Source organism: Neofelis nebulosa, chromosome 4, assembly GCF_028018385.1.
Source record: "Neofelis nebulosa isolate mNeoNeb1 chromosome 4, mNeoNeb1.pri, whole genome shotgun sequence".
Lineage (NCBI taxonomy): Eukaryota > Metazoa > Chordata > Mammalia > Carnivora > Felidae > Neofelis > Neofelis nebulosa.
The window spans coordinates 108,966,531-109,030,552 of NC_080785.1; the positions used below are offsets into that span (position 1 = coordinate 108,966,531).

Consider the following 64,022-nt stretch of genomic DNA (forward strand, 5'->3'; position numbering starts at 1 on the left):
GAAATTACAAAAGGTCCCATTGCCAGTCTATTCAGAGCTCCCAGGACTCAGCCAGAGCCCACAGTTTAAAGTGGAGGATATTGCTCTGAGACATGGACTCTGAGTGGACTCTAGCAAGATCCTGCTTCAAAAAAAAAAGTGCAAAAGGATGGAAATAAATACGCAGAGGGCCAAAGTGCATCCTTACAAGATGAAGAGAATGGGATGAAGCTGAGAAGGAAGTGCCTAGCACAGTCTCCCGAGAAGATAACTATAGTAGGAAACACTTGTGGGCTGGGGCAAAGGGAACCATCCATCGCCTACACCCAGGTGCCCAATTGGCATGAGGCCTGCACTTTACTTGCAGTAAGAGAAGGAATGCTTCTGACCTGGGATCCTTTGTATGAACTACCTCTCAGGGCATAGAAAGTGCCCTGATTCAGTGATTCAGTGGTTGCAGGCCCGGGCTCCTGTTGTGCTCTAGATTTTGTGACCAAATCACGGGACAGCATTCCCTGACAGGGCTTTTTAGGGCTGAATAGTCTTGCGGTCTACTGTGCATGCCTGATCCATCTGCCTTAGAGAAAGAGGATAATTCAGTCAGCCAGGGGAGGGAGGCAAGCTGGCTACCCATCACAGAGATTGCCAGGGCCAGTCAAGCAAGAAGCACTCATGCACAGAATCATTATTCTCTGGGAAAAAGTGATTGCTCTCACATAGCACAGACCCAGAGTGGTAGTTGATCAGAAATCATGGATGTTGGCTGGGTGGCTGACAGACCAATTCCTCCTGGTTGTGACCCATCATGTCGTCATAAAAACAGAATATGGATTGGAAGGGCTGTATGGAAGGCAAAGGCTCTACATGACAGAGGAGATAAGGATAAATCTGGGAATGAAATGTCTCACATCGTTTCTCCTCAACCAGCAGTGAAGCCAGTTCCCTCCCAAACCCTGGCATTGCCTACACATGGACACTCTGCTGGGCACCCTCAAGTGCCTGTACCTCCCATTGTCCACATAGTTCTGAAAGGTGAATAACGAGGGGTCCTGTGTCCCAACCTATGCCCGAGACACAAGGATCTGGCCAGATCCCCCAACTTAAAGGGAAGGCTAGCTCTCAGAGACACTGGCTCTGAATGACAGCCAGGGAGGAACTACGTTGACAAAGGGGGGCGGGGGGGAAGGTATTGAAGTGGAACGGCGAAAAGCCAAAGTGCATGATTATAGATGAGAATGGGACAAAGATTCCAATGAAGTGTCAGCACAATTTCCTTGCAAGGTACTGTCTAAGGAGTAAGAAACACCTGTGGCCAGACACAAACTAAACCTCTAATGGGTAACCTCCTGACAGCCCAGTCTGCAAGAGGTCTGCATATTTCCTTCTAAAGGACAGGGAAGACTTCTGGCCTTGGCTCTTTTTCCTGCCCTTCCCATCAGGGGATAGAGACAGCAGGGATTCAGGGGTAGCGGCTCCATGCTCCAGGCTGCTGCTCAAGTGTTTGGAAACTTGGTTCCTGTGGCCCAATAATTTTGAATGGCCACTTTCTGCACTATGTCCTGGAACATACCTCGTATGCATGGATTATGTTCTCTTCAGCGTCATAAGCCAAGCACTAAACGCTCTCTCACAGTAGGGCAGTCTTTCCTTTGGGTTGTTAGACAGGAATTACTCTTGGTTAGCACAGAAGCAGAGTGGAAACTCACCACCAGTCCCTGGGAGCTCACTGTGTGGTTGACAGCCTCACTGCCCCACCCAGGCTGCAAACCAAGTCCTAGTTTGCAAATAGCACCTCCAGGAGCCATATGTGTGCCATTCCTCAAGCACTCCGGGCTACCCAAGGATGAAGGAAAGGACAGAAAACAAGGGGTTAAACTGGCAGAGCCGCCATCCATTTACAAGTATTTTAGTAAATTACAAGAAAAAGGCAGGGGCTTTATCTCCAGAAACCTCTGGACTCCGTTGCCTGGAGCCCCAACATCAGCCTGCCCTCCATAGTCATATGAGGCACAAATAAACATTAAATAAAGAGTAAGAGAATGGAAATAGATACACTGAGGGACAATGTTCCTTCTGAGAGATGAAAAGGGGATAAATCTGAGGGTTAAATGACTAGTACAATCCCCTGGCAAGCTGATGGTCTCAGGAATAACAAACACATAGATAAGAAACACATATGGGCTAGGGCAAAGGGAAACCTCCATCGTCTACAGGGGGAGCCCAAAGGCAAGATATCTGTATTCCTACTTCACAAAGAGAGCTAAAGCTTCTGGTGTTCACTCTTCTCCTTTCCCACCGTGTCAGAGGGTAGAGGCAGCAGTGATTCAAAAGGTAGCAGGTATGTGCTTCAGGCTAATGCCCGTGTTTGGACCTGGGCTGTGGTGCAGTGGTTCCTGAATGTTCTCTTTCTGTTCTAAGCAGGTCCTCAAGAATACTGCACTGGGTGAAGCAACTGCTCTTCAGGCTGAAAGCATCTTTAATGGCCAGGAAGGGAAACAAGTTGGCTAACCATCATTGCTTGTATCAGCCAGCCAAACACCAAGTACTGACAGGAAGGCAATCTTTCCTTTGGGATATCAGAAACTGATTGCTCTTGGTTAGCACAGACCAGAGTCAGAGTTCATTAGGAAGGGCTGGGCACTCACTCTGTGGAGCACAGCCTCATTGCCCTTGCTTGGGACCCAAGACACCCTTATCAATACAGCCAGGGAATTGGAATGGCTACACGCAGGGCCAAAGTTTTTCAATTCAGCGGAGAATGCGATCAAGCTGAGAACGAAATGTCTAGCTCCATGGTCCTTTTGTCCCACAAGACGGAGGATAGCTCTATCCCAATATCAGTGACCCTGACTACACAAGGGCATTCAAGTGCTGGGTGGGCACTTTGAAATGCCCAGGGCTTACCTTTGTCAACATAGTACTGAAAGGCAATTTTTGAGGGACCTGTGGCCCAACGTAGCCTGGAGTGACAAGAATATGGCCTGACACCCATGTTAAAAGTAGAAAAAATGGCTCTGAGACACTGTCCCTGAATGGACAACAGGGAGAATGTTGTTGCGAAAGAGAAACAGGATGGAGAAGGATACAGAGAAGATACAAAGTTCTTTCTTAACAGAAGACAATGCGATAGAGGGAAAAAAAAAGTGACTAGCACAAACTCCTGGCAAGGTGGTTGCCTCAGGAGAATGAACAATGTGTGGGCTAGGACCAAGGGAAACCTCCTGCACTGTTCCTTCAGAAAGAGATGGAAAGTTTCTGGCATTGGCTTTTTTTCCCCTGTCCTTTGAGGCCAGTAATGACTCATAGCAGATACTGGCTTGTGGCTTACCCTCAGGTATTTGGAAAGTGGCTCTGGTACACTAGAACTTGAATGGGCTGATTCCTGCACATAGAAGGTCCTGAAGGATACTGCAAATGCGGTAACTGCTCTTCAGAATGAAGGCATCTGTAGCAGCCAGTGGGTGGAGTTCTGCTGTCGACCTGATGAAGTTTGGGGGTGATGGTGGGGGTGGTCCAGAGCCGATGACCAAGAAAGATTTCTCAAAGACATCTTTGGTGCACAAAGGGTGGTTTTATTAAATCATGGGGACAGGACCCATGTGCAGGAAGAGCTTCACTGAGGTCCTAACGGGGAACTCATCATTATATACCATCAGGTTGGCAGGGAGTCAGGGATGAAGTCGCTAAAGAATTTTGGAAGCAAGGTTTTCAGGACCATGAGGGGCTAGCTGTTGCTAGGGACACACCATTTATTACCATTTACTAAAACTTCAGTCAAGAGATCCATAAGATGTATATTGGGGGGGGAGGGCATCAGCTTGGAGTATGATTGCCAGCATATATCTTGGGTCAGTTGCAATAAAAGAAGTTGACTTACATGGTCCTCGAGGTTGGGATAATGTTAAGCTAAGGCTCTCTTTTGCCCCTAGCAAAGTGTCATCATTGAGGCAGCTGAGCAGTTAGAGGGAGGTCACTCTGCCCATTCCAGGGACTTGTCAATGGGCTATAAGCAGTAAGGGAATTTAATGTTTCATTTGCCTTAGTTTCCCACATTACCATGGCAAGGGCTTAAGCCCCTTTTCTTTGATCTGGGGTAGTCAAGAGTGTCCAAGGAATAACACTCAGATCCCACCTGGGGTGGGGGTGGGGGGCTAGCTTGGGCTTTACCCCTCAGCCTGCCTCATGCTCCCTCATCATATCCCCCCTGAACAAGGTCGACCCTTACGTCTTTAAGGTTGATGAAGATGGAAGGTTTCATCTTTTGTAGCTTCTTTCTGCTGACTAGGGGCATAGAGTTGTCCCTACCTATTTGGCCAATATTGGTCTGTTGGGGAATATATAGAGGAGATACAAAAGGTGGTGGCAGCTGAATCCAAGGTGTGCCTTCTTGAGTAGCAAGGCTCATCTCTTGGCTTGATGTGATTGTAGTGATGGAGTCTTGGCACCAGGCAGAGAGGCATGGGAGAAAGCAGCAAAACATAATTAGAATAACAAGAGAGAAGCCCCAAGAAAAGTCCTTGGGTAGTTGACAAAAATCCTCCAGTCCAGGAGTTTAGCCAATCACTAAAGGAAAGAGAGGGATTCTTTAAATCACCAATTTCAGTGTTCATATCAGTTAGAAATCCTGGCATATTTTGTGGTAATCTGGAATGTATATACAGCATTTTGTTAGAGCAAATTACAAACTCAGTGTCTACCAGTGCCGCCAGTGAGGTTGTTAGATGGCAGGCTTGAAGCTTCCTCAGATGAGAGTGGGAACCGACAACAGGAATCACAATGGTCTTTCCAGTTTGGAATTCAAATGTCTGTGGTGATCCTTTGAACGGCCCATCGACCCATCTTAAGAAGGAACTGTTGGCATAAACTGGGAAAGAAAAGTGAAAAAGAAAGGTACAACCATCATAAGAGAGGTTTGAGGTCTTGCACAGGTTCCCAGGAATAAGAAGGCACATGAGTTTGCTCACTGACTTCCTGTAAACAGGGAACATGTTTTATTTCCATACAGGAGCCCATGAAGAATGCCCCTCTAGCTTACTGTAGTGGGAGTACATAACATGACCCAGTAGGGGCCCTTTTATTTTGGAGTTAAGTCACCTGTTGCATGAGACTTCCCATGTTTGGAATAGACCAGGTCTTTGCAGTTTATATGGGGTGGGTTTCTGGTAGCTGTCATTTCAGGTTTTGGGAGGTCATGGCCTGCATAGAGACTTGTGAATTAACCCAGCTTCAAGTAAATAATAAAGCACTATTGTCTTTATCGATTGATAGGTCTACAATGAGAAAAGTCCTTGCCTACAGTTTTTGGGGGAAACACATCCCATTTTCCAGTTGTTTCAATAATATACCCACGGGGTCGAATTACTATCCCCACAGGATAACCTGTGCTATTGTGACAGGATCTCTCAAGTTTACAAGTGGTCTAGTTTAGGCAAACATTTGAAGACAACTTGGATTTAACATCCATAAATGTGCATTATTTTCTCTAAATCCCTCATTTCCAGAGATAGCCAAATCAAGACTAATTCATTTGTAAAACAAGTCCAGTCTTGTCAAATTTGGCCTACGTATTTACATAAGCTCAGCACGAATAGTCATTGATCATAAGGATCTTTTAAAGTTTGCTTTGCTGGGAACCCTTTATAAAGAGTCTCCAGACTGAACTTTTGGAACCTCTCGAGGCCAGAAGCCAGGCCGAGTACTTCCTGTCAGACAGGCCTGCAATACCTGTGGAATTGGGTGAATTCCTCTTCACGAGGTCGCCAAGATATCCTGAGTTTCCTGCACCTTCCAGGGAGTGCCATTCTTTACTCACCTGGTGAGGCTGCTGGAAACTCTAAGCAAGGTATCCAGCCAACATTTCCAAGGGGCTTTATTGGCTCCACATTTCATAAAGTCAACCTCAGTTCCTTAAAGCTGTAGGGTCATTTCCGAGTCTATGCATGTCTCTCAAATAAGACCTTCCAGTGAAGCCTTAGTAAACTAGCAGTATTTCCAATGGTGTCCTGTTACAAGGAGAAGATTCTTATTGCACTTATGCAAATCACTGTAATGGCCAAGAAAGAAAGAATACTCACTGCGAGTGTTTGAATTTCAGACGGTTTAGGTAGAGAGAGAAGTTCAACCCTCAGTTTACAAGTGAATATTTGATGACATCTCTGTATATCACAGATATCTGAAGAGAACGTTTCCTTAATCTGGAAGAGCAAACATCAGAGAACCAGCAATATTTCCAACAAGAAACACTAAACGATAATCTTCCTCAATTCATTTAGTCCCATGTTCCTAATTCTTGCTCCATTTGAATGCAGCTTTTTTAGTTCTCAAAATTCTTACCCATTTTAATATTAATCTGAAAGATTTCAAACGCCTGTGTTTGTCCTAGAAGTCCTTTTCTTGTGTGTGAGTCTCCTAGAAGATGAAATATGTCTTGTGAGAGAATAAGAACAATTATAAATCATAATATCTCAGAAATGGACATTGTTAACGACCTGATGAGAGTTCATTCATTATGATGCAATTGACAAGGGAATTCGGTTATTTCTGTGGCACATAACACTTTGATAGTCAGAATATCGAGGAAGGACCTTACAGAAGCACAAATTAAACTTTAGGAATTCCATGTATCTGTGAGCAGTGACAGCATTTACCCAAGCAATAGAACCTAAGGTTTACCATTAGTTGGCAATGCTTCTCCAACTAACTTAGCATACCACATAAAAAGGCCTAATTGCTCAGACTTCATTTACAATGGAAATCTTGGGGAAGTTTGTTCAAACCTTAGAAACTGAGAGACCGCATTCCAAATAGGATTACAGAGCATTACAAATCTTAAACTTTAAATTACTTATTTAACCAAGACGGCAATTAGGGATTCCAGAGGCAAATATGTAGCATCATATACTTGTTAGCAAAACCTAGCTCCTTTACCATTGAGAAGTTTTAACTTGAAGTAATCAAAGACTTGATAATCACGAAACCTAAAGCTCTGGTTTTCCTGGGAGACCAAAGAGGAAAGAAGAAAAAAAACCAAAACACTCTGTTTCCATTTTCTTATCAAGAGCAGATTCAACAATCCAAGAAAACTTTGTCTTTCCAAAAGAGAAAAGCAGAATTTTAATCTTCTCCCAGTGTAGTTTTAAAATCCATCTATGGCGACCTTAGTCCTTCCTTACCACACATAAAATTCCTTTCCAAATATTTGCCTTCATGACCCTTCTTCAACTTTCCTTTGCCTTCAGATTTTGTCCCAAGCCATTTCTTTCCAAACAACCTGTCTGATGTAGCACAAAATTACTTTCTTGTACCCTCAATGAAAAACATATTCCCATTCCTTATATCTTTCTTACATACCTCCTACTTTCCTATGCACAGAGTAGCTTGGCTTAATTCACTCAGTCGTAAGTACACTTAACAGAAGGTAAACTGCTAGAAACCTTAGTCTCCAATGAAAACCTAGTAGCCAGTTGAGAACCGTTTACAGCAGAATTCTTTAGATGGCAAATTCATGAATCAGTTAAGCACAGAGCATGTTTTCCAATTGACCCAAATGGCCTTAATTCCTCTGCAATAAGAAGTTAAAAGCACAAACCAATCAATGTTCAGTAATCAAAGCTTTGCACTGCATTCCCTTTGGAAAAGACCTAGATGTCCCATGAATTTCATCTCATTTGCCATGCAAACTTTAAAGTGAAACGTTAAAGTTTCAGGTTGCCACAGACTTTGAGAGCTAGCTTAGCAAGTACCCATGAAGATTTTGAGAGAGTTGAAATTAACCATTATTTCAAGTCATCGTCTTGCTAGCAAATTGCAACCGAGATACAATGAGCTTATTTGACCTTTAGTAAACATTGGTAGAATAAAAGTTTCTATATGAATTGCTGGTAACTTGAAAGACAGCTTAATTCAACGAGCAAACTGAAATTAGTTTAAACGCCGAAATGTTTCACCTACCTCCACTTAAAAGACAATCCATGTGTTCCCCATTCTCAGATTTTACCTGGGAGGACAGTGGGGGAAACGGAAGTGGGTGGTCCAAGGAGGGGGGTGCTCTTTGTTCCTTGACATTTAGGGCGGGAAGAGGAGCCCATGGTGCCTGAGGCACTGAGGATGGGCTAGGAACCAGTTATGTGTGCCACACCCAAGGTGGTGCATAAACCGGAGGAGGGTGAGGGAAAGGCAGAAGAGGTGAGATGCCAGCAGAAGGCAGAGAAGGAAAATTTCCCCGTTCTAACCTTGCCAGCTGGGACAGAAGAGCAGACGCCATGTCTTTTGTTCCACCAGAGTGGAATTAGGCAGTCCATATCAGGCTGGAGAAGACAGAGAATTTCCCCCAAACGAGTGGACTTTCGGCAGCTGCTTGGGAATATTCCTTAAGAGTCCCGACCTGAGGTAGACTAAGCACAGTTGGCTCCAATGACATCCCTTAACCCAGGAAAGGAATGAGGGAGAGGCCCTTACATCTAGTAGGCAGAGGAACAGAGAGAAAGAGGGTCCCCTTTTCAGGGATGGCCTGTGTTCCTTCAGCGACTGACTTCTATCAGGAGGAGGCCTGTTTACAGATTTATCACCCAATATATTGGGGTTGGGGGGGGGGAGCTTACTGGCCTGGTTACTGACCAAACACATCCTACTAGAGGTCCCGGAGTCCAGGTAGCCGTGAAGGCCTGGACCTAGGGTAACCTCCATCCATTTCCCCTGTTTAGTAAGGTCATACAGGGTTAGAGAATCAGTGTTTTCTATGCTTTGCAATCCAAATTGTTTCCAGCGGCTTAAAAAGGCATCCCAAGGGCTCAGGTCCTGATCTCAGGGTCGTGAGTTGAAGCCCCCTCCACCCCCCAGCTTTGCCCTCACAGCGTGAAGCCTCCTTTGGATCTTCTGTCTCCCTCTGTCTGCCCCTACCCCACTCAATATCTTATAAATTACAAGAAAAGGGCAATCTTATCAACAGCCTAACCTCTAGAAACCTATTTGTTATGCCCAGAATTCGTGATCCCCAAAGACCACCAGGGAGCTGAGTCTGATGCAAAAGTAAAGAGCCTTTATTCAAGCTAGCTTGAGCTCAGTCCCCTACCTGCACCGACGCAGCGATGAGATGCTGGGGAGAGAGAGTTTCAAAAGCACAAAGGTTTTATTGGGGTCTAGGGGCAGTTGGTGAGGTAATGGCTGTGGCTTCAGTCAATTGGCTAAGGAAGGGTCGGAGTCCTGTTATGCAGGTCACTGGGCTTGTTTTGATCTGGAAGTTTGAACAGGTGAGTGGGAGGTTACTCAAGGGGAGGAGGTGTGGTCAAGGTTGCGGACACAGAGCAAGATGGAGTCAGCAGCGTAGCCCTTTCATTCCCCCCTTGTCATGTAGCTTACGGACCCAATCATGGGACCGGCTGCATTTATGGTGACAAGGGGAACAGAGTTTGGAGGTTTACACAAAGTTCTGGAACCCAAGTGTCCCTGGGGTGGCTCTAGGAGGTCTGATTAAGTATTTTCCCTGAGCTGGTGTCTATGATCTGCCAGGTGATGTTTTGGGGGGCGTGGGGACTCCGGGCAGCATGAACAATGACAAGCAGAGTTAACAGAGTTACCAATATTAGGTGGGTTGAACGCACTGTAGCTTGAGCTTGAGCGGGTTGTTTTGGTCCTGATTGACGGCCCATCGTGTGACGAAGTCCTTCCGGATCGAGAAGGGGTCCGCTGGCCGAACATGAGCATGATGGACCCAGGTCGCGATGCCATCTACTTTGAGAGCAGAGGGAGTTGTCAGCACCACCATGTAAGGTCCCTTCCAGTGCGGCTTGAGGGTCTCTCAGTGGTGCCTCTTGACGTAGACCCAGTCTCCTGGTCTGTACTGATGAGGTGTCGGGGTCGGGCCAGCCTCCTAGATGGCAGGGAGGCACGGCCAAATGTCCTCGTGCACCCACTGGAGCCCTCTCAAGGAAAGAAAAAGTTCTTGATCTTTAAACTCAGCAAGAAGATCAGCTTGAAGGTTGGGAATAACCAGGGGTGGCCTGCCAAACATGATCTCGTAGGGAGTAAAACCCAAGGTGTAAAGAGTGTTCCTAACCCGGTAAAGGGCATATGGTAGGAGAGTCACCCAGTCCCCACCAGCCTCCATGGTTAATTTGGTAAGGGTCTCTTTTAGGGTTCTATGCATTCTTTCTACCTGTCCTGAGCTCTGGGGCCTATAAGTAATTTCCAGTTTGCCCCCACCGCCTTGGCTACTGCCTGTGTTACCTGCGAGATAAAAGCTGATCCATTGTCTGATCCTACCATGGCAGGAAAACCATACCTGGGTAAGATGTCTTCTAGTAGCTTCTTAGCCACCGTCTGAGCCGTTTCATGCTTGGCTGGGTATGCCTCCACCCAGCCAGAGAAGGTGTCCATAAATACTAAAAGATATTTATAACCATACTTTCCTGGTTTGACTTCAGTTAAGTCGACTTCCCATTGGGCTCCCAGTCTGGTACCTCTGAGCGTGGTTCCTTTTTTATTTGATGTGGCTCTCACATTGGTGAGTTGGCAGGTCTTGCAGGCAGATACAACTTGCTCTATTTTGGTGTCCGGTTGGTGAATCTTGATTCTGGCATGTCGGATTAAGTCTTTTAATTTTCAGGCCCCCATGTGAGTAGACTGATGCATGTGCTCTAATATTGAGACTCTGAGCCGGTCTGGCAGCACGAGCTCCTTGTTAGGTATATACCACCATCCCTTTATCTCCTGGGCCATGGGGAGTTTCTTGATCCACTGTAACTCCTCCTGGGAGTATTTGGGCTGGTCTGGTAAAACTGGGTCTCCTGGGTCCGGTAGTTGTACGGTCATGATGGGGAATGAAGGGCGGGCTACTGCCTTGGCTGCCTGGCCAGCCTTTTGATTACCTTTAGCTACTGGGTTATCAGCTTTCTGGTGCCCTTGGCAGTGGATAATGGTTAGCTTGGCAGGAAGCCATAAGGCCATAAGCAGGTTAAGTATCTCCTGCTTATTTTTTATAGTCCGTCCTTCTGCCATCAGTAACACCCCTCCTGATAAATTGCCCCATGAATATGAGCTGTGGCAAATGCATAACGGCTGTCTGTGTAGATGTTAAGCCATTTTCCAGCTCCCAGCATCAGCGCCTTGGTGAGGGCTATGAGCTCTGCTCACTGGGCTGACATTCCGGAGGGTAGAGCCTCCGCCCATACAGTGTCCATTTCGGTGACCACCGCTGCACCCACATACCTGTGTCTGTCTCGCATAAATCTGCTGCCATCAGTGAACCAAGTAGCCTTGGCATTGGGGAGGGGCCGGTTGGTCAGGTCCGTCCAGAATCCATGTACTTGTTCCAGGATTCCCGCACAGTTATGTAGTGGAACACCTAGGTCAGGGTCAGGCAGCAGGGTTGCAGGATTGAGGGCTGCACTAGGGTGGAACCGCACCAGTGGAGGGTAGAGTAGGAGGCTCTGGCAATGAGTCATACGTGTGTTGTGCATCCATCTATCAGGAGGCTGTTTCAGGACCCCTTCAGTGGTGTGTGGGGTCGTGATCCAGATCTCCTTTCCTAGGGTCAGTTTGTCTGCGTCCTTGACTAGGAGTGCTGTCGCCGCAATAATTCCAGGCATGGCGGCCAGCCGGCAGCCACTGGGTCTAGTTTCTTGGACAGGTAAGCCACTGGGCGGTTCCAGGGGCCTAAGGCTTGGAGTTAGAACCCCTTTTGCTATTCCCTTATGTTCATCTACAAAGAGGTGGAAGGGCTTCGTAATGTCTGGTAGACCCAGGGCTGGGGCACTTAGGAGGGCCTTTTTTAACTGATTAAAGGCAGTTTCTTCTTTTTCAGCCCATTTAAATGTTTTCCCCTCTTTGGCAGCTTCATATAGGGGGGTCTGATGATCTCAGCAAAACCTGGAACCCAGAGGCAGCAGTAGCCAGCTGATCCTAAGAATTCCCTTACTTCTCTTCAGGAGGTGGGAGTAGGGATCTTTAGGACAGTTCCTTTTCTGGCATCTGATAACCGCTGCTGTCTGCCCTCCAGGATATATCCCAGGTAACTTACCCTCTCCCTGCAAATCTGAGCCTTCTTCGCAGATGCCCGGTACCCTAAGGCCCCAGGGTAGCCAGCAGGTCCTGGGTCCCTTGCTCACAGTCTTTGGCCATGTCAGCAGCAATCAGGATGTCATCTACATACTGTAGAAGGGTGAGGCCAGGGTGCTCCCTTCTGTACTCACCCAGGTCCTCATGTAGTGCCTCGTCAAAGATGGTGGGCGAATTTTTGAATCCCTGAGGCAACCATGTCCAGGTAAGTTGTCCACTGTAGCCCTCCTCCGGATCATGCCACTCGAAGGCAAACAAGGGTTGGCTCTGGGGTGCCAGCGGCAGACTGAAGAAGGCGTCCTTTAAATCTAGTACAGTATACCAGACCCTGGAGGGCGCCAAGGAGCTCAAGAGAGTATATGGGTTGGGAACAGTTGGGTGTATATCCCTGACCCTCTTATTTACTTCCCGGAGGTCTTGTACTGGTCGGTAGTCATTTGTGTGAGGCTTTTTGACCAGCAGTAAGGGGGTGTTCCAGGGATACTGGCAAGGAACTAGTACCCCTAGGCTTCGTAGTCTCCGAATGTGTGGCTGGATCCCCTTCCAGGCCTCCTGGGACATGGGATATTGTTTGATCCTTACCGGACTTTCTCCTGGCTTGAGCTCTATCAGGACCGGGGTCCTGTGAACGGCTAGTCCTATCCCTCCCGTCTCTGCCCAAACCAAGGGGAATTCTTGTAGCCATCTGTCTATATTATCCTCTCTCGGGAGCACCTCCTGGTGGAGGCTGTATTCATCCTCCAGTTTCATGGTCAGGACCTGGACAGGGTGGCCCTTGCCATTGGTGATCTGAGGCCCCCCCTCGTCTGAAAGTTATCTGAGCTCCAATCTTGGTCAGTAAGTCCCGTCCTAACAGCGGGTAGGGGCATTCTGGTATTACCATAAAGGAGTGGGATACCTGGCCCGTCCCCAAATCTACCGTTCTTCAGGTAGTCCATGAATACTGGCTCATACCAGTTGCCCCTTGTACCCAGGATTTCTTGCTGGCTAGTTTTCCTTGTGGGGTGCAGAGGACCGAATGTTGTGCTCCAGTGTCGACAAGGAAGTCAACAGGGGTCCTCTCCACTTTAAGAGTTACCCTGGGTTCGGGGAGAGGGTCCGAACCCCGACTCCCCTAATCACTCAGTTTATCTAGCTCTAGGACTTTTACTCAATCAGTCTTTCTTCCCTTCCCGCCGGCCCTTTTTGGACAATCTCGGGCCCAATGCCCTATCTCCTTGCAGTATGCACACTGACTGATCTTTCTGCAGCCTCTGCTTCCCCACCTTGGTGGTTCCTTTACCTTTTCGTGCATCATCTGCCAGCTGCCGGAGACGGCGGTCTCGTTCCTCGGGGGAGTCAGCAGTGGTAGCTAATAGTATTCTGACCAGGTCTCGAGTCTGCTTACTGCTGGCAGCCACCATGGCGTGAGCCTGCTTGTCCTCAGGAGGCTCTCGGTTATTATATACCTTTTTGGCTACCACCAGTAAGTCCTGCAGACATTTTTCTCCTAGTCTATCTATTTTCTGTAATTTTCTCCTAATGTCTATGGCCGATTGGTTTACAAAAGCCATGATAACAGCTGCCTTGCTTTCTGGAGCCTCTGGATCCCTGGGGGTATAGGTATGGAATGCCTCCATGATCTGTTCTAAAAAAGCAGCAGGAGATTCATCTTTTCCCTGCTGTACATTTCCTACCTTGGCCAAATTGGTTGGCTTTCTAGCAGCCATTCGGAGACTCCCCATTAGAGTCAGGCAGTAGACCCGGAGCCTCTCCTTACTTTCTGCCATGTTGAAATCCCACTGGAGCCGAGTTAAGGGGAAGGAGACATCTATCTGAGCCTGGTTGGTGGTGGGATTCCCATCTGCACCCAGAACTAGTTTTCGGGCCTCATTGAGGATTCTCTTTCCTCAGTCGTGAACAGGACCTGCAAAATCTGCTGGCAATCATCCCACATGGGCTGATGAGTAAAAAGAACAGAGTCTAATAAATCAATAAACCTTGCCAGTTTCTCGGAAAACTTAGGATTCTGAGCTTTCCAATTGTAGAGGTCACTAGTGGCAAAAGGCCAATAGTGATGGGGTTGATTCCCCTCCGCGTCTGGGGGTCCAGTGGCTCACAGGGGCAGAATAGTGGAGTCGGCGGTGGAGGCGGATTGCTCCCTCTGAGCCCTTTGTCTGGTAAAGGGTGGGCTTCCCACTGGAGCATTTCTGCCTCCTGCTCTCGGAATAGCGTCTGCCTCCCCCGGAGGGGGAGGATGGTGTTCTTCCGGCATCCTAGGGGGGTTATACGGGGGAGGAAAAATTAATTCTTCTTTAGTCCCCCCGTGTAGGACAGGGTAGAGGGGTGTTGAAGGCTGGGTAAGACTTTTCTTGTTTTCCTTCTTCTTTGTCCCCTGCAAAGCAAGAATGGGTTTTGGTTCCGGAGGGAGTGGGGCTAGCAAGGGCTTAAGCCAAGAGGGTGGGTCTTCTACAAGGTCCTGCCAAGTGATAATGTAAGGGAGCTGATCAAGATGGCCCATCCTAGGCTGAGAGATGATACTCCTGACTTGGTGGATGGTAGGGAGGTCGAAGGTCCCCTCTGGTGGCCATCCGACATTGAAAGTTGGCCACTCGCTAGAACAAAAAACCTGCCACCGACCCTTTTGGACTTCCACACTGAGGTTGTTAGCTCTTCCCCTCACATCCTTAAAGTGATCAATCATAATACTTAGAAGAGTAGTCTGAGTCTGTCCCATAATGTCCATCCAGTAAGTCCACAGAACAAAACAGAGAAACACAGAAACAGACAAACACAGGGCCCCTAGAAAGTCTTCCAACTCCATGGAAGCAAAACTGAAAGTTCGACAATGGCCTCGCGCCAACCGGCGGGAGTGACCCGCCTCGTCTCAGACCTTTGAGGGGATTCCACGTCCCTCCAAAACCAATGAGGGGATTCCACGTCCCTCCAAAAGGGAGGATCGGAATGTCTTCCGAAACTCCTGGCCTGTGGTCCTCCAGTGCATCCACTTAGACCACGTCGGGCACTACCAGAATTTCAGAAATGAGCTCACACAGAAAAGACGGAAAGAACAGACACTAACGGTGGCCAGTCAGGCTCTCCGGCTCGGGAGTCCCTCGGGGGTCTTGGGGATCCCGGACAAGCTCCCAAATGTTATGCCCAGAATTCATGATCCCCAAAGACCACCAGGGAGCCAAGTCTGATGCAAAAGCAAAGAGCCCTTATTCGAGCTAGCTCGAGTTCAATCCCCTACCTGCACTGATGCAGCAGTGAGATGCCGGGGAGAGAGAGCGAATTTCAAAAGCACAAAGGTTTTATTGGGGTCTAGGGGCAGTTGGTGAGGTAATGGCTGTGGCCTCAGCCAATTGGCTGGGGAAGGGTCATGGCCTCGGCCGATTGGCTGGGGAAGGGTTGGAGTCCTGTTACGCAGGTTGCCGGATGTGTTTTGATGGGGAAGTTTGAACGGGTGAGCAGGAGGTTACTCAAGGGGAGGAGGCATGGTCAAGGTGGAGGACACAGAACAAGATGGAGTCGGCTGGCATAGGTCCGCCCTTTCACTATTGACTCAGTTTGCTGAAGCCCCAACCTCACCCTCCTCTCCATAGTGATGTGGGGAACAAAGGCAAGAGGAAATGGCAGATAAAATAGAGGTTCCTTCAGCGCCTACATGGCTCAGTCGGTTAAGCTTCCAACTTTGGCTCAGGTCATGATCTCCCAGTTCCTGAATTCCAGCCCCATTTTTGGGCCCTGTGCTGACAGCTCAGGTTCTGGAACCTGCTTCAGATTCTGTGTCTCCCTCTCTCTGTCTGCCCGTCCCCACTCCTTCTCTCCTTTCCTCTCTCTCTCTCTCAAATAAACATCTAAAGAAATTAAATTTGAATTTCCTTGTAACCTGCAGCTCACGGACAAATATTTGAGGCTGGTGGAGTCCAATGTTTCTCCTGGAACTCCCTACTGTCTTAATGTTAATGCTTTGCTAGAGGGAAAAACCACCTTAACTTGACAATAGCTAGGCCTCTGGTGTTCTGTGAGTCTGTAGCATGTGAAAGTCTCCTTGGAATCTTGCCAGTGGACTTTACCTTCCCCAAGCCTATAGTATATAACTGTCACTCTTCACAACCCCAGTGGGGGCAGCTCTTCCTGACCACAGGAAGATTCACCTTTTGGCACCAAAGAAGTCTTCAAGAATTCTGTCCTGGCCATCAGCTCTGAACCCCACAAACCCCACCATCACGCCCCAACACTTTATCACACAAAACATGAGAGTCCTGTCTACAAGCTCTCTACATTCTTACCTCAGATAGGTCAAGGAGTCTTTGGGCCCTCACCTTTTGTCCAGCCCTTTCCTTCAATGGATAGAGGCAGTGGTAATTAGGTGATGGTGGTGTTGGCTCTCAGCTAACACTTAAGTGTGTGGAATGGGGCTCTGGTCTTACACACTTTGATCTTTTTCTTGGCTGACCAGCTCAGGCATTGCAATATGCATAGGCAAAACTTCAGCTGCTAGGAATGCAGGCATTTCAGGAATCAGGGGGAAAGTGTCAGCAGGGTGACCCTTGTCATGCCAACCATAGCCTGCCAACCACCATCTTTTCAGTAAGAAGATGACAATGTTTTCTCAGTGCTATCAGAAACAGATTTGCCCAGGTTGGCACAGGAAGGGAGTGGGAGCTTGCTGTCAATTGCTGGGACAGCTGCATTGCCCCTGACTCCTTACTGCTGATGTATTTACTTTGCCCAAGAAGTAAGGCAGACTGCTTTCAACACAGGCTAACCTCTTGTGCTGGGCTCTTTCCAGCGCCCTAGGGCACCTGCTTCCTGTTGGCAATGTACATTTGGCAGGGAAGCCCATGAGGCACCTATTGTCCAAGCGATCTGACATTCAGGAAACTTGCTATAAAAGACTTGACAATTAAAATCTAGGGGAGGCTTCCGGACTCCTGCTCCCAAAGACCCACAGTGATAACTGATTAATAAAAATAAAAATTGATAATAATAATAATAAATTTAAAAAAAAACAGAAGAAACATACTGAAGGCCAAAAGTATTCACCTCAGGTGAAAATTGAATGAAGCTGGGACTGCTGACGTGAGCTCCATTTCCTAGGCAAGCTTTGTGTCCTGACAGAAGGAAACTCCTGTGGGGTTGCGATGAAAGGAAGCACCAGCCACCAGAACACTGCATTCTGACCTTGATAGCGCAGGAAAGCTTGTGGCTCTTGCCTTACTCTTCTCTTCAGTGGGTGGAGGCACTCGTGATCTCTCTGAATGTTGGCTTCACTGTGCTGGCTGGCAGCCATGTCTGTGGAATTGGGTTGTGGTCCCAGAGTCCTTGAATGGATTCTCTGCCCTGACCATCTGGGGAAGAACAATACTCATGCTCCAACTTTGATCTTCTCAGAATGCAGGGACGTCACAGGGGCCAGTGGAAACAAGGTAACCATCCCCCCTCAGGCCAACAGAAGCCTGCCAAGCACTCAGGTCTCCATGAAGGAGAGCAATGTGCCCTTAAGAATGGCCACGTGTTAGCTGGTTGTGAATGCTGGGCACTGTCCGAGTAACAGTTACATGGTTCCTGGCTCTGATCTCTGATCTCCATCTCCCCTTGCACAGAAGTGAGGTATCTGGTTAGCGTTACTGTTAGGTTTAGGATTAGGTCCCAGGAGGCTCCAGGCAATTACCCCACAGCAGAACAGTTGTCTCCCCAAAAGACTGAGTGGAGTACACAAGGGTGTGTGCCGGTCAGGATTATTCTGTGGCTTCCAAGTCTAGACAAATGTATGTTCCACCCTTCGTGTAGGCCTCAGGAATCCTCTCGTGCAGCTGCAGTTGCTCTTTGGAAATGACATGGTGATATCCCACATTCCATGTCGATCCCACATTCACCGATTCTTGAACCCATGTGCATGCTGTTGTTAGAAAATATACAAATGTATATTTTCTGTGGAACGATATCTCCATTGATGTCATTGGGGTGTTAAAGTGCCCTACTATGTTTGCATGAGTATCGATTCTTTACTTTAGGTTTTTACTGTTTTGTGTTCGATGCTCTCAGGTTAAGCGCATATTTGTTTACAATTGTTCTTTTTGTTGTATTATACCTTTTATTATTATAGTGTCCTTCTTTGTCTCTTGTTACAGTTTTATTTTGAAATCTATTTGTCTAATATAGGTATGGTGACTGCAGTTTTCTTTTGATACTTTAGTTATAGTGTCTTTTAGGGAGAGATACATGGGTCATATATTTCATTCATTCTATCACCCAGTGCCTTTTATTATGAGGAGAGAGAGCACAGACACGGGATGGTGGGGTGGGGGTATGGGAGAAGATAGAAAGAAAGAGAATGAGAATGAGGATATATCTTTGGCAAGTTCCATGCTCAGTGCAGAGCCCAATTGGGGCTCAATCCCATGATCCTGGCATCATAGCCTGAGCTGAAATCAAGACTGGAAATCTCAAGCGATTGAGCCATCCAGTTGCCCCTATCTGTCACCCAGTGCCTTTGATTTGAGCATTTATTCTGTTTCCTTTCAAAGTAATTGATAGACATATACTTGTCCTTTTATTACTTGATGATGGTTGTTTCTGAATCTTTCTGATCCTTTCTTTTTCTCTTTTTTATGGTTTGCTAGGTTTCTTTAGTAGCACATTTGAAATTGCTTGTCTTTATACTCTGCATTTGTATTAGTGGTGTTTGATTTCTGGTTATGATTAGGTTTGTACCTAACCACTTATGCATATAGAAGTCTATATTAAGTTGATAGTTGTTTAAGTTTGAACTAGTTCTTACTCCTCTCCTCCCTGTGTTGTAGCTATGTAATGTTCCTATTTCAAAACCTTTCATATCATGAATACTTTGGCTGATGTTTTACAGATATACTCATTTTTCTTGCTTTTGCATTTCACACTTTAATATTGTCACTTTAGGTGTTTCTTTTGCACTTAAAGAGTCCCTTTCAACATTTCTTGCAGGGGTTGTTTGTTGGTTGTGAACTCACTTAGTATTTATTTGGGAACCTCTTGATCTCTTCTTCCATCTGAATGATAGTGTTCTGGATAGACCCTCTTTGGCTGCAGATGTTTTCCATTCGGCTCCTTTACCAAACCGTGCTGCTCACTTACGGTTTCCAAGTTTCTTCTGAAAAACATGCAGTGATAACTTTATGGGGTTTCCCTTGTAGGTAAATGTCATCTTTTGTTTTCCTGCTGTGAAAATTTTTATTTATCACAACATTTTGGGTTTTAATTACTATACAACTTGGTGTGGATCTGCTTCTGTTGAATATATTGTGGGTCTTTGCGCCTCCTGCTTTGGATCTGTTTCCTTCCCCGCACCAAGGAAGTTTTCATCTATTTTGTCTTCAAATAAATTTTCTGGTTCTATTTCTCAGAGTTCTGAGAATGAGAAATAGGACAGAAAAGACCTACTGAAGGTTCTCTGATGAGTCACTGGATTTGCATGCGTGGAGGACATATTTGGGACTCAAATGAACAACCTACTTTAACTTCAAAGAACTAGAAAAAAAAACAACAATCTATGTCCAATGTTCTCAAAAGGGAGAAAGTAATCCATATGGTAATGCAAACCAATGAAACTGAGAAAATGAAATCTATAGAAAATATAAAGAAGACCAACAGTGGGTTTTCAGAAGAGTGAAACAAAATTGTCAAGTCTATACATAGACTATGCGAAGACATAGAGAAGACCCAATTCAAAAGAATTATAAATAAAAGAAAAGACATTATCTCTTATACCAAAGAAACATAAAGGTGACAAGGAGGCGACTATGGCCAAATTAGATGTCAGAAAACTGCCTACCTAGAAGAAATAGATAGGTTCTTAGAAACACACAACCTACCAAGACTGTATCAGGAAGAAAGAGAAGGTTTTCACAGACCCATTAAAGGAAGACTGCATCAATACAAGAAGATAACCAATGCAAGTAAATTGAATCAGTAATCGAAGTTCTCTCAGGGAAGAAAAGCCCAGGACCAGGTGGATTCACTGGTGAATGTGACCAAACATTGGTAGATGAAACTAACAGCAGTCCTCTCACTGATTCAAAAGGAATGAACACCACCAAACTCATTTCCTGAGACTGGAATTACCCTGGTAGGAAGCCAGAAAAGGATCCTACCTGAAAAGAAAACTATAGGCCAGTATCCCCATGATGAATATAGATGAATAATTCCCAGTAATATACAGGCAAACCATATTCAGCATCACATTAAAAGGATCATTGACCGTGATGAAGGGTTTTCTCCCTGTAAAGGAAGAATGTTTCAGAAATGTAAATCAATAAATATGACCCCTCACATAATTGAATGAAAGAAAAATCAACCAGAAACCAGACACTTAAGTATAAATAGCAAAGGGAGGGTTACTAGAAGGGAGTTGGGCAGGGGGATGGGTTAAATGGGTGATGGGCTAAGGAGGGCGCTAGTCGTGAGGAACACTGGGTGTTGTATGTAAGTGATGGATGACTACATTCTATACCTGAAACTAACATTACACTGTAAGTTAACCAACTGGAATTTAAATAAAAACTTGAAAAAATAAATACTAAAGAAATACATAAATAAATTTAAACTAAAATAAATACTTTTTTAAAAAAAATTTCTTAATGCTTATTTCTTTTTGACAGAGAGAGAAAGAGAGACAGGGCATGAGCAGGGGAGGGGCAGAGAGAGAGAGTGAGACACAGAATCCGAAGCAGGCTCCAGGCTCTGAGCTGTCAGCACAGAGCCCGATGCGGGGCTGGTACCCACAGACTGTGAGATCATGACCTGGATCCAAGTCGGACGCTCAACCAACTGAGCCACCCAGGCGCCCCATACATTTTAAAAATTAAAAATAAAACTCATGTGATGACATCAATAGACACAGAAAAAAGTTCTGACCAAATTTGGTATCCATTTGTGCTAAAAAACTCTTTAAAAATTCCGTGTAGAAGGAACATATCTCAACATAAGAAAGGCCATGCATGTGAAGCCATGTATGTGAAGCTAACATCATACTCAATAGTGAAATTGTGAAAGATTTTCCTCTAAGATCAGGCACAAGACAAGGATGCCCTAGATATGTGAAGGGGATTGGGTGATTCAGGCTTCTGGTTATGGAATGAATAAATCACAGATAGAAGATATAGCATAGGGAACATTGAGAATGGTGCTGGAATAGTGATGCATGGTGACAGACTAGCTACACCTGTGTTAGCGTAGCAGAATGTATACACTTGTCCAATCACTATGTTGTTCATCTGAAACTAATGTAACATCACTATGTCAGCTATTCCCAAATAACATGATTTTTTTTAATAAGGTAAAAGAATGAAATAAAAAGTTTAATGTAAATGAACCTGTTAATATCTAATCAAGAAATGCATTAAAGTTCCAAACTAGGAAGTCACCATATCAAATTCTATAGCATTTCTATACACTAACCAAATTATCTAAGAAGGAAAGAAAACAATCCCATTTACAATAGCATCAAAAACAATAACATTTATTGGAATAACTTTAGCCAAGGAAGTGAAAGATCTCTCTACAGAAAACTATAAAACCTGTGTTCAGAAATGGAAGAAATTCAATTTGGATGAAAGAAACAGGAGAACACACAAGTCAGTGAAAAGACATCCCACGTCCATCTTTCGGAGGAATTAATATAGATACAATGCCCATACTACCCAAAGCCATCTAGAGATTCAGTGCAGTCTCTATCAAGAATCCAATGCAATTTTTATGCAAGTAGAAACACATATCCTAAAATGTATTTGGAACCACAAAAATACCCCAAGTAGCCAATGCAAGAAAGAACAAAACAGGAGGCATCACACTTCTTGATTTCAAGCTGCATTCTATCACAAAGAAATCAGTTATGTCACTGGCATAAGCACACACACAAGACAATGAAACGGAAATTGAGAGCCCAAACTAAGCCCATGCATGCATAGTCAACTAGTATTTGACAAGGGAGTCAAGAATACACAGTGGAGAATGGTAGTCTCTTGAATAACTGGTGCTGGGAAAAATGGATATTCGCATGTGTAAGAATAAAGCTTAGCACCTTATGTTATACCACTCCAAGAATTAACTTGAAATGGATTAAAGACATAAATGAATGGTACAGAAACAAAATTCTTCATCATTTCAGGTCTTATTATGCCCAGACGGAGCTGTTGAGGTGGTGAGGCCTGGGTGGAGAGTAGTCCTGGAAATAGAATCCTGTGTGTGTGAAACAGACTTTCTTTAGTAGTCTGGAATTATCCCTCTGATCCTTTAAGACTAGCCACTTCCTTCCCTACATTTACAGACACAGCTAGTACCCTTCATGCTGCCAGCAATGCACTGCTTTGTCTCCTCCAACTCCTAGGAGTTCTAGGTGGGACCCAGTGGGAAGGGTGGAATTTAGTGGCACTGATGCTGCCCTGTTGAAACCAGGTGGAGGGGAATGAGACAGGTACCATTCTGGCTTCATTGGGGTTCAGGTATGTTGGTGTTGGTGTTGGTGTTGGTGTTGGTGTTGGTGTTGGATTTTTCACCTTTTACCCTACCAAATCTCAAAAGTTTAATTTCTGTCCTGCAGGTCCACGTGGTTTCCAGGATATTTCCTCCTTTCCCAGAAGTGCCCTCCATGTCATACCCCATGGGCTTCCCTTTATCACTATGCATGGGCTTTGGGCCACCCCCACCTTCTCCACACTGGGGTCCTCTGGGACCTCACCTTCCTCCTCCACCATGTAGATGATACATGGTGACTTGTATGGTGCATGGTGACAATATGAGTTGACTTATAAAACACGTTTTGTCTTTTACTTGTTATGTGTTTGGAGAAGATGCAGTTATGGCACCACAGGGCTTTCAGGTCAGCCTGAGTGAGGACGTTGTAATGTTCTTCAAGTTTCTCAGGACATACATGAAATGGGCAGTCATTTCCCCATAGTGAGCTGGGCAACACGTGTCTCTGATGGAGAAGGGAAGAGGCCTTATACATGCTGACAGACATAGCACTCCCTAGGATGTAGCTTGTACAGAGACCATGTACTGGGCTCTCTGAGGGATGAGACACACCCCTAACTTATTTTCTAACGAGTTGAGACCTGAGCTGTTCACAGCTGCTTGATTAGTTATAGAAACACCTGAACCAAGGCCCTGTAAACCTTCCTCAAGAGACAGGATCAGATCTCCCTCTTGTCCTCAAAGCACATGAAAAACCCTCTGCCCCTGGTAAGGGACCCGAGAGTGTGAATAAGTTGAATATAATGAAACATGTGGTGGATGCTTTGTTTTCCTTCCACACAGTCTATGCAAGTCAGAATCAACCTCCATCCACCTCCATCCATTATGAGACTTAGGACGTGGTGCAGCTCCCATGGGGAATATCAGTTGTGTCTCTACCAAGGATGCAGAGAAAGACAAGGTAAATTCTGTTGCCTGTTTCAGTTGCAATGCTTTCTGGAAACTTTTATCTGGCCTTGTCTGGCTTTTATGTCCTCCGGTGTCTTTACTGTTTGACTTACATCCTCACAAGCCTCCAGGCTTCTCCAGTTTAACATCATCATGTTAGCTAGCGCCTCTGGACGCCACAAGTGCATGGAGGCTGAGGACCACATGGCTCTCACTTTGTGTTTGTGGAAATAACTTGAGGAGAATGACACTTAACTGCACCCTCAAGTCTTCTGGAGTGTCTGACTCCTTCCGCACCTTCTTTACATGGGATTATCCTTATTATTTTCATTTTTTCCTATTTCAGTGTAGGCCATGAATTTGTTCAGAATGTCTTCTATAAGCCTCGTGACTGAAAAAGATAACTCTTTCCAACATTATATTGTGTGCTTTGTGCACTGTTGAGCGTTCTTAGATAAATTTCAGAATTCATTACTGGTCCTTCTGTGTTGGTCAATGTGCGATAGAGAATTTCTCCAGCTGTCCCCTAGGTGGAAATACTCTGAATTTTCAGAAGCGGCGTATGTAATCGAAAATGTACGTGGAACTGCAGTCATGAAGGGAGAGAATCAGTGATTATCTGCAGGCCAGTATCTCACAAAGTTCTTCAGTTGTGTTTATATGAGCAGGTTCTCTTGTGTCCTGGGAGCAGTTGTAACTGGTACTTTGTCTTCATGGTAGCTTATGGGAGTTTTACACCTGAAATTGAGACATGTTTCTGTTCATTCTTTTATGTAGAATTTCTACCTCTCTTTTACAATGGGACAAAACAGCTCTGCAACTCATATTGTATTTAAAAGCTGAATTACCTGTGAATTAAGATAAACATACTTGAGACCAATGAATGTGCACAGGTAATGTGTTTCTCTCAGAAAACACATTTCCAGGCCCCCTGCAGGACTCCAGGAATCCCCATCTCCTCAGAGGTCTCCCTGGCCTTGCACAGAAGATGCCTTTGTCAGGGATGGAAGCAGAGTGAGGACAGGCATGGGATGGCAGGTTGAGCTTTGACCCTGGGGTGACCCTGAATCTCTGTGTGGTGCTGGACTTTTCTTTCATTCCTTCATGTTCTGTCTGATCTCAATGTGCAAATAAAAAGTCTGCAGATCTGGTGGAAGAGGACACCAGCAGGGTCCTGGACATAGATGCCTGCCTCTCTGGAATACGCTCCTTTATTAGACTGGCATTACTGCCATCAATCTTCTAGAATAGGACTCCTTGGCTTTCTTCATTTGTAAACATGGGCAGTGACGTGTGGCGACAGTTTTTCCTTGTGCCATCTGGTACCTTCAGGCTGTAGGTGGGACCTCGTGGGAGGGTGGAGTTTTCTGGCACTGATGCTGTGTTCTACTAGAACCCATGAATGAACAAGGGGTCAGGTGCCAACACCTGCTTCATTGTGTTTCAGCTCCTGTAGGCGTTCTGCTTCTGTCATACTAACATACCTGTCACTTCTGTTCTGTAGGTCCCTATGGGTGCAAGAGGACCTCCTCTTTTACCAGGTCTAGGAATTTGTCCATTTTTCTCAGAGTGTCCAATTTGTTGCATATAGTTTTTCATATTATTTTCTAACTGTATTTTTGTGGTGTTGACTGTTATGTCTCCTTTCTTATTTGTGATTTTATTTACTTGAGTCCTTTCTCTCTTCTTTGTGAAAGGTCTGCCTAGGAGGTTTTCAAGTTGATTACTGTTTTCAAAGAACCAGCCCCTGGTTTCATTGATTTGATCTAGTGTCTTTTTGGTTTCTATATTCCTTATTTCTGCCTTAATCTCTATTATTTCCTTCCTTCTGCTGTTCTTCTTCTCATTCCTTCAGTTGTAAGTTAGGATTGTTTGAGATTTTTCTTGCTCTTTATGGTAGGCTTGTACTGCTATATACTTCCATCATAGACTGCATTTGCTGCATTCCCAAGGTTTTTACCAGTGTATTTTCACTTTCATTTGCTTCAGTGTATTTTCTCATTGATTTCCTGTTTGACCCATTCATTTAGCAGCATGTTATTTAACCTCCCTTTTTTGTGGCCTTTCCCCCTTTGTGTGTGTGTGTGTGAGTGTGTGGTTAACATCAAGTTTCCTAGCTTTGTGGTCAGAAAAGATGCTTGGTCTGATCTCTGTCTTTGGGTACCTGTTGAGGCCTGCTTTGTGACCTAGAATGTGATCAGTTCTGAAGAATGCCCCATGTGCACTTGAAAAGAATGTGTACCCTGCCATTTTAGTAGGGAGTGTTCCGAACATATCTGTTAAACCCATCTGGTCCAGTGTGTCATTCAAAGCCTTTGTTTCCTTATTGATTTTCTTTTTACAGGTTCTGTCCTTTGATGTGAGTGATGTGTTAAAGTCTTCTACTATCGTTATATTATTATAAATGAGTTCCTTTATGGTTGTTGTTAAATGTTTTATATACTTGGTGATCATATGTTGGGAGCATCAAAATTTACAATCATTGGATTTTCTTGTTTGGTTATCCCCTTTAGTATGAGATAGTGTCCGTCTTCATCTCTTGTTACAGCCTTATTTATTTTTTTAATTTAAGTCTTAGTTGACATACAGTGCATTCTCGGATTCGGGAGTAGAATTCAGTGATTCATCTCTTACAACACCCAGTGTTCATCACAATAAGTGTTCTCAATACTCGTCCCCCATCTAGCCCAGCGCCAACCCATCTCCCTTCATCAACCTTCACTTTTTTTTCTCTATCATTAAGAGACTCATGTCGTTTGTTACCACTCTTCTCTTTTCCTGCCCCCTTCCCATGTTTTCATCTGTATTGTTTCTTAAATTTCACATGAGTGAAATCATATATTTGTCTTTCTCTGATTGACATATTTCACTTAGCATAATACATTCTAGCTCCATCCACATCGTTGCAAATGGCAAGATTTCATTCTTCTTGAAGCTGAGTTATATTTCATTGTATATACATATGTATGTATATATGAACATACAGGGAACATACAGGGAAATTGGTCTGTAGTTTTCCTTTTTAGTGGGGTCTTTGTCCAGTTTGGACCCAGGGCCAAGCTGGCCTCTTAGAATGAGTTTGGAAGTGTTCCTTCCATTTCTCTGCCCATGACCTTATCTTGTTCTTTCATTTGGGATGCCTTCCTCTTGTCTTGGCATTTTGGCTATTTGCCTTCTCTGTGTTACCAAAGCTCATTATGTTACCTGCTTGTGAGTTGAATGGTTTTATGAAGAAGAGGTCATCCAATGTCCAGGGCCTGGCACATCAGGGAGTGTCTGTGGTGTGTGTTGCATGCACTGTTTTGTGTTCTGGCTGCACTATCCTTCAGGCAAGTTGTATGGGCAATGTATGGTCCTTGGCCAGAATGTGGTGATACTTATCTAGGTCTGCTCTGATCTGCTTGTTAAATGAGACTTGAAACGACTGCCACTAGAAGTGAAGCCCTGCAGAACTGTCTGGTCAGGAGAGGTGGTGTGGTCATGGGCTTCCACTGGTCTTCTAGGGAGTGGGCCAGCTCCATTGAGACTGAGGCAAGCTTGAATAACCTAGAAGGCCAGTCTCACCAGAGCACAGGAAGGTGGGGTTGGTGTAAGCAGCTTGGGCAGTGTGGGAATTGCCTTGTTTCCAGCAGATGACTCTGTGTTTATGCTGGGGGGGGGGGGGGGCCCGCAGGGCAGATCAGGGAAATGGCACACGCAGCTCCTCTGTCCCAACTTTTTGTCCCTTCATTGTGAACACTGCTTCTCAGGGATGCTCTCCACGTTGAGTGTATAATCTCCCCTCTCTGTGCACCAGGCATTGTACAGATCACTCTTTCCATGCCATCTGCCTGCAAGTTGTTTGCTGCCTTCTCTTCAGGAGTAGGCCAGTGTCCTCAGGGCTGTATCCCAGCAAGACTGCTAACCTTTAAAACCTCACAATCTCGGGGTGCCTGGATGGCTTGATTAAGTGTCTGACTCTTGATCCTGGCTCAGATCATGACCTTGTGGTCGTGGGATTCTCTCTTTCCCACTCATCCTGCCCCTCCCTTGAGTGTGCTCTCTTTCTCTTGCTCTCAAAATAAATAAATTTAAAAAAATTAGTGGCATGGAATACCTTATTTAGGCAAGACTCCTCTGAGGGGAATGTCAGGGATCTATTAGTTAAATTTCCAGCACTGACTAGGAAATTGTTTGCTGACTGGTTAAATGTTACTTTCCTGCAGGAATCAAATTAGGTTTAGTGACATGGGACCTTAACATATGTAACATTGGGCCTGTGATTTTTCTTAACATTCCAAACCCAAATTTTTACACATCCATTTTTTTTATTAAAAATATACCCCTAAATAGTATTTTAGCCATCTACTGCCAGCCCAATGATCATATCCCACGAAACTGTGGCCATTTCCTAATCAAAGATGAAGATCAACTCTGTGGCTCTAAGATCTTTGTGTCTCTAAGTTACATTGATCTATGTTACTAAGATCTTTGTGAGTCTAGGTTGCTGGCCTTTTGAAGTCTTTGACCCAGGGACCCCAGCGAGGTTGCTCAGCCATCACTTAGGTACAGAAGCACCTTTTCCAAGTCACCTATTCCTAAAGTGTTGTCTTTCCCTCTTGTAATTCTGGGTCTAACCCTTTGGCAAGTCACATATCGTCATGCAAACATGTCAGAGTGGCCCAGAGAAAGCTGCTTGCCTGTGACTTCCCATTCATGGTCACATCTCTTCCTTCTGAAACCCCTTGAACTCCCTATCATTCTTCCAGTCTTTGAATATCTCTTTTTTTTTTTTTTGGAAATATCTGATTCTCTTGTATTCCTGCTAAAAATATGCGTGAAAATATTAAAGCAAGGATTCTTTACAATAAGTGAGCCAGTCACAATGATTCATCTGGCCGTGTGTATATTTTTATTTTTGACAATGTTCAGGCATGATGTGAAGTACATCCTGTAAAATCTGAGTATCATTCATTATCTAGGATAACCACCTTTATGGAAAGCCATTCATTGACATGCTCATTCGAGATCAGAAAAACATTTAATTTACATACCACATAATACAGTGGTATATACATATGTTATTATCTTAAAATATATAAAGTAGATATTTCTATGAATTGCATATCATGCATTCAGTTTTCTGTACTATGAATGCTATTATTTAAATTAAACAATAGTAAGAACAACAAGAATAGGTAAATGGCCATCACTAGTAACTAATACTAGAACTAGCCATATAATATTATGTGTTGAAAACATAAAACCGTGATTAGTAATCTTTCCATTCGTGATGGGTTTCTAGTTACCAGAAAAATCGGGAAGGTATTCCTGAGTCTCCACATACATCAGACTATTTTCTGACTATTGATGTTCTATAAGTTGGTACATAATAACAATCAATATCCCAAAGAGATATGGTAGTATGAAGTAAAATTTATATTTGTATTCAGATTGCTTCGGTTTTAACCTCTTCTATCCCAGACTCATCCCAGCTGGCACATTACAGTCATCCTGTCTCCTTAGGCTCCACTTGGCCATGACGATTTTTAGATTTTTTCCAGATTTTTCATAATCTGCAAAGTTTTGAGGGTATGTTTGTAGAATGTATTTTGTAGAATGATCCTTGGTTGGGATATGTCTAACGTTTGTTCAAATGCTTAGGCCAGAGTTACTGTGTTTTGGAGCAGAAGATCCAGAGACATAATGCCATCCATAATTTTCACTTCACATAAAGGTCGTTTACTCTGAAGACTGGGGTCTTTTTTGGTTCCATACAAATTTTAGGACTGTTCTCATTCTGTGAAAACTGCTGTTGGTATTTTGATGGAAATTGCGTTAATTGTGTCAGTTGCTTTGGAAACTATAGACATTATCACTATATTTGTACTTCCGATCCATAAGTATGGAATGTCCTTCCATTTCTTTGTGTCATCTTGAATTTCGTTCATCACTGTTTATACTTTTCAGAGTATAGGTCGCTCACCACTTTGGTTAGATTTATTCATAGATACCTTATTATTTGGTGTACAACTGTAAATGGGACTGTTTTCTTAATTTCTTTTTCTACTGCTTCAGTATTGTCTACAAATGCAACAGATTTCTGTACAATGATTTTGTATCCTGTGACATTGCTGAATCCATCAGTTCTAGCAGTTATTGGGTGGACTCTTTAGGGTTTTCTATATATAGTGTCATGTAATCTGCAAAGTGTAAAATTTCACTTCTTCCAGATTTGGATTTGTTTGTATTTTATTTATTTTATTTTATTTTATTATTTTATTTTATTTTATTTTACTTTATTTTATTTCATTTCGTTTCATTTTGTTTCGTTTCATTTGTCTGCTGGCTGTGGCTAGGATTTCCAGTAATTTGTTTATTAAAAGTGGTAAGAGTAATCATCCTTGTCTTCTTCCTGACCTTACAGGAAAAGTTCTCAGATTTTCCCCATTAAGGTTGATTATAACTTCAGGGTTTTCATGGATAACCTTTACTACGTTGATGTATGTTCCCTGTACTTTAGGGGGTTACAATCATGAATAGATGTACTTTGTCAAATTATCCTTTCTGCATGTATTGAAATGACTGTATGGTTCTTTTCTTTTAACGTTTATTAATTTTGAGAGAGGCAGAGCATGAGCAGGGGAGGGGCAGAGAGTGAGGGAGACACAGAATTCGAAGGAGGCTCTTGGCTCTGAGCTTTCAACACAGAGTCTGACGCGGGACTTGAACTCACGAATCATGAAGTCATGACCTGAACTGATGTCAGACTGTTAAAGGATTGAGCCACCCAGATGCCCGGATCATATGGTTCTCATCCTTTCTGTTGATATATTGTATCACATTGATTGATTTGCGAATATTGAACCACCTTTGTAGCTTGGGAATAAATCCCACTTAATTATGGGATATATTTACAGTTGTTATATCTTCCTTTTGGGTTGTACCATTTACTGTTATATAGTGTCCTCCTTTGTCTCATTATGTACTTTTTTTTAAGTGTATTTTTTCTGATACAAGTATTGCTACTCCAGCTTTCTTTTGACATTCATTTGTGTAATGTTTCTCTATCCTATCATTATCATTCCTGAGGTGTAAAGTGGGTCACTTGTAGGCATCTAAATCTGTTTTTTTTTCATCCATTTTTACACCCTACATCTCTAGATTGGAGCATTCACCCCATTTACCTTCAAAGTAATGATTGATATGTATGTACGTATTGCCATTTTATTGCCTGTTCTGTTGTCGTTTCTAATGATTTTCTCTGATCATTTCTTGCCTTTCTTTCATGTTTTTCTTACTTTCTTTAGTGATATATTTTGATATATTTATCTCTATTCTTAGCATATTTACGACTTGTTTTTAGTATATAGTTACTGTTAGGTGTTTATATAACCTCTTCTGCATTTAGCAGTTTGTATTAAGTTGATGGTCATTTATCTTTGCACCCATTATTTTCTCCTCCTTAGGAATTTGGTAGAAGTTATTATATTTCAAATCCATTTCTCTGAATTCCTTAACTGATTTTTTCCATAAATATTCATTTTTTACTTGATGTGTCTTCTACCTCTATACCGTCACTGTTGGTCTCTCCTTTCCACTCAAAGTTTCCCTTGTAATATTTCTTGCAGCACTGGTTTAGTGGTGCAAACTCCTTTAGTTTTTGTTTGGGAAAGTCTGTGTCTCCTTCATCCTGAATGATAGCCTTGCTGGATATTCTTGGCTGCTGATTTTTCCATTCAGCACTTTGAATATGTGATGTCACTCTCTTCTGGCTTGCCAAGTTTCTATTCAGAAATCTGTAGCTAGCCTTATGGGTCTTCCCTTCTATGTTAAGGTCTCTTTTGTCTTGCTGCTTTTAAGAGTTTTTCTTTATTGTCACTGCAATTTGCAAGTTTTCTTACAATATGTGTGTTGGCCTGATTTTGTTGATTTTGATGGGAATTCTGTGGTCCTCCGGATGTGGATGTTTGTTTCCCTCCCCCAATTAGGGATGTTTTCAGCTATTTCCTCAAATAAATTTTCTGCCCCACTTTCTCTTCCTTCTGGGACTCCTACAATATGACTACTATTATCTTTCCTGTATTCACTGAGTTCCCTTAGTCTCATCTCACGTTGAATTCTGTTCTCTCTGTTCAGCGTGATTAATTTCCATCACTCAGTCTTCGAGGTCACTAGTGTGTTCCACTGCTTCTTCCATCCCTCTGTTCATTCCAGCAAGCGTGTTTCTCCTTCATTGTGTCCTCGGTGTCTACTGTGTTATATCGTATCTCTATGTCAGGGGGTCGCACTCTTCTACACATTTCACAACTCCAATGAGTCTCCTTATGATCATTGCTTTAAATTCTATATCAGGTATGTTACTTATATCTCTTTGGCTTACATTTCTGGCTGTGGCTTTGACTAGGTCTTTCATTGTGGATAAACATCTCTGTGTCCCCATTTTGTCTGTCTCTCTGGCTCTATTTCTCTGTATTAAGAAAGTCAGCTGTGCCTTCTGCTCTTGAAATTAATGATGTTATGAAGAAGAGGTCCTGGGGTCCTCAGCAGTGCATGTCTCCATTTATAGGACCTGGACCTTCAGGAGGATATCGTATGGGTATTGCTCACTCCATGCTGTTGTGTCTGGGTTACTTTTCCTTTCAGTGCAGGTGTCTGCACTGATTGCGTGCCTGTTGTGGGCTGTGTTTGCTCTCAGTGGTGTCAGTGGGACCCAGGCAGGCCAGCTGTCGGGTGGTATGCCCACTGTGTAACTTGGGAGCAGGGTAGGAGTGTTAGCAAAATTGTACAGGGCTACTAGTCCTATGCTAGAGTTCCCGATGTCCTTTGGTGGCTGGGGTCTGTGGACCAGCGGTGGAAGCTAGGGGCTTGAGGATATGCACAGAGTGTGTTGCTGCCTGGGGACATGTGGCTGGGTGAGACAGATGAGGGTGACTGAATGTGCACAGCTGGGTGAGGTACAGATGTGCACAGCGTGCTGTGGCAGCTATGCATGCAGCTTGTCGGACAGGGTGCCCTTGTGGTTTTTTTTTTAATTTTTTTAACGTTTATTTTATTTTTGAGACAGAGCATGAACGGGGGAGGGGCAGAGAGAGAGGGAGACACAGAATCAGAAGCAGGCTCCAGGCTCTGAGCCATCAGCCCAGAGCCCGAGGCGGGGCTCGAACTCACGGACCGTGAGATCGTGACCTGAGCTGAAGTCGGACGCTTAACCGACTGAGCCACCCAGGTGCCCCTCCCTTGTGGTTTTAAGAATGCTCTGAGACCAGCTGGCTTGGTGTGGTGAGTCCACCAGTGAACCCTTGGGACTGGCACACTGCTAACAGGTTAGGTAGCAAGTGTCTGTGCAGCCTCACCCTCTGGTGGGTGATTCTATGCTTATTCTGGGAGGCTGGGGGAGAAGAATGGTGCCTCTGAGCTCCCTCATTGTTGGAGAAGTCCTCCAACACCCTCAACAAACAGCATGAATACATCTGTCTCCTGTTGCCTCAGCATTGTATGAAATGCCATGTTTATGTTTCCTCTCTACACAGGCAGGGACCTGGCTATCACTCATCCTCCTGGATCATCCAGTGCTGGGTCAGCTGACCTCCAAAGCTCCAGGATCTAAACTCAAGGGAATTCAGCCCCTCTGGGTTTTAATGCCAAATGTTATGGAGATTAGTCTTCCCTGTGTCAGCTCCCTGGTGTGAGGGCTCACTTTCTCTGCCCATTCTGCAGGCAGCCAGCCTCCACCTTTCTGACCTTCCTAACCTTTCTGATGCAGCTTCTATTTAGGTGTGGAGTTTTTCTGCCAGTCTTTGGATCATTCTCTGGTTCATGGACTTGGAGGTGGAAGTTATGTAGTTGAAAACATGGGACAGGGTGAGCTCAGGGCCCACTTACTCTGCTATTATTAATTTTTTAAATGTCTTATTATTTTGGATTTTTGAGACATGGGCAGACAGACTCATATCACCCATGCACTTCAGGATTAGAAAGGAAATTTCCCACATTTGCTTCTAGTATTTTGTGTTTTGAAATTCTCTTTAATGAGGTATAATTTACATATAACAAATAGCCTCAAGTTAAAGGGTATAATTTGATGAGACTTGATCTATGGGTACAGCACCATGAAGTCATATGGTTTCTCTCTAAACCTTAAATCATGATCCCTTTGTGTCTAGCGCTAATGTTGCTTTTGAAGTAAGGACTACATTTATTTTTTACCTTTTTGTTTTTTTAGTTTATTCATTTATTTTTAGTAATCTCTAACACTCAAGGTGGGGCTCAAATTTACAACCCCAAGATCAAGAGTCACATACTCTTCTGACTGAGCCAGCCAGGTGCTCCTCAGCCAGGTTTTTAAATGAACTCTTTCATTTTATTTTTTTTTCTTTTTTTTTCAATATATGAAATTTATTGTCAAATTGGTTTCCATACAACACCCAGTGCTCATCCCAAAAGGTGCCCTCCTCAATACCCATCACCCACCCTCCCCTCCCTCCCACCCCCCATCAACTCTCAGTTTGTTCTCAGTTTTTAACAGTCTCCTATGCTTTGGCTCTCTCCCACTCTAACCTCTTTTTTTTTTTTTCCTTCCCCTCCCCCATGGGTTTCTGTTAAATTTCTCAGGATCCACATAAGAGTGAAACCATATGGTATCTGTCTTTCTCTGTATGGCTTATTTCACTTAGCATCACACTCTCCAGTTCCATCCACGTTGCTACAAAAGGCCAGATTTCAACTGATGAATGGATAAAGAAATTGTGGTTTATATACACAATGGAATACTACGTAGCAATGAGAAAGAATGAAATCTGGCCTTTTTTACCTTTTCAGATATTGCCCAGGTATCTGAATGCCTGCACTGGGGTACCTACCTCCTTTTCTAATAGACTGTATTCCGGTAGTATTGCAGTCGATCTACCTTTGGACGTTATCCTGTGTTGTATCTTTCAGTATGTTCACTTAATTTTGTTGCAATACTTTAATGCTGAGGGATTCATAATTGGACTGATTTTCACTAAATGGTATGAGCTGCAGTTCTAATCATGAGAGAAAGCACGTGCTTCTTGTATTAGGTACTCAAGAGCAAGGCAGATATCCTGGGTACTTGAGCTGAGAATGTCACTCTGTCTTTTTGCCAGCCCTCTTCCCTTCCCTGGGAGACAAGGGTCTCCTTTTGGTCACACAGAAATATGGGTGAAGTCAGTAGAAAACATTCCCTTCTCTCCTCTTCCCTTTATCTCTCAAACTCCCTGTCACTACCTTCTGCCTGTCCCTTTCCTAGACTCAATCCCCCAGCCCACTGCTCCACTCCAGCCATGATCAGGGTGTCCTCCAGCTGCTGGCCTCTGCTCTGGCCATCGCTCAGTGAGGAAAGTGCAAGAGGATTATGTAGTTCATGGGTCTGTTCAAGAAATCTCTACTCCTCAGAGTCCTCCTACATGTGGTGCTGTCTGTGGAGACCTGGCATCCTGGGCGTGGGTCTGACCCTCACTCCTCTCCACAGTCACTGCTTGTCCCTCATCCTTCTCCACCATTAGAACTCAGCCATTTCCTAAGGACAGATACCTGTCTATCTGACCCCAAGGCACCATGGATTCAGGGAATATTTCAAAAATAAATGAGCATAAGCACCCCATCAATCTAGATATAGGAAGTTCCCATAACCCCAGAAAACTCCCTTGGCCTCCCCTGCACAAAGAGTGATCTTGCTTCTATCCTCCATCACCACCATTTCTGTCTGTTTGTTACCTGTGTGTAGAGGAACCCCACTGTGTGCACTCGATGGGGAGTGAGAGTAGATGGTCCTAGAAGCAGACGCTGACACACAGACAAAACAATGAAAGGTGGATTAGGGGACAGTAGGAAGGACAAAGTGGAGGGGACAGGATGGGCAGGGAAAGATTTCAGGTAAATCTGACACCTTCTTAAAATGTATATATAATCACCATAGTCTGTCATCGTGCACAGTCCTCTTCAATTTTCAAAAGAGTTGTCCTATAAGGCAAAGAGATTTTGGTTTATTTCCCTCTGATCTTATGTTTTCCTATGTGCATTCTGTCTTCTGTAGTTTATCTGTGGCTGTGGCCTCAGATGAACACTTTAGTGTATGGCTGCATCTGTGAGATTATGTATAATAGAAAATGATTGTCTTCAGATCTGGGTCTCTGAATGTACACATTCTCATAATTATCTTTTCTTTCATTGTGTGGCAGGGCCCGAATTTTACTAGAAAAATGAGGGACATTGTCTTATTTTTTAAAACAGTGATTCCCCCTCCCTGGGCTGAGTTGTTAACAGTCTTAGTTTAATGAACTCCTGTGACCATCTGTTTTGGAGGATCATTATGTGGAGATATCTTCATTGAAACTGTGAGAAGCATGAGGGGACACTTCCCAGAGATTTTTCAGATGCTTTATGTATTGAATGTCTTCTTTTTCTCTTGTTCTTAGAAACAAATATTACCCCTGTTTTCACAGATAACAGCTGAGGCTCTGTGTAGGTCCCACTGAGAACTGGTATTAGGGCTGAGACAGCAGGAACACAGGCAAAGCCTCAGGATATTGTGAGAGAAGTTTGAGGAGATGCAAAGCTGTAGTCAGGGTGATGTCAGGGGTCTAGCAAGGGTGGCATCTGGGCAGCCCTAAATTGTAGGTTGACCCAGGCTGAAGGCCAATGCAGGCACTCAGCTGATCTAGATCCTGTCTCCACTTTTAGTCTCACTGAGGGATATGAACTTGGGCATAGAGCATTTTAATAAGACCAAGTTAAATTCCCAATATCTCCAGGGCTTTTTTCCCCCACAAATATCCAGAACCTTCAGGAAAATCCAGGGAGACAATAATCTTTTTAGATCATTACCTGCATGCACTTTGGCAACACACGAACACTGCATTGTGCACTGAGAGCGATCCCACGTAGCAGCTCCATATGGACCTGACACTCCCTGCTCAGGCTGTGGCCAGAAATGACCTCCAACTGCATCTCACTGACCCCAACACCCTCCCCTCTGCGCCTCCTCAAACTTTGCTTACTGTGCTCAACTTCCCTTCTATTCCTGTATGATTCAAGGTTTCCCTGTTTTTGCACTGGATCCTTCACTGGTGTTTCCATTATGGTGATCACAAGGTCTGCATCATTTAATGAATGTCCCTCTTTCACACAGGACACCTGATGCTCTAAAAGTTAGGGGTGCTCCTCATTCTCTACAGAACCCAAAACATTGTGTCTCCAAAATATGCAGCAGTACTGCTGACACGTCTGCTTTTGTGTAAAAAATCCTCTTTCATTTGACAAGAGAAACATATAGCTCACCATATTACTGGGAAAGGACACTGCCCATTGTGTGTATGTCCTGAGAAACTTGAGATATGTTACAGTGTCCTCAGGCAGTTTGTAGTTGGATTGCCAAGACTCACAACCATCTCTATATCATTGCCACAAAGTCAGTCATGAAGAAGATGAATATACTTTACCAGCCACTCATCCAGTTCAGGTCATCTTAACAAATAGAGTAGGTGGAGAAGCTGGTGGAGGAGGGGGATGTGGCCTATAGCCCATGACTGGTGGTGAAGGGTGGTCCATGGGGTACAGCCTGCAAGGTGATCCTGGGAAAGGACCAGGCCCTCCTGCATACAAAATAGCCTGCGGAAAAGAAATGATAGGTATGTTCATAGGACAAAACAGAGCACCAACACCAGCAAAAAGCGGAAAGCCAAAGAAGCAGTGCTCATATCCTACTAGCTTCCCCACCACCAGGTTCCAAGAGAGCAGCATCAGCGCCAAAATCTCTACCCATACTTTGGGTTCCACTTACAGCTTTGGGGTGGGGAATGGATGTGATTGGGATAAACTAGCATCTCCACGTGTCTGGAAACATAGAAACAGCAAGGGCCCTTTTCCTAGAAGATTTATAGACTGAATCCCAAATTAACAAAGTAGCATATTCCAGATAGGAAGACATCTGTGTCCAGGATCACCCTCCACCCTTCATCCCCCTTCACCACAGAGGCTGTTTATGGTGTATGTGAAGAACTACAGAATGAGAAGGAATGACAATGCCAGTGTCCACACATAGAAACACAGCCCTCGTGGCTCAAAGCTCTGCCTCTAAGCCTGTGCCCAAACTACTTCTGTCCTGACAATGGGGTCTCCTCCTTTCTGGAAGTGCTATCCATGGGCACAGAGACACATGGGGAGATGGGGATCCTGAGGGCCTGCAGAGGACCTGGGAAAGCATGCTCTTAGAGACACAGGTAACCTATACATGTTAGTTGGGTTCAGCTAATTTATTTTACTTCGGAGGTACTTCTCAGCTTAAGTGCAGTATATTTTGCACAGTAATTATGTCCTCGGGAAAAATCAGCTGAAATTCTAAAAGACAAAATTAACACAAATGCACTTTGATGTCTGGTGTAAGTTTCCATGTTTTAGCTGTACCTGTGACACAGGACACGAGAGAATGTGCTCATGTGAACACAAATGAAGGACACGGTGGGGACTTGCCACACAGGTAATTTTGGATTTTTTCTCTTTAAAACTTAAGTTTCAGTGCATGTTTTCTATGACAAATATGCCATCTCTTGTAGTTCAGAGTATTTATGCCCAGGGCACACTTGCAGGGATTCTGGACAGCATGTTTACCAAAATGCTGATGGGTATGAAATTTATTTTGTCTAAGACCATTCTAAATGACACATAGAAAAATATAAGTTGGAGTGAAGGCAGTTCACATTTTCAAATTGTAAGGATACCCACAGATTTCTCTGACCACGGTAAAACCCTCAATAGAAGGAAACAGGAGAGGAAGAAACAGCAAGATCAATGATTCTACATTGAGGAGATCCACAAAGAATGAGGCAAGGTAGGAGACTTCCAAGTGGAGTGGAGTGCCATCCTCCTTCATTTATTCCAGAAACACATTGGAAAAGCCCTATGGTCCCCACCCTTAGGCACGCATAGCTGCTCAAGTTACCACAAACAGATGCCAGGTGAAAAACAGGGAAGCCCATAGACTCAGCGGTAAACATTTTGCATTTGGGAAAAAAACAAAACCAGCAGACATACCATACGACACACAAACCAGAGACAATGGCAGGAGAGTGTCATGTACAGAAAGATGTGGCTGTCCGTAAAGACTTAGAATGAAAAATGGCCACAGCATTTACTTTGTGCTTCTCAGCAGTTTTGGCAGAGCCAGTGTTGATGTCACTCTTGGGTGTGACACCTGCTTCTGGACCTGCAAAAAGCCCTAGAAGGGATGGAGGTGTATTCTGTTTTGAGTAGAATGTTTGGAGATCAAAAACAAAAACCCCTCCCCTCATACTTCTGGCAACTTAAACTCTTTGCCCCAGTCAGATCCCAAATCACATGCACAGGGTGTCCCATATGCCTCAGGTGGTCCCCAAGAAGTTGAAGAACGATCCCTTATAACTTGAAGCCCTTATAACCTAAAAGCCCTGATTCAGATGTATTCATCACTCATCGAGCAACTATGGATGGCTGGGGACACAACTATATGGACATACATTACATTGTGCCTCATGCCTCACAGATCCCAGCACGTGGACTGTGTACAGGGCATTTCTGCTGAAGCGCTATGTCTGCTTTTCTGCATATGGCCCCATTCCTTCTCCACAAGAGACGCCTGTACCAACACATGGTGGGGGAAATGACAAAGATGAGATCCTGAGAAACTTGAGGAATGTGGTAATGGCAGCAGACACATTCCCCTTGCATCACAATGGTCTGTGGTACCGCCTCTGCACCTTGGCCCAAGACCTAACAGCAACAAAAATAAGGTGAGTGTGTTTTACAAGTCACCTCCTAGTGCTCAGATCATCTTACCAAGTGTTGCAGGTGGAGGGGTTCTGGGTGGCCCCAGGACCAGCAGGGTTCAGGAGGTGGACATGCCTAATAGTCCATGGGGGTGGAGCGTCTCGAAGGTAGGGCATGCAGAATCGTCCAGTTAACGGAGGAGGTCCCCAGGATCCAGACTGCCCTGCAGAACAGAAGTGACAGCTACATCCATATGCCAGACAAGAGAACCAATACCAAAAGCAGCTGTAACCCAGAGAAGAATGTGTCAGCACCTGCCACCTTCTCTGCCACCAGGATCCAAGAGAGTAGCATCAGTACCTGAAAACTCTGTCCCTGCCACTGGATACCACCTACAGCTTGGGGTAGTAGATGTAAAAGGGTAACCTACTGCCACCACACATCACTGCCCATGTCTGCAGAAGTAAAATGGCAAGCATCCTGTCCTAGAGGGTTAACAGAAGTAATTACAGACTAATGAAGCAGCATTCTCCAGACAGGCAGCCATCGATGTCCAGGTTCACCCTGCATCCCTCCTCTATGGCGACTCCAGATGCTCTGCTTTTGGTATATTAAGAACACACCAACCAAAAAAATGAGTGGGAATACATGGCTCATATTCTGCTCATGGAATCACAGCCACTCCTGGCAAAAAGTTCTGCAGCCAGACCCTCACTGTGCCTTCTCTGTTCCTCTCCCTGAGAAAGGAGTCTTCCTTCTTGAAGTGTTGTCAAAGGCCTCTGAGACCTCTGGGGAGTGGAGGATGCCTGGGATCTTGCAGGGGAATGAGAGTCTTCTGTGAGGAACAAGTTACTTGTGGTGAATGTCGACAAAGCTCAGATGTGTTCATCTTAATTCATAGGGAATTCTGACTTTAAGCATACTACTGGACACAGGAGTAATTATGTGCAACAGAAAAGAAGATGGAGAAATTCATATAACAGATTTCATGCAAGCATTTTGGTATAAAACTCCTGGTATGTGTCATGAGACTGTATCAGCTCTAACAGTGACTGGGGACACAACCAGAAACTACTCATATAAACACAATTGAAAGACACAGTGTGCAAATTATTTTTACCTAAGGTATAGCTGGAAGGATTCCAGACAAGTCATTTACCAACTAAGATGGGAAGGTGATGAGTGACGACATTGACTTTATCTAGGACCACTCTAAATGGCACAGGGCACAAAATATAAAGTTGGAGACATGATGTCATTTCTAACAGGTTCATCTCCTAGCTAGAATCAGGAAAGGAAGACACAGCAGCCACACTGTTCCCACAGAGGTGAGGTCTGGAAGGGGTCACCCAGGCCAGGAGACTTCTGTTTGGAGTGTGGGGTCATCCTCCTCTCATTATTTCCCAAAACTCACAGAAAAACCTTAAGGTACTCAGTCTCTAAGCATTCTGGGCTTCTAAACTTAGCACAGAAAGCTGACAGACTAATAATTGAGAAGCCTGTGGGCTCCTGGGTTATGAGTGTGCATTTGGAAAACAAAGAACAGACAGACATATCACACATCGCGCAAAATGAGACAAGGCCAGGAAAGCGTGCTGTACATAAAGATGAGGGTTTCCCAAAAGAGTTACAACTGAGAATGGCCCCGGTATTTACCTTGTCCTTGTCTGCATTCTTGGTACCATCAGAGCCTCTGTAACTCACAGAGGTTTTAGCAGTTTCTCAATCTACTAAAGACCCTAGAAGGGACACAGGTTTATTCTGCTTTTAGAGGATGAAAACAATCCCTCATCTCATTCCTCAAATATCTTAAACTTTTCCCAACACTCAAGTCCCTGACCAGAGGCAGAGGATATTCCACATGCCTCAGGTGACCCCCAAGGATAAGGGGGAGAACCATCCCCTCACCTTGATAAATTCCTCACAGTGCCCTAGTTCATGTTGTTTTGTAATTAATCAAATAACTGTGGACAGGTCAGGCACAACTAGCAATTTAGAATTCATCAGTAAAACAGAGGTTTCTCAGTATACATCATGGGAAATCACGATTTCATTACACATCAAGAATAAATATGAGGGTGCTTGTATTAAGCATCCGACTCTTGATTTTGGCTCAGGTCATGATCTCACAGCTTGTGAATTCAAGCCCAGTGTTGGGTTCCTCACTGACAGTGTGGAGCCTGCTTGTCATTCTGTCTCTGCCTTTCTCAAAATAAATTAACTTAAAAAAAAAAAGAATAAAATTTAGAATACTGGTTTGGTGTATATCCTCAATGAATCCTCAAGAAGGGTGCATTTCTTCAGACTTCAGGCAAATTGTTCAATCTCTCAGCTTATATATAAGCTGCCTTCCACATGAGAGCAGTTATTATATGATAAAAGACTAATTTTACACTATTGAGAAAAGGAAAACTATGAGAATTTAGCAGTGAAGATGCAGAGTTGCACTGATAACATCAGAGGACTAAGCTAAGCTATATGGAATTTGAATTTAGGGATGTAGGGCTACAGTTCACAGAAACAAACAAAAATAAACACAGTTAAAAATAGTGAATAAATAACCTTCTTCTCAAATAAACTAAAGTCTTCACATTGAGTCCAGGTGGGAAGAAGGATGAGGCCTATGTCCTGTCATCCTTTCCAGGCTCTTCAGACAGGGGGATGCTAGAGGAGGTGGGAGGGTCACAGTCAGAGGAGGTCATGAGCTCCACCAGTCACAGGGACAAGTGCCTCACTGCCTGTGGCACCAGAGGAGAACACCCTTCTGTCACCCCTTGAGACCACTTGCTGTCTTTAGTGCTTGTGATTCTTTCCAGACCACATGATGATCATCCACAGGAACAGGCTGCACAGCAGAAATTAGACTGCGGCACATCACAACGTGCTCCTTACCTCTCCTGGGAGGGTTCTACATCTCTGGTTTTGCAGCCATTGGTTTCTGCCTCGTGTATCCCTCAGGCAGCCTCTTTGCTTCCATCCTGTCCAGTCCTGGATACAGAAAAATAATGGACTTCTATAAGAGTTGCAACACCACGTCGTCTAGTAGACAACAAACAGTGCGGGGCATCATCCCTGGAAACACCCATAAAAAGGCAAGTCAAATGACCACACCTGTATTTCAAGTAGGCAATGTCCCCGCCCTGCTCTGCCATCTCCCTGTCCCACATCTGAGTCTTGATCTGGGGGAGAAACAACACATCCACCTTCAGTCTTGCCAGACTGTGTACCAAAGAAAGAGGAGGAAAAAAGAAAATACTTACCTCGTTGTCCTGAGCATTCTTCTCATGAACTGCAATCTGAAAAAGCCAACAATGAAAAGCCCATGGTTAGGGATTCCAGGGACCACTACACTCACCTGCATGACGTGCTAAGGGTTCAGTATGTCAGGCAGAACTCAGGTTACCTGGTATCTAAAGGTGAGCTCTGCCTGCTGCAGCTGTTCCCATGTTTGTTCAATTTGTTGCCTGTGAGTTACAATTGCTCTGTCAGATAAGGCCCAATATTGGGTATGATTTTAAATAATCTGCCCACGTTCCCAACAACCTCATATCTGTCCCCTGATACAATTTATTCTTACACATGGAACACTTTTCACATGATTATCAATGTACAGTAGGATCAAAACTATTGTTACATCCTTTCCTTACTTATTATTCCATGCCCGTAGGGTTTAGAGTTCATAGAATTCCTTCCCATTTCCAATCTTTCCCTAACTCATCATGTGACAAGTGTCTTTTATCATAAACTTCTATTCTTCTATAACTTATATCCTCACCATGTTTCCCAGGGTTGCAAAGACGAGGGCCATGAAATGGCACTACCATGTTGATTGGGTATGATTCATTGTATGACACACCGCTTTCCTACAGACTATGACAATTGACACCACGCCCAAGGAATGTTAGCATGGACAAAGTTTCCACACAGTCTGGCCACTACTTGAGATCCGCAAATGCTTAGAAACTTAATTGTTTTGTTCTTTCTAAAACTTACCTTTTTTATCTGTTAATACTCTATGCATATGTTGACTTTAAACACTGCAAAAAGATTAAAAACAAAAAAATGAACAGAGGCTTCATGAGCTGCTGGTAATTAGTAGCTGAACTCACTTGTACTTGTTTATTTCTTCTGTAGGTATTTTCTCTTTTTTTAATGTTTATTTATTTTTGAGACAGAGAGAGAGTGAGCACATGCATGAGTGGGGGAGGGACAGAGAGAGCCGTAACAGAATCCAAAACAGGCTCCAGGCTCTGACCCGTCAGCACAGAGCCTGATGCGAGGCTCAAACTCACAGACTGTGAAATTATGACCTGAGCTGAAGTTGGACGCTTAAACGACTGAGCCACCCAGGCACCCCTTCTGTAGCTATTTTCAAATTTTACCAGCAGCTGCCAGCTGATTCTTCTTTGCCACCAGTTCAGTGTCATTTTCAGCTTCCTAAGATGGGAAAGATATATACACAGTCAGGACCAAGGTCCAGAAGTTCCCCCTTTTTGCCTCCCAGCACTCCTGAAGGCCTATGCAAATATCCCTTCCCCCACCTCTCCCATAAATGCACAAACTGACAACACAATCAGAGAAATGAAGTGAACACTCCATTTAAGTTAATGAAAATTAAACTGCTGTCTGCTGCCATGTCTCTGCTATTGGAACTGTCTTTCTAGTTCTCTGTTTCCTCTCCTTTATCATAAAGTCATCAAATAACATTGTACTTTGTGCCTTCCCAGAGTTGGTCTTTTGTTTGAGATGGTGAAGACTCATTTCATCAGTGAGTGAAAAACCATATCTGACCAACTGTACCCATTAGGATGTAGCAGGGGATCATCACTAGTCTTACACCTTGATGGGGAGCCCTGATTCTCAGTCCAAAAGTTGTACCATGACACTAGCAATCACCTGAAAGATGACCTTCCAGGATATGGTTTCACTAACATTGCAGCTCACTCCCAGACATCACTAGAGTTCAGGACTGCAACCCCTGCCTCCGCCTTCAAAAGGCCAATCTTAGAACAACATCATCTCCTGAAGTACAACCTGATATGAACTGTCACACAGTCTGGGTTTACTTCCAGGAAACAGATTTCAGATGGAAAACTCTCAACTTCATGGAGCCAAATCTACTTTAACAAGACTCATTCCATTGATAGTGAAGGCAGCAAAAGGCAATGCTTGGCAAGGCTGGGTTGCTGTGTTGCCCTCAGACTATTTTCTTTGTGGTGTTGATTGAGACAGTTTCAACTTGACACTTGATGTACTCAAGAATCACATGCAAAATTGAAAATCTCCTAGAAAATGACACAAAAGCACTAGACAAAGAAAGGCACATGCATTTCCTTCTGGCCTCTCAGGCAGTCCTTCAGCAAATGCTTTCTGGAGTGGTTGTAATGTAGTGGCTCTCTTGTAAGGGGTTGAATATAGAGAGGTGGTCAGGGTGCTGTACCCACTCACAGAAAGAGCTTACGAATTAACAAAAACAAGATGCCAGTGAGACAGAGCAAGCCCTAACCCCAGCTGTGGGAAGGACTAACATAAAGGTGAGTCTCCAGGGAAGAGAAGGAAGACTTCACTTTCCAACATGAGTGAGGGACTCTAAAGTCCCCCATCTCCTCCTGAGAACAAAAGGAAATACTGTACAAAGGAGGAAACATGTGACTGAATGCACCAAATATCTAACAACCCCACGAAGACACACAAGACCAAGATGGAGAAGAAGGAAGCCCAGGACAAAGCCAGCTGGGGAGTTGGACCCAAACTCCCTAGGACTCATCATTGATGTGGGGGGCATACATGTGAATGGGAAAGAAGCTGAACAACTTTATGGGCACAGACTTAGAAGTAAACAAGTGTAGTTCAGGGGCAGCCAGCAAAGATAAGTCCTAGTGAAGCTGCGGGCTTTGAACAAGACTCAGAAGAGTTACACTTAAAAAATCAGGGGACAGGAAAAAACTTGACTTTCTGAGGGATTGGGCCTGCAGCGAAAAATCTCACTGGTAGAATGGATGCAGGGATCCAGTACTGCTGGTACCCGTACCCACTTTCCAGAAAGCAACTTCCATTGTTTCTGCAGCAAGATAATTCCATTTTTTCCCTACACATTTTGACCCATGTCTGGTCCTAAACAAAAATGACCTAATTGCTGGGTGACAAAACAGTGTGATGCAATTGAAACCTATAGGACAGTGTAGGTGGATCCAGAGTGGATCCAGGTATTAAAGTTATTAACGATGATACCTTCCCTCTTCCACCCCAAATACATGACACAATGTGTGACAAGCACTTAGGACAGAAAGGAAAATTCAGGTTATGTTACAGAAAGCAAGGTAGGAAGGGAAGGCACAATTCTACTGAATGCATTGGGCAAAAATACTCTGGGCCCAGTTCCAAAAGAAATATAATTTTCTCTACTGGCTGCCACGTTCTCCCTTACAATGCAGTCCTTATGACGGTTCTCACATGAACATCTTACTTTTCTAAATTTTTTTAATGTTTATTCATTTTTTGATAGAGACAGAGTGCGAGTTGGGGAGGGGCAGAGGGAGATAGAGAATCCAAAGTAAGCTCCGGGCTCTGAACTGTCAGCACAGAGCCCGATGTGGGGCTCGAACTCATGGACCATGAGATCATGACTTTAGCCAAAATTGGACGTTCAACCCACTGAGCCACCCAGGCGCCCCCATCTTACTTTTTTGTAGGCACTTTTCTTTGTTCATAGAATTCTTCCAGGTTATGTGCTTTCTCCTTCAGCTGTTTGAATTTTGCTTCCTTTGTGGCTTTCACACACCTCAATGCACTACACTTGTCCTCCAGGGCCTTTTTATTTTCTGGGGGGGAAAAAGATGTTTTCTTGATAAATGTGCACATGACCTGAGTCTCGATTTTGGTGAGACAGAAAAAGGGCAAAAACCATGAAGGCATGAAAGTATTATTTCCCTTACCAATGCAAAGTCATTGCCATCATATGGGGATTTCTCCCCAACAGAAAATATACCTTCTAGTTGATAGTTATTGGACCTCAATGTTCTTAGCTCTACATCCTCGAATTCAACATTTGCATCTTGTGGTTAAGGCAGATATGAGGAAAGACTTTCAAGGAAAACTGATCACAAAACAATTTGTACCTCACACAGCAAGATGGTACATTGCAATGAACAAACACCTTGAGGCATGAATATAACTAGAAGAAAAAGATGGTGGAAAATAGTTCATATCTAACAACTCATAAATGGCTTTCTTAGTGGTATACATATGTATGTATGTATGTATGTGTGTGTGTGTGTGTGTTTATCCCCCCATTCACATTGAAAATCCACTATTCAGCATTCAGAGAGAAAGAGACTATGGAGCACCTGGGTGGCTCAGTCAGTTGAGCATCAGACTCTTGATTTTGGGTCAGGTCATGATTGTAGAATCATGCGATCCAGACCTGTGTTGGGCTCCACACTGAGCATGAATCCTGCTTAAGATTCTCTCTCTTTCCCTCTGCCCCTCTCCCTCACTTGCATGCCCCTTCTCACTAAAATTTAAAAAAATCATAAAGAAAAATTTAAACATAGTTTTTTAAATTGAAAGGATTATACACTTTGGCTATCAGCCTTTCTCTCTCAACTATATTTGGGTATTTTCTACATATCTTGGAGGGCAGAGTTGAATGATGTGATAATTACCTAGTTGTGAAAAGATAACTCCTAGTCCTTGAAATAGCAAAACCCATCTTGGCAGTCCTAGTAAAATTCCAGCTCATTGGTCAGAAAGAGGTTTGGCTCCCAGAGGCCCACTCTCTACTGTGGTAAACGGCAAGCAAATATGCTGTGCTCGCTTCACCCAATGAACAAAAAGCCTCCAAATTCAAATTACAGTAACACTCAGCAGCCAACTCTTATCACTTCCTGATTCTTCACATTTCTTTCTCTCTCTCTCTGAGTTTGCAAGGTAGCAAGTGCATTTTGAAGGGTGTCATTTAAAATTTCATTAAAGTGGGTGCCTGGGGGGCTCAGTCAGTTAAGCATCCGACTTCAGCTCTGTTCATCATCTCGCGGTTTGTGAGTTTGAGCCCTGTGTCGGACTCTGTGCTGACAGCTCAGAGTCTGAGGTCTGTTTCATATTCTGTGTCTCCCTCTCTCTCTGCCCCTCCCCCGCTCACGTTCTGTCTCTCTCTCTAAAATAAATAAACATAAATAATTTTATGTTTACTTGTACTCAACAAGTACGAAAAGATAGATATCATACCTTGCATATTTTCATACCCAATGCCATGAAACTCGAAATCAACCACAAGAAAAAATTTGGAAAGATAACAAATACTTGTAGACTAAAGAACATCCTACTAAATAATCAATGGTGGAATGCAAGCTGGTGCAGCCACTCTGGAAAACAGTATGGATGCTCCTCAAAAAGCGAAAAAGGGAAATACCCTACTATGCAGCAATTGCAATACTAGGCCTTTATCCAAGGGATACAGGTGTGCTGTTTCTTTTTTTTTTTTTTTAATTTTTTTTTCAACGTTTTTTATTTATTTTTGGGACAGAGAGAGACAGAGCATGAACAGGGGAGGGGCAGAGAGAGAGGGAGACACAGAATCGGAAACAGGCTCCAGGCTCCGAGCCATCAGCCCAGAGCCTGACGCGGGGCTCAAACTCACGGACCGCGAGATCGTGACCTGGCTGAAGTCGGACGCTTAACCGACTGCGCCACCCAGGCGCCCCCAGGTGTGCTGTTTCAAAGGGACACATGCAACCCCATGATTATAGCACCACTATCAATAATAGCCAAATGATGGAAAAAGCCCAAATGTCCACTGATGGATGAATGGATAAAAAAGATATGGTGTACGTGTGTGTGTGTCTGTGTGTGTGTGTGTGTGTGTGTGTATATATATATATATATATATATGTATGTGTATACATATATATATGTATACACATATATATATAATTTGTGTGTGTGTGTGTGTATATATATATATATATATATATATATAGGAGTATTACTCAGCAATCAAAAAGGAATGAAATCTTACCATTTGCATCTACATGGGTGGAACTGGAGAGTATTATGCTAAGTGAAATTAGTAGTCAGAGAAAGACAAAAATCATATGACTTCACTCATAGGAGGACTTTAAGATACAAAACAGATGAACATAACGGAAGGGAAACAAAAATAATATAAAAACAGGGAGGTGTACAAAACAGAAGCGCACACATAAATATAGAGAATGAACAGAGGGTTACTGGAGAGGTTGTGGGAGGGGGGATGGGCTAAATGGGTAAGGGACACTAAGGAATCTACTCATGAAATAACTGTTGCACTATACGGTAACTAATGTGGATGTAAATTGTAAATAATAAAAACTAAAATTAAAAAAAAAAGAATGGGTGAACCAAGAAGTTAAAGAGAAAATTAAAAAGTGTATGGAAGCCAGTGAAACTGATAACACCACACCCCCAAACCTCTGGGATCCAGCAAAGGTAGTCATAAGAGGAAGTTTATAGCAATCCAGGCCTTCCTAAAGAGGGAAGAAAGGTCTCAGATACACAACCTAACTTTATACCTTAAAGAGATGGAAAAAAGATCATCAAATAAAAACCAAATCCAGCAGAAGACAAGAAATGATAAAGATTACAGCAAAAATCAATGCTATCTAAACTGAAAACAAAAAGAGAAACAAACAACAACAACCCCCCCACACACACACACATACACAAATAGTAAAAGAGATCAATATAACCAGAAGCTGGTTGTTTGAAATAATTAATAAAATTGATAAACCCCAGCCAGTTGCATCCAAAAGAATAAGAAAAGGACCCAAATAAATAAAATCAAGAATGAAAGAGGAGAGATCACAACCAACACAGCAGAAATACAAACAATAATAAGAGAATATTATCAGCAATTATATACCAATAAAATGGGCAATCTGGAAGAAGTGGACAAATTCCTAGAAATATACAAACTACAAAAACTGAAAGAGGAAGAAATAGAAAATTTGAACAGACCCATAACCAGTAAAGAATTGAATTAGTAATCAAAAATCTCCCAAAAAACAAGAGCCCAGGGCCAGATGGCTCTCCAGGGGAATTCTACCAAACATTTAAGGAAGAGTTAACACCTATTCTCTTGAAGCTGTCCCAAAAATAGAAATGGAAGGAAAACTTCCAAACTCTTCCTATGAATCAGGATTACCTGGATTCCAAAACTAGACAAAGATCCCACTAAAAAGGAGAAGTATAGACCAATTTTCACGATGAACATGGACGTAAAAATCTTCCACAAGATATTAGCCAAGCAGATCCAACAATACATTTAAACTTTATTCACTACGACCAAGTGGGATTTATATCTGGAATGCAAGGCTGGATCCATATCCACAAAATAATCAATGTGATTTATCACATCAAGAAAAGAAGGGACAAGAACCACATGATGCACTCAATAGATGCAGAGAAAGCATTTGACAAAATACAGCATCCTTTCTTGATAAAAGGATTCCACCAAAAAACTGCTAGAAATGATTCATGAATTCATCAAAGTGGCAGGATATACAATCAATGCACAAAAATTAGTTGCATTCTTGTACACAAACAATGAAGCATCAGAAAGAGAAAGCACAGAATCGATCCCATTTACAATTGCACCAAAACCCATAAAATAGCTAGGAATAAATCTAGCCAAAGAGGTGAAAAATCTATACACTGAAAACTATAGAAATATTATGAAAGAAATTGAAGATGACAAACACACAAAAACGAAAAACATTCCATGCTCCTGGTTAGGAAGAACAAATATTGTTAAAATGTCAATAGTACCCAAAGCAATCTACATATTCAATGCAATACCTATCGAAATAACACCAACATTGTCCACAGAGCTACAACAAACCATCCCTCAATTTGTATGGAACCAGAAAAGACCCTGAATAGCCAAAGCAATCTTGAAAAAGAAAACCAAAGTAGGAGGTATCACAATCCTGGACTTCAAGCTGTATTACAAAGCTGTAATCACCAAGACAGTACGGTACTGGCACAAGAACAGACACTCAGATCAATGGAACAACATAGGAGCACAGAATTGGACCCATGGATGTATGGCCAACTAATCTTTGACAAATATAAAGAATACCCAATGGAATAAAGACAGTCTCCTCAGCACGTGTGCTGGGAAAACTGGACAGTGATATGCAGAAGAATGAGCCTGGACCATTTCTCACACAAAAAGACACTCAAAACGGATGAAAGACCTAAATGTAAGATAGGAAGCCATCAAAATCCTCAAGGAGAAAGCAGGTAAAAACCTCTTAACGTTGGCCTCCACAACTTCTTAGTCAACACGTCTCCAGAAACAAGGGAAACAAAAGCAAAAATGAACTATTAGGACCTCAACAAAATAAAAATCTTCTGCACAGAGAAGGAAACAATCAGCAAAACTAAAAGGCAACAAACATAATGGGAGAAGATATTTGCAAACGACATATGAGATAAAGGATTAGTATTCAAAATCTATAAAGAATATACCAAACTCAACACCCAAAAAAAAAGTAATCCAGTGAAAATGGGCAAAGACATGAGCAAACACTCCTCCAAGGAAGATATCCAGATGGCCAAATGAAACATGAAAAAATGCTCAACATCACTCATAAACAGGGAAATACAAATCAAAGTGACAATGAAAAACCCCCTCACCCCTGTGAGAAAGGCTAACATTAACAATGCAGGCAACAACAGATGTTGGCGAGGAAATGGAGAAAGAGGAACTCTTGCACTGCTGGTGGGAATGCAAACTGGTGCAGCCACTCTGAAAAACAGTATGTAGGTTCCTCAAAAAATGAAAAAGAGGACTATCTTACAACCCAGCAGTTGCACTACTAGGTATTTATGCAAGGGATACAGATATGCTATTTCGAAGGGGCATGTGCACCCCAAAGTTTATAGCAGTACTATCAAAAATAGCTAAAGTATGGAAAAAGCCCAAATGTCCATTGATGGATGAATGGATAAAGATATATATGTGGTATATATACATACATATATACATAGTGTGTATATATATATATATATATATGTATATATATGTGTATATTATATGTGTATATATGTACGTATATATGTACATGTGTGTATAAATATATACATATATGTATGTATATATACATACACAATGGACTATTACTTAGCCATCAAAAATAATAAAATCTTGCCATTTGAAACAACATGGATGGAGAGCCTCCTGGGACCTAACCCTAACCGTACCATAGCCCTAACCATAACCCTCACCCTACACTTAACCCTATCTAGCGCACTAACTGTAAACCAGATCCACAGCCAAGTATGTGCCCTCACTTCAACCCTCCATGGAATTCACAACACTGGTGTCGTTTTGGCCTTAGCGACTTCCCTGTACCGAACCCTGACCCTAGCTAAGTGTCTATCCCCATGGAGACCCAATTCTAAAGTCTGACAACAGCACGCACAAGGGTTCGAGAATCAGTGCATAAATACTCGGCATGGAACGTGGAACATCACCATGTCATTTGTAAAGTGCAATTATAGCTGCATGACAGGATTCCTGAGGCCTATTGCAAGGGTGGCCCAAACATCTCTCTGGCCAAGGATCCTAAGAACTGATACTGACCGACATGCTCCCTTATGTACTCCACTCAGCCCTTCGGGGAGACAACTGCACTGTTGTGGGTTCAGTGCCTGAAGCCTCCTGGGACCTAAACCTAACCCTAAAGTTAACCCTAACCATAACCCTCAACTTACACCTAATCCTATCTCTTTTTTTTTTTTTTTTTTTTAATATATGAAATTTACTGTCAAATTGGTTTCCATACAACACCCAGTGCTCATCCCAAAAGGTGCCCTCCTCAATACCCATCACCCACCCTGCCCTCCCTCCCACCCCCCATCAACCCTCAGTTTGTTCTCAGTTTTTAACAGTCTCCTATGCTTTGGCTCTCTCCCACTCTAACCTCTTTTTTTTTTTTTCCCTTCCCCTCCCCCATGGGTTTCCGTTACGTTTCTCAGGATCCACATAAGAGTGAAACCATATGGTATCTGTCTTTCTCTGTATGGCTTATTTCACTTAGCATCACACTCTCCAGTTCCATCCACGTTGCTACAAAAGGCCATATTTCATTTTTTCTCATTGCCACGTAGTATTCCACTGTGTATATAAACCACAATTTCTTTATCCATTCATCAGTTGATGGACATTTAGGCTCTTTCCATAATTTGGCTATTGTTGAGAGTGCTGCTATAAACATTGGGGTACAAGTGCCCCTATGCATCAGTACTCCTGTATCCCTTGGATAAATTCCTAGCAGTGCTATTGCTGGGTCATAGGGTAGGTCTGTTTTTAATTTTCTGAGGAACCTCCACACTGCTTTCCAGAGCGGCTGCACCAATTTGCATTCCCACCAACAGTGCAAGAGGGTTCCCGTCTCTCCACATCCTCTCCAGCATCTATAGTCTCCTGACTTCTTCATTTTGGCCACTCTGACTGGCGTGAGGTGATATCTGAGTGTGGTTTTGATTTGTATTTCCCTGATGAGGAGCGACGTTGAACATCTTTTCATGTGCCTGTTGGCCATCCGGATGTCTTCTTTAGAGAAGTGTCTATTCATGTTTTCTGCCCATTTCTTCACTGGGTTATTTGTTTTTCGGGTGTGGAGTTTGATGAGCTCTTTATAGATTTTGGATACTAGCCCTTTGTCCGATGTGTCATTTGCAAATATCTTTTCCCATTCCGTTGGTTGCCTTTTAGTTTTGTTGGTTGTTTCCTTTGCTGTGCAGAAGCTTTTTATCTTCATAAGGTCCCAGTAATTCACTTTTGCTTTTAATTCCCTTGCCTTTGGGGATGTGCCGAGTAAGAGATTGCTACGGCTGAGGTCAGAGAGGTCTTTTCCTGCTTTCTCCTCTAAGGTTTTGATGGTTTCCTGTCTCACATTCAGGTCCTTTATCCATTTTGAGTTTATTTTTGTGAATGGTGTGAGAAAGTGGTCTAGTTTCAACCTTCTGCATGTTGCTGTCCAGTTCTCCCAGCACCATTTGTTAAAGAGACTGTATTTTTTCCATTGGATGTTCTTTCCTGCTTTGTCAAAAATGAGTTGGCCATACGTTTGTGGGTCTAGTTCTGGGGTTTCTATTCTATTCCATTGGTCTATGTGTCTGTTTTTATGCCAATACCATGCTGTCTTGATGGTTACAGCTTTGTAGTAGAGGCTAAAGTCTGGGATTGTGATGCCTCCTGCTTTGGTCTTCTTCTTCAAAATTACTTTGGCTATTCGGGGCCTTTTGTGGTTCCATATGAATTTTAGGATTGCTTGTTCTAGTTTCAAGAAGAATGCTGGTGCAATTTTGATTGGGATTGCATTGAATGTGTAGATAGCTTTGGGTAGTATTGACATTTTGACAATATTTATTCTTCCAATCCATGAGCAGGGAATGTCTTTCCATTTCTTTATATCTTCTTCAATTACCTGCATAAGCTTTCTATAGTTTTCAGCATACAGATCTTTTACATCTTTGGTTAGATTTATTCCTAGGTATTTTATGCTTCTTCGTGCAATTGTGAATGGGATCAGTTTCTTTATTTGTCTTTCTGTTGCTTCATTGTTAGTGTATAAGAATGCAACTGATTTCTGTACATTGATTTTGTATCCTGCAACTTTGCTGAATTCATGTATCAGTTCTAGCAGACTTTTGGTGGAGTCTATCCGATTTTCCATGTATAATATCATGTCATCTGCAAAAAGCGAAAGCTTGACTTCATCCTTGCCAATTTGGATGCCTTTGATTTCCTTTTGTTGTCTGATTGCTGATGCTAGAACTTCCAGCACTATATTAAACAGCAGCGGTGAGAGTGGGCATCCCTGTCGTGTTCCTGATCTCAGGGAAAAAGCTCTCAGTTTTTCCCCGTTGAGGATGATGTTAGCTGTGGGCTTTTCATAAATGGCTTTTATGATCTTTAAGTATGTTCCTTCTATCCCGACTTTCTCAAGGGTTTTTATTAAGAAAGGGTGCTGGATTTTGTCAAAGGCCTTTTCTGCATCGATTGACAGGATCATATGGTTCTTCTCTTTTTTTTTGTTAATGTGATGTATCACGTTGATCGATTTGCGAATGTTGAACCAGCCCTGCATCCCAGGAATGAATCCCACTTGATCATGGTGAATAATTCTTTTTATATGCTGTTGAATTCGATTTGCTAGTATCTTATTGAGAATTTTTGCATCCATATTCATCAGGGATATTGGCCTGTAGTTCTCTTTTTTTACTGGGTCTCTGTCTGGTTTAGGAATCAAAGTAATACTGGCTTCATAGAATGAGTCTGGAAGTTTTCCTTCCCTTTCTATTTCTTGGAATAGCTTGAGAAGGATAGGTATTATCTCTGCTTTAAACGTCTGGTAGAACTCCCCTGGGAAGCCATCTGGTCCTGGACTCTTATTTGTTGGGAGATTTTTGATAACTGATTCAATTTCTTCGCTGGTTATGGGTCTGTTCAAGCTTTCTATTTCCTCCTGATTGAGTTTTGGAAGAGTGTGGGTGTTTAGGAATTTGTCCATTTCTTCAAGGTTGTCCAATTTGTTGGCATATAATTTTTCATAGTATTCCCTGATAATTGTTTGTATCTCTGAGGGATTGGTTGTAATAATTCCATTTTCATTCATGATTTTATCTATTTGGGTCATCTCCCTTTTCTTTTTGAGAAGCCTGGCTAGAGGTTTGTCAATTTTGTTTATTTTTTCAAAAAACCAACTCTTGGTTTCGTTGATCTGCTCTACAGTTTTTTTAGATTCTATATTGTTTATTTCTGCTCTGATCTTTATGATTTCTCTTCTTCTGCTGGGTTTAGGCTGTCTTTGCTGTTCTGCTTCTATTTCCTTTAGGTGTGCTGTTAGATTTTGTATTTGGGATTTTTCTTGTTTCTTGAGATAGGCCTGGATTGCAATGTATTTTCCTCTCAGGACTGCCTTCGCTGCGTCCCAAAGAGTTTGGATTGTTGTATTTTCGTTTTCGTTTGTTTCCATATATTTTTTAATTTCTTCTCTAATTGCCTGGTTGACCCACTCATTCGTTAGTAGGGTGTTCTTTAACCTCCATGCTTTTGGAGGTTTTCCAGACTTTTTCCTGTGGTTGATTTCAAGCTTCATAGCATTGTGGTCTGAAAGTATGCATGGTATAATTTCAATTCTTGTAAACTTATGAAGGCCTGTTTTGTGACCCAGTATATGATCTATCTTGGAGAATGTTCCATGTGCACTCGAGAAGAAAGTATATTCTGTTGCTTTGGGATGCAGAGTTCTAAATATATCTGTCAAGTCCATCTGATCCAATGTATCATTCAGGGCCCTTGTTTCTTTATTGACTGTGTGTCTAGATGATCTATCCATTTCTGTAAGTGGGGTGTTAAAGTCCCCTGCAATGACCACATTCTTATCAATAAGGTTGCTTATGTTTATGAGTAACTGTTTTATATATCTGGGGGCTCCGGTATTTGGCGCATAGACATTTATAATTGTTAGCTCTTCCTGATGGATAGACCCTGTAATTATTATATAATGCCCTTCTTCATCTCTTGTTACAGCCTTTAATTTAAAGTCTAGTTTGTCTGATATAAGTATGGCTACTCCAGCTTTCTTTTGGCTTCCAGTAGCATGATAAATAGTTCTCCATCCCCTCACTCTCAATCTAAAGGTGTCCTCAGATCTCAAATGAGTCTCTTGTAGACAGCAAATAGATGGGTCTTGTTTTTTTATCCATTCTGATACCCTATGTCTTTTGGTTGGCGCATTTAATCCATTTACATTCAGTGTTATTATAGAAAGATACGGGTTTAGAGTCATTGTGATGTCTGTATGTTTTATGCTTGTAGTGATGTCTCTGGTACTTTGTCTCTCAGGATCCCCCTTAGGATCTCTTGTAGGGCTGGTTTCGTGGTGACAAATTCCTTCAGTTTTTGTTTATTTGGGAAGACCTTTATCTCTCCTTCTATTCTAAATGACAGACTTGCTGGATAAAGGATTCTCGGCTGCATATTTTTTCTGTTTAGCACACTGAAGATATCGTGCCAAGCCTTTCTGGCCTGCCAAGTTTCAAAGGAGAGATCAGTCACGAGTCTTATAGGTCTCCCTTTATATGTGAGGGCACATTTATCCCTTGCTGCTTTCAGAATTTTCTCTTTATCCTTGTATTTTGCCAGTTTCACTATGATATGTCGTGCAGAAGATCGATTCAAGTTACGTCTGAAGGGAGTTCTCTGTGCCTCTTGGATTTCAATGCCTTTTTCCTTCCCCAGTTCAGGGAAGTTTTCAGCTATAATTTCTTCAAGTACCCCTTCAGCACCTTTCCCTCTCTCTTCCTCCTCTGGGATACCAATTATGCGTATATTATTTCTTTTTAGTGTATCACTTAGTTCTCTAATTTTCCCCTCATACTCCTGGATTTTTTTATCTCTCTTTCTTTCAGCTTCCTCTTTCTCCATAACTTTATCTTCTAGTTCACCTATTCTCTCCTCTGCCTCTTCAATCCGAGCCGTGGTGGTTTCCATTTTGTTTTGCATTTCGTTTAAAGTGTTTTTCAGCTCCTCGTGACTGTTCCTTAGTCCCTTGATCTCTGTAGCAAGAGATTCTCTGCTGTCCTGTATACTGTTTTCAAGCCCAGCGATTAATTTTATGACTATTATTCTAAATTCACTTTCTGTTATATTATTTAAATCCTTTTTGATCAGTTCATTAGCTGTTGTTATTTCCTGGAGATTCTTCTGAGGGGAATTCTTCCGTTTGGTCATTTTGGATAGTCCCTGGAGCGGTGAGGACCTGCAGGGCACTTCCCCCGTGCTGTGGTGTATAACTGGAGTTGGTGGGTGGGGCCGCAGTCAGACCTGATGTCTGCCCCCAGCCCACCGCTGGGGCCACAGTCAGACTGGTGAGTGCCTTCTCTTCCCCTCTCCTAGGGGCGGGATTCACTGTGGGGTGGCGTGGCCCGTCTGGGCTACTTGCACACTGCCAGGCTTGTGGTGCTGGGGATCTGGCGTATTAGCTGGGGTGGGTAGGCAAGGTGCACGGGGGCGGGAGGGGCAGGCTTAGCTCGCTTCTCCTTAGGTGATCCACTTCAGGAGGGGCCCTGTGGCAGCGGGAGGGAGTCAGATCCGCTGCCGGAGGTTTGGCTCCGCAGAAGCACAGAGTTGGGTGTTTGCGCAGAGCGAGCAAGTTCCCTGGCAGGAACTGGTTCTCTTTGGGATTTTGGCTGGGGGATGGGCGGGGGGAGATGGCGCTGGCGAGCGCCTTTGTTCCCCGCCAAGCTGAGCTCTGCCGTCCGTCCGGGGGCTCAGCAGCTCTCCCTCCCTTTGTCCTCTAGCCTTCCCGCTTTCTGAGCAGAGCTGTTAACTTATGACCTCCCAGACGCTAAGTCGCGCTTGCTGTCAGAACACAGTCCGTCCGGCCCCTCCGCTTTTGCCAGCCTGACTCGGGGGCTCTGCTTGGCCGGCGAGCCGCCCCTCCGCCCCGGCTCCCTCCCGCCAGTCCGTGGAGCGCGCACCGCCTCGCCGCCCTTCCTACCCTCTTCCGTGGGCCTCTCGTCTGCGCTTGGCTCCGGAGACTCCGTTCTGCTAATCCTCTGGCGGTTTTCTGGGTTCTTTAGGCAGGTGTAGGTGGAATCTAAGTTATTAGCAGGACGCGCGGTGAGCCCAGCGTCCTCCTACGCCGCCATCTTCCGGAACTCCCTCCTAATCCTATCTCTAACTGAACCCTATACTTGACCCCCACCCTCTCAAGGGCCCTAAACTCAGCTCTCGAGGGAGATTGGGAGACTGGAGTCGCTTCGGCCCTGTCATCTTCATTGGACTGAACCCTAACCCTAGCTAAGACTCTCTCCCCAAGAGGACCCAATTTAAAAGTGTGACAACAGCACACACACGGGTTTGAGAATCAGTGCAGAAATATTCGGCATGGAACTTGGAACATCACCATGTCATTTCAAAAGCGTGACTGCATCTGCACGAGATTTTCCATAGGCTTACCTGAAGGGTGACCCATACATTTGTCTGGCCTTGGAATCCAAAGACTAATCCTGACCGGCACCCTCCCTTGTGTCCTCCACTCAGCCCTTTGGGGAGACAATTGCTCTGCTGTGCGTTAGTACCTGGAGCTTGCTGGGACCTAACCCTAACCCTAATCATAACCCTAATCATAAACTTCAACCTACACCTAACCCTATCTCTAACCCGAACACTACACTTGACCTGCACCCTCCCATGGGCACTCAATTCAGCCCTCCAGCGAAATCACGAGACTGGAGTCTCTTCGGCCATGGCAACATCGCTGGAATGAACTCTAACCCTAGCTAAGGCTCTGTCCACATTGGGACCCATTCCAATGTCTGACAACAGCTCGCACACTGGTTCAAGAATCAGTCCAGAAATAGTTGGCATGGAACGTGGAACATCACCATGTCATTTCCAAAGCGCGACTGCACCTGCACAAGAGGATTCCTGAGGCCTAGCCAAAGGGTGGCCCATACATTTGTTTGGTCTTGGAACCCAAATACAATACAAAGACTGACGGGCACCCTCCCTTGTGTACGACACTCAGCTCTTTGGGTTGACACCTGCTCTGTTTGGGGTCAGTGCCTGGAGTCTCATGGGACCTAAACCTAAACCAAACCATAACCCTAACCATAAACATCACCCTACACTGAACCTTATCTATCTCACGAAGTCTACACCAGACCCACAGCCGTGATTGTGCCCTCACTTCAGCCCTCCATGGAATTCACAACACTGGAGTCACCTCAGCCTTGGTGATGTCCCTGGACAAAACCCTAACCCTATCTAAGAGAGCCCCATGGGAAGCAAATCCAAAGTCTGACAATAGCATGCACAAGGGTTCAAAAATAGGTGCAAAATACTTGGCATGGAAGGTGGATCATCACCATGTTATTTCCAAAGCGCAACTGCAGCTACACGACAGGTTTCCTAAGGCGTATTCGAAGGGTGGCCCATACATCTCTCTGCCTTTGGATCCTAAGGACTGATACTGACTGGCAACCTCCCCTGTGTACTCCACTCAGAATTTGGGGATACAACTGTTGTACTGTGGGGTCAGTGCCTGAAGCCTCCTGGGACCTAACCCTAACTGTAACCTAACCATAACCCTCACGCTAAAACTAACCCTATCTATCACAAGAACTCTAAACCAGATCCACAGCCATGCGTGTTCCTGATTTCACTCTCCACGGAGTTCACAACAGTGGTGTCGCATCGGCCCTGCCGACTTCCCTAGACTGAACCCTAACCCTAGTTAAGGCTCTCCCCCAGTCGGTATCCAAAGTCTGACAACAGCACACACACAGGTCCAAGAATTGGTGCTCAGCATGGAACTTGGAACACCACCATGTCATTTCCAAAGCGCGACTGCAGCAGCACAAGAGGATTCCTGACACTTACCCGAAGGTGGTCCATACATTTGCCTGGACTTGGAACCAAAGACTAATCCTGTTCTGCACCCTCCATTGTATACTCCAATAAGCCCCTCAGGGAGACAACTGCTCTGCTGTGGGGTCAGTGCCTGGAACTTCCTCGGACTTGACCCTAACCCTAACCATAACCCTAACCATAAACCTCAACCTACACCTAACCCTATCTATCTCATTAAGTCTACACCAGAAACACAGCCATACATGTACCCTCACTTAAGCCCTCCATGGAATTCACAAGAGTGATGTTGCTTCAGCCCTGGCGACGTCTTTGGATGAACACTTATCCTAGCTAAAACTCTCTCCCCAAGAGGACCCAATTTAAAAGTGTGACAACAGCACACACACAAAGTGCGACTGCATATACAGGAAAGGATTCCTGAGGCCTACTCGAAGGGTGATCCATACATTTGTCAGGCCTTGGAACCAAAAGACTAATCCTCTCTGGCACCCTCCCTTGTGATCTATACTCAGCTCTTCAGGCACAAATGCACTGCTATGTGTTCATCCCTGGAACCTCCTGGGTACAAACCCTAACCCTATCCCTATAATTAATAAGAACTCTCAACAGAAACCTAACCCTATCTCCAACCCTAACCCTGTACTTGAACCGCACCTTGACATGGGACCTCACTTCAGCCCTCAAGGGAGATCACGAGACTGGAGTCGCTTCAGGATGGGCAACATCCTTGGACTCAACCCTAATGCTAGCTAAGGGTCTCTCTTCATGGGGACAAAATACCAAAGTCTGACAACATCACATGCCTGGGGTCCAGAAGTGGTGCAGGATCACTCAGCATAGAACCTGGAACATCACCAAGTCATTTCCAAGGCCCAGCTGCAGCTACCCGAGAGGATTCCAGAGGCCTACCCGACCAGTGGCACATACAGTTGTATGGCCTTAGAAACCAAAGACTAGTCCTTAATGGCACCCTCCATATGCCCTCAACTCAGCCCTTTGGGGAGATAATTGCATGGCTGTGGGTTCAGCACCTTAAACCTCTGGGGAACAAACCCTGAACCCAACCCCTAACCCAAATCAGAAACCTCAACTGAAACCTAAACCTAACTCGAACCCTACCCCTACACTTGCTCTGCACCATCATATTGGCACTCACTTCACCTCGAGAGAGATAATGAGACTGGCTTAGCTTGCAGCTTGTGACATCCCTGGACCCCACCCCAACCCTAGATAAGGCTCTCTCCCCATTGGACCCAATACCAACGTATGACAACACCACACGCCTGGGGAACAGAAGCAGTGCAGCATCACTCGGCATGGAATCTGGAACATCACTATGTCCTTTCCAAGGCCCAGATGAAGCTCCCGAGAGGATTCCAGAGGCCTACCCGACCAGTGGCCCATACATTTCCTGGGCCATGGAACCCAAGCCTAATCCTAACCGACACCATTCCTTGTGCCCTCAACTTAGACCTTCAGAGAGACAACTGCACTGTTCTGGGTTCAGCGCCTGGTGTGTCCTGGAACATAACCCTAACCATAACCATAACCATAACCATAACTATCAACCGAATCCTAACACTATATCGAACCTAACCCTACACTTGACCCGCACTATCGCATGGGCCCTCACTTCAGCCCTCGAAGGAGATCACGAGACTGGAGTCCCTTCGGCCATGGCGACTGCCCTGGACCAACCCTAACCCTAGCTAAGGCTCTCTCCCCATGGGGACCCAACCAAAGTCTGACAACACCACATGCCTGGGGTCCAGAAGCAGTGCAGGAACATTCAGCATAGTACCTGGAACATCACCATATCGTTACCAAGGCCCAGCTGCAGCAGACCAAGAGGATTCCTGAGACCTACGAGACCAGTGCCCCATACGATTGTCTGGTTTTGGAAACAAGAAACTAATCCTGAAAGGCACCTGAATTTGAGCCCTCAAATCAGTCCTTCAGGGAGAAAACTGCAATGCTGTGGGTTCAGACCCTGCAGAGTCCTGGGACCTAATCCTAACTACAAACCCTAATGCTAACTCTAACCCTAAACCTAGCCCTAAATCCTATACCTAACGCAAAACATAATACTAACCCTACCCTAACCCCAACTACAAACCAACCATAATCCTAACCCTAAACCCTACACCATAACCCAGAACCCTAAACCCCAAATTCTAGCCCAGACCCTAACCGTAACCATTACCCTAAACCCTAAACCCTAACACTAAACCCTAACCATAATCCCTAAGCCCTACCCTAATCCTAACCATCTCTCCAACCCAAACCCCTAAAACCTAACCCTAACCTTTACCCTAATCCTAACCCTCTAACTCTAACAATCTAAACCTAACCCTAACTCTAACCCCTAACTGCTAACCCTAACCGCTAACCCTAACCCTAACCCCATGGACAGTCCTTCATCACCAGTCATGGGCTATGAACCACCCCCCCTCCTCCACCTCCTCCATTTGGTAAGATAACCTGAACTGGATGAGGGATTTCTAAAACATATTCATCTTCTTCGTGAAACACTTTGTGGTGAAAATGTAGAGATGGTTGTTAGGGCTTGGGAGTTCAACTGCAAAACTGCCTGAGGACTTCATAACATATCTCACGTTTCTCAGGACATATGTACAATGGACTGTGTCATTTCCCTGTAATAAGGTCAGCTTTAGGTTTCTCTTGTCAAAAAGAAACAGGATTTTTACACAAAGGCAAATGAATCGGGAGAACAGGTGCATATTTTACAGACACAATGTTTTGAGTTCTGAGAAGGATGAGATGAACCCCTAAGTGTAGGTGCCTCAGGTGTCCTGTGTGAAATGGGGCACATGCTTTATATGACACAGACCTTGTGGTCACCATAATGGAAGCACCAGTGAAGGAGTGGGGGAAACTTGAATCACACAGGAATAGAAGAGAAGTTGAGGACAGTAAGCAGAGTTTGAGGAGGTGCAGAGGAGAGGGTCCTGGGGTCAGTGAGATGCAGTTGCAGGCCATTCCTGACCACAGCCTGAGCAGAGAGCATGAGTTCCACACAGCTGTTATGTGGGATCACTCTCAGTGCACAATGCAGGGTTCCTCTCCAAAATGTCATATTTGTCAAAGTGCACCTAGGTGACCATCTAAAAAAGGTTGTTGTCTCCCTGCGTTGTCTGAAGGTTCTGGATATTTATGGGTGAAAAAATGCCCTGGATATACAGGAAATTTAACTTGGTCTTAAGGAAATGCTTGTCTGCCTAAGTTCATATCCCTCAGTGAGACTAAAAGTGAAGACAGGATCTAGATCAGCTGAGTGCCTGCAATGGCCTTCAGCCTCGGTCAACCTACAATTCAGGGATGGCCAGATGCAACCCATGCTGGGCCCCTGACATCACCCTGACTACAGATTCGCATCTATCTCCTTAAACTTCTCTCACAATATCCCGAGGATTTGCCTGTGTTCCTGCTGTCTCAGCCAGAATACCATTTCTCAGGGGGACCTACACAGAGCCTGAGCTGTGTTATCTGTGAAACAGAGGTAATATTTGTTTCTAAGGACATAACAAAAAGAAGACATTGAATACAGAATGCATCTGCAAAATGTCTGTGAAATGTCCACTCACACTTCTCAGTTTCAATTTAGATATCTCCACACAAATGATCATCAAAAAAAGATGGTCACAGAAGTTCATTAAACTAAGACTGTTAACATCTCAGCCCAGGGATTCGGGATTGCCACTTTAAACAATAAGACAAAGACACGCTTATTCTATTAAGATTCAGGCCCTACCAGACAAAGAAAGAAAAAGATAATTACGAGAATGTGTATATCAGAGTTCTACATCTGAGATCTGAAGACAATCATATTCCATTACATATAGACTTACAGATGCATCCACACACTAAAGTGTTCATCTGAGGCCACAGATTAACTACCAAAGAGGGAATGCATGTAGGAAAACGTAAGACCATAGGGAAATAACACCAAATCTCATAAATCTCACTGCCTTATATGACAACCATTTTGAAATTTGAAGAGGACTGTGTGAGGTGACAGAGTATGGTGATTATATATCTTAAAAATGTGTCAGATCTGCCTGCATGCTTTCTCTGCCCACCCTGAGCTCTCCACTTTGTTTTTCTTAGTATCCCTTAATACTACTTTCACTTTTCTGTCCTTGTTTCTGTGTTTGCTTCAATGAGGACCTACCCTCACCACCCCCCTCCCCCATCGAATGCACACAGCGCGATTCCTATACACACAGGTAACAAACTAGCAGAAATTGTGGTGATGGAGGATAGTAGCAAGATCGCCCTTATTGCAGAGGAGTCCGAGGGACTTTTCTGGGGTGATGGTAACTTCCTATATCTAGATGCATCGGGTGCTTGTGCTTATTTATTTTAGAAATATTCACTGACTCCTGGTGCTTGGGGTCAGATAGACAGG

At 43.9% G+C, this 64,022-nt stretch overlaps 3 long non-coding RNA genes across 3 annotated transcripts; all 3 read right to left on the minus strand.

Annotated features, from left to right (window-relative positions):
- Nucleotides 1–33,404: 33,404 nt before the first annotated feature.
- On the minus strand, nt 33,405–34,660 carry LOC131509697 (uncharacterized). Its single transcript, XR_009260653.1, has 2 exons — nt 34,211–34,660; nt 33,405–33,606 (listed from the first exon to the last, which is right to left on the minus strand). It is a non-coding gene; the product is annotated as an uncharacterized LOC131509697 (long non-coding RNA).
- A 1,328-nt stretch (nt 34,661–35,988) lies between these two features.
- LOC131509696 (uncharacterized) lies at nt 35,989–39,215 on the minus strand. The gene is made up of 3 exons (XR_009260652.1): nt 39,042–39,215; nt 38,553–38,623; nt 35,989–37,029 (listed from the first exon to the last, which is right to left on the minus strand). It is a non-coding gene; the product is annotated as an uncharacterized LOC131509696 (long non-coding RNA).
- Nucleotides 39,216–42,272: 3,057 nt separating this feature from the next.
- Nucleotides 42,273–43,305, minus strand: LOC131508441 (uncharacterized). Its single transcript, XR_009260019.1, has 3 exons — nt 42,566–43,305; nt 42,423–42,458; nt 42,273–42,341 (listed from the first exon to the last, which is right to left on the minus strand). It is a non-coding gene; the product is annotated as an uncharacterized LOC131508441 (long non-coding RNA).
- Nucleotides 43,306–64,022: the final 20,717 nt, after the last annotated feature.